The sequence below is a fragment of the Podarcis muralis genome, chromosome 14 (genome assembly GCF_964188315.1).
Source record: "Podarcis muralis chromosome 14, rPodMur119.hap1.1, whole genome shotgun sequence".
NCBI classification, from domain to species: Eukaryota; Metazoa; Chordata; class Lepidosauria; order Squamata; family Lacertidae; genus Podarcis; species Podarcis muralis.
Window position 1 is genome coordinate 41979146 of NC_135668.1, and position 72089 is coordinate 42051234.

Sequence of the window (72089 nt, forward strand, 5' to 3'; positions counted from 1 at the left end):
ATCTTGGGGGTGGCACAGCCAAATTTGATTTCAATTTCCACCAAAGGAGAGTGCTCTCTTTCTTTGGTAGCCATGTCTGAGGAATCATTCAGTGTTTGTCCAGACAAGTGGGACATGCAAGTAGGGATGTGTGGAGGCCTTTTTGTGTGTGCAGGGAGATCTATACTATTGATCTTATATCATTTGGCCTGCTTTGATTTAACAAACTGTTTTTTAACTCCAGCTGCTTCTGCCTCACATTTTTCTCCCTCCGGCTGCCTGCTCTGAAACACAGAGCAGCAAAATCGTCAAAACTCCTCGCTGGGGGAGGGGACAGAGTGGGCACTGTAGAAAAGAAGCTTATTTCATATGCCACAGTGGCATATGAGACAAGCTGCTGTTACTGTGCTGCCTACTGCTCCAAATGGTGAAAAGTTCTGTTGATTTCTTTTGGGTTTATCTTTATGATTGTTTTTTTTTTAAAAGGAGCTTGGAGATGGTGTAATAAATACATGACTCATTCTATCCACACGTACCCTTCCCAGCTGACAGAGAGCCCGTATGTTTTATGGGTTTGTTTCTTCAGTTATTAAAACACTTATATGCCACCTCTCAATCAAAGACTCTCTCTCTCTCCACCTATAGTGTAACATTATATATATGTATAAAAAAATCCCTGTGGTAAAAATTCAGACAAATAAAACAAAAGTGATCAAATGTCCTGTCAGTAACATCGTTTCACACTGAATCACATTAAACACTAGTGAGAATAAAACCATCATTATTTGTCTCCTAACAGCTGCTGGCGAGGGCTCCTCATGAATGAATAAGGGGAAGATGCTCCATGCTCCACAAAGGATGGTCACATATCCTGCTTCACAGAGAGCAGTTCTCTATTTGAAGGCAACCTCTTGTTGAACCAAGGGGGTATGAAGACAGGAATGGAGTAAGAGAGAAAGATTAGTTCTTCTAATGAGTCGGACAGCTGGTCTATCTAGCACCCTATCAACTATAGATTTTGGAAAGCAGTTTGCTTGTCTGTCTGTCTGTCTGTCTGTCCATCCGTCTGTTTGTTCTCTATAGGTTCAGCTGTTTATTGAGATATCATCACCAAACTCAGCTCCAGGTTTTTCAACATGGTGGCAGTCTTCGTCACTGTTTGGACACCAGACACCATTTTGAAACAAGATGGTGGACTGAAAAGTGACAAATGGCATAACTTTGTCTGGTTTTTTTGTCATAGGCTTGACCGCCACTCTAGATGGGGTTGGGGTTCTTCAGTGATGTTTGTATGCCATGCGCCATTTTGAATGACAATATCATGGGGGTGGAACACTCCTTCATCAACCTGCTTGGTCTGTCCCCTGGAGCCAGCTCTCCACTCCCTAGACTACTAACTCCTTCCCTGGCTTGAGACCCTTCTTGGAGGCCCAATCTCACCTCCCCCATCCTGCTAGGTCCCTCACTAGGGTTGTCCAGCTCCCTGAGCATCTCCCATTCCCTCTTGGGTTCTCACCATTCCCTCCATGACATCTCCACAGGACTCAGGATACTGCTAGACCTGCTAGGTGGACCTGTGGTTTGGCTCAGTAGAAAACAGCTTCTTAAAGTCCTAAGATCTTATTCACATGAAAGTTATTTTTTTACTTGGGTGCTTGGGTATGTGTACACAAACTCAGGTATGTGCAGACCCATGGGAGTATTTTGTACTCGGGTAACCATAAATATATGGCAATATTTGGTAGTCAGGTATCCATACTCATGTTTATACACTAATGCTCATCTACAAGTTCAAAAAACAAAGTGAGGCTCAGCCCTTAATGCGGCTTAAAATATCACGTTGTTTCTTAAACACAGACACAACGTCACTGCTCTGTCCATCTCTTTCTTCTCCACTTTTCAAGGGGGAAACCTGGAAGATTAAAGTCTCTGAACACCATTTGATCTCTCTTTCTCGCTCTCTGCCTCTCTCCACCCGCGGATTGTAAACAAGTACCAAAGGGAAAACACACGTGGTCTTTAATTACAACCAAATGAATGACTCAGTTATGCCTTACTTATTTATTTAGGAGCTCCGGTCCCATCTTTTGTAAAGCGTTTGGTTCGGAGACATGATTACAGCATTAATGACACTAATTATTCTCAGCTAGGACAGGAGCTGTAGCTAATGAGTGGAATTTTTTTCTTTCCCGAACCCATTGAATAAGAAGATGGGGATGACAACACAGCAAAAAAATTCCCCATTACGTATAGATGACACCTCCCCCTAGATGGCACCTTTGTTGCCCATAGTAATAGAATCATAAAATTGTACCGTTGGAAGGGACCCCTAGGGTCATCTAGTCCAACCCCCTGCTGCAATGCAGGAATATCAACTAAAGTATCCACGACAGATGCATGCAAAGCGCATGCTCTACCGCTGAATTTATTCACCATCCCTATTTATGTGTGCCAGGTCACACCCCCCGCTAAGGCAAAGCTGGGGCTGACTTCAGCCTGAACAGAAGGGAGTCTCTGGTCACCTCATCGTTCTGTGCCACAGTTGAAAGTTCCTCCCCCCCTCCCCCAGTGGGTTTTCCAGTTAGCAGCTGATTTGGCACTCCTGAATCTGCTCTCCCCTTTATCACAGTGGCGTGCGGCAAGATAAACCATGCAGCCCCTGTTTGATTTGTTTCAAGGGAGGAAGAAATTAAAAGGGCTCCTGTGTATAGCAGTAATTAAATTCCTAATCAGTGACAGCACATTTAGGAGAGATTTATGGGGTTTTAATGACTGAGACGAATGCACAACAGACACTGCCACAGTGAGAGCCATGCAGTCAGAGTCACGTAGGTCGTGAAGCGGGAAGGGGACTCCGTGCTAGGTCTATCCTCGAGGAAATGCCATTCTCCTCCTCCTTTTTTAAAACTAGGGCTTAACTTCATTGCCTTCCTTGATTACCGTCAGCGGAAGGCTTGCTAAGGACAAATCAATGTGATCTGATCGGTCATCATTAACATTTTGGGAAACAATTTAATTCATGCACCCTGTTAAAAAAATAAATGAAATCGCCCCTGCAACAAATAGAAAAATGCAGACTTAAGTTAAGTGGATACCAGGGACTGCTTGGGCACACAAGAATGGCGGGAAGAACCAGCTGGGGAACCCCCAAAGGAAGAAGGCTCAGAGCCAAGGGATTTGGGGTGGGATGACAACGAGCGGTCAGAGGGAGAAGAGGGACGGAGCTGGAAGGAGATGTTGGAAGCTGAAGAGATAACAGGGTTTAGTGAGCGGGGAGAGTCTGTTGCAGAGAGAAGCCCAGAAGCAGAAAAGGAGGGAGGCTAAGAGGCAGAGAAGAGTCAGGCTTGTGAAGAGGAACGGGTGTCTCCACCTCCTGCTGCAACAAGCTCCACCCCCCCATCTCCCAGAACCAGGAGAGGCATGAAGAAGGAGGAACAATGGCGGACACGCAGGCACAGTCTCAAATTGCTTTGAAAGAGCTCCACTGAAGAGGTGGAGACATAGGTGACTGTGGGGAGGCTGGGACCTTAAGTTCTGGCCACTGCTTCATGGGCCAAGACCTGTCAGAGATGAATGGCTGTGTTCACTATGCTTGACACTCCTGTGTTTTCCTAACGAAGAGTTAATTGCAACTTACTTGGTGTGATCTACTGCTGTCCGTTCTTGCCAACAGACAGTTGCCAATGGTTTTTAATTCTCAGATCTTTTGTATTTTATTGTGATATTCATTGGTGCAGCGGAAAGTGGCATGCAGGGCAGAGCAGCTCTAGGGTTTCGCTCCAGGATAACGGATGGGACTCTCCTTGCTCTGGCAAGTGAGTGAGGCGATAAGGAGACTTTCATATTTGCTTGGTCAGGGAATGCCATCAAAGGAAAGGAAAGCTGTGTTTGCAGATTGTTTCAGAAAGTTTTAAAAGATGACTTTATTGTCTTATCGCTCATTGTTCGCTACCTGGGAGGAAAGGCAGGATATAAATTAAATTAAATTAAATTAGACAGACAGACAGATTTGTATACTGTCCTATACCTGCAGGTCTTAGGGCAGTTTACAACAAATCTACAGTAAATAAAAGCGAACATTTGGTAGGTTTACTTATAAATGTGAACTGAATCAAATTTCTCCCTCAGCCCTACCTGGAAGCACAGAGATAGACAGAGAGAGAGGCAGACAGAAAGGTGTGGCAGAAAGACTGAACCATATTTGATCAAAGGCACCTTCCTGTTTCAGGAGATCTGACCTTTTTTAAAAAAATGGAATTTCCCTCTTGCTTCCTTTGGGTGGCCTCTGAGTCCCCCCCCCCCCCCCCGGTTCCTTTCCTCATTTCAATCCAGAGTATAATGCAACACGCTGTGTATGTGCTTTGTTTGCGCGACTGCACACCAGGCAGCCAAAAGACCAGCCGGAGCAAATGACAAACTTAATCTCAGGCCTGCCTGGTTAAACTCCAGTGCTTCTATATTCATTACAATTGTGCTGATTGATTATTCGATTCAGCCCTTCATTGCTATAGCTACCGCATGGAGGTAGCTTAGGTGATTGCTTCGCAAAGCCTGTTGTCTTTTTATTTTATTTTCTTCCTGGGAGAGGGGGACCTGCTGAGGGGCGTTGGGGGTGGGTGTTGATTCCCTGCAGCGACAAGCCAGATTGAGCCATGTGCAGAGATTTCAAGCCATACAGGCCCAGGAGCCGCATTGATTTCCCTTGTGGAACCATGGTGATTCTTGTTCCCCATCTATTGAGCCTTTAAAGGTAATGGGGAAACTGCATGTGGAGTCAGGCTGGCTTACGGCGGGGACGCAGATCACAGAAAGATGGTCCATTTCTTCCATCTATTTTATTTCACATTTTAATATACATTTTAAAAGGTTGTGTGCCCAGTATACAACAATGCAAAAATGCCACAAGAGAGATAGGTAGGTATTTATGTGCATCAGCTGGGGGTTAGATAATATTTGGTTCATGTGCTTCTTGCCTGTAATTTCTGTAAAGATGGCCAAATCAGATTTTCCTCCCAAAAATTCCAGGTAAAACTTCTGAATGGTATCTGGCCTAAATTTCCGCAGATTATTAACAGGGACTGGCTAGATTTTTCCTCCTGGCTGCACAAATCATGACCAGTTGCTGTTACAATTTTTAATTTGGTTACGTTCTTTATGTTATTTTTTTTAATAAAAAAAAATCTTCTATATTTTAAGTCATCATGTTGCATAGCTTATTTTAGACGTGTTGTAGATATTCCTAACACCTTATATCATACATAAACTCAAGCCTTATGACAAACAGTTGAGGGAGTTGGGTATGTTTAGACTGAGAGGTGCTAAGATAGCCATCTTCAAATATCTGAAGGGCTGTCACATGAAAGATGGGGCAAGATTGTTTTCTGCTGCTCCAGAAGGTAGGACCTGAACCAATGTATTCAGGTTACAGGGAAGGAGATTCTGACTAAATGTAATTTTTGATGGTAAGAGCTGTTGGACCGTGGAACAGGCTACCTGGCAAGTTGGTGAACTTTCTTTCATTGGTTTAGAAACACAGCTTGTGCCATAGACTGGTCTGATGCAGAGTAATGGTGGGAAGAACCAGCTGGGGAACCCCCAAGGGAAGAAGAAGGCTCAGAGCGCAGGGACGGTGGTGGGACAATGATGAGTGGTCAGAGGGAGAAGACTGGGAAGAGGAAGTGTTGGATGCTGAAGGAAGCTTAGTGAGCTGGGAGAGTCGGTGGCAGAGAGAAGCCCAGATTTGGAGGCAGAAGCTGAAGCAGGAGGGTGGGAGGAGGACGCCAAGAGGCAGAGATGAGTCCGGCTGGGTGCCTCCTCCTCCTGCTGTGACCAGCTCCCCTCCCCCTTGTCTCCCAGAACCAGAAGTGGCATGAAAAGGGCGGGGGAGAGGTTGGTTTCATGTGCACACAGTCTCCAATTGCTGTGGGAAGCTGGGGACTTCCAGTCTTGGCAACTGATCCATGGACCTAATAAAGAGTTAACTCCAACTTGCATGGTGTGATTTACTGCCGGCTCGCTCCTGACAGGTTGGACAGCCGCCTGTCAGGGATTGTTCAGATGTGGTTCCTGCATCGCCAAGGGGTTTGGTAAGATGACCTTTGAATGTAAACTGGATTGAGTTTCTCTACCACCCCTAAGAAACGTCCATATAGTTAAAGCCATGGTTTTCCCAGTAGTGATGTATGGAAGTGAGAGCTGCACCATAAAGAAGGCTGATCACCAAAGAATTTATGCTTTTGAATTATGGTGCTGGAGGAGACTTTTGAGAGTCCCATGGACTGCAAGAAGATCAAACCTATCCATTCTGAAGGAAATCAGCCCCGAGTGCTCACTGGAAGGACAGATCCTGAAGCTGAGGCTCCAATACTTTGGCCACCTCATGAGAAGAGAGGACTCCCTGGAAAAGACCCTGATGTTGGGAAAGATGGAGGGCACAAGGAGAAGGGGACGACAGAGGACGAGATGGTTGGACAGTGTTCTCGAAGCTACCAGCATGAGTTTGACCAAACTGTGGGAGGCAGTGGAAGACAGGAGTGCCTGGCATGCTTTGGTCCATGGGGTCACGAAGAGTTGGACATGACTAAACAACTAAACAGCAACAACAACCACCCCTAAAAAAAGACTGTTGTGCTGGGATAGAGGGAAAACCAATCCAGAGGGAAGAAGGTCTCTCAAGCACAACTGTCCTTTATTGCTATAGAATGAGAACAGAAGAATGAAGACATCCACCAGAGCTCTGCAGTATGCAAACTACAGGAAGTCAAGAGGTCCAAAAGGCTTTACACTGCAACACAGTGCCACCCGCATACAGAACAAAGGCAACCAGAACGCACCACCTTCCCAAATGTACTTTCAAAGCATTTTAAGGTCATAAATATGTACTTCCCTCCTTGATGGACTCGGCTGATCTCATTGTAAATTCACGTCCACTGTCTTTGCATTGCATGCGGGGGGGGGGGGGGCAGCGGCGGCTGAAAACTCTCAGCTTCTTTGTTGTGTCTGGAGAGCCTTGCATACGCTCAGATTAATTGCAGGCTGCTGCCGAGGCTGAGCCATCAAATCCAGCCTGGGAGAAGTAATAGCTTGATTATTATTTAACAATCTAGGCCTGCCAAGCCACCTCTTATTTGCTGCGCTTGCTGTGCTTTGGAGTGTTTTTAAAAAGAAAAGGGGAGGAGGGAGAAGCTAAAGAGAAAAGTCAGCAGGAGTTCACCAATAAATGCTTCGGGCCTGGCTACCTCTTCATCTTTGCCATACTAAAAAGCTGCTTCCGAATGCACCATAGCTGTGAAGGACGTTAAACGCTTTGATGAGGGAACAGCCAGAGGATTCGCAAACTCTTACGTGATCTACACCAGGCATTGAAAGCGGTATTCTTCCCTCAAAGACAGCGCAAGAGGTGCTATTCTCCTGGCGCAGCTAAGATCCACAGCATCCCCTGGAGAGAGGAAAGCTTTGTGAAACCACTCTTAGAGTTACAGTGGACGCTCGGGTTGCAAACATGTTCCGTGCGGGAGGCACGTTCGCAACCCGCAGCATTCGCAACCTGAGACCTGCGCGTTTGCGCACGCCCGGGCCATGATTCGGCGCTTCTGCGCATGCGCAAAGCACAATTTAGTGCTTCTGCGCATGTGCCGAAACCCGGAAGTAATCGTTCCGGTACTTCTGGGTTCAGTGTGGTGCGCAACCCGAAATCGCGCAACCCAAAGTGTCTGTAATCCGAGGTATGACTGTATAGCTCTGTGAGGGGAATAGAGGCCACCTAACAATTCTTAGCACCCTGAACAAACTACAACTCCCAGGATTCTTTGGGGGGGGGAGCCGTGACTGTTAAAATGGCATAGTAGTTGTCATGGTCCGGTTGGACGCAGAGGAATAGTGGGAGGAACCAGCTGGGAAGCCCCCAAGGGAAGAAGGCTGAGAGCCTGGGGATTGGTGGTGGGACAATGATGATTGGCTAACATTCTACCCAGCTCTGATTGGTTGTTGGGTCACCAGGAGGCTGACCCGGGGTCTGTCTGTCACAGATGGCTTTTCTAATGCATTTTGCTGTTTTGAATTTGTTTTGTATTTTTATATTGTATGAAAGCTGCCTTGGGCAGGCATACATGATTACAAATAAACAAAGGCACCATGGGATTTGTAGTTCAGCATTGGCAGAAATGCTGTGTTAGAGATCCCTCCCCTCCAGGAATTGCTATTTTTCATTCATCCTGAGGCCATAAAGTTCTCATAGCCACACGGGACCTCAAGATAGGCAGGAGACATTTGATACATTTATCATATCAGTGGGCCACAGTCTTGGAAATTTTTGACACCTGGAAGCCAATTTTCTTGCAGCGCCATCATGAAATATTTATTGATCTGAAGATTGAGCTTCATTCCTGCCAACCCAGTCCAAAATGTTTTGCTGCCTGAGGCAAAAGCGCAATATGTTGCAGTGCCACAAGCAGAATCCATGGGCAGTTGCACATTATTTCAACATTAGTGATAGGATAGGGCCAGTAGTTATTTGTCATTTGCAAGATGACAAATGAGCCGCAGAGAATGGATTGGAAGGAACAAACTTTACTTAGCAGTGTGCTCTGCCAAACTATATACAAAACAGAAACTTAGCTTCTTTTCCCTGCTAGTGTCACCCAGAACTGCTTCTTCCCCATACAATCATTTCTAAAACACTTTCTTTCTCACATTATAGAGTCTTCTACTAAATCCTAGGGGAGCAGCCTTGCTTAGGGGAGGGGAGCGGTCAGTATTCTGAGGGCCGTATACCAGTGATGGACAGGGCCAGATACAAAAGTGGGTGGAGCAACACTCCCATCAGCTTGGCCAATGGGAAAGGCAGAAGGGATTCAGGATGCATGTCGTTTTGTGCCATGCTCAAATAGGATCCAGCTGACTCGCTCGAGAACGCAGCACCACTGTGATGATGGCAGCTCTGGAGGAAGAAAACGGGACATTTCGGGATCATGTCAGAAGTCAGGATGGCTCCTGTAATTCAGGGATGTCCTGGAGAAATCGGGACACTCGAAGGGCATATATCTGCCCAGTGGAGTCTTGCAAATGGGGCACTGCCCCACCAATCTCAGCCAGCTCTCAGCTGTCTCCCCACCTGCCTCCAGTCCAGGGATCGGCTCTGCTTGTGACAGCTTCCCACTCCTCCACACTCCCAGTGCCACCCTTGTAGAACTCGGCAGGGAGGAGGATGGAACAAAAGCAAAATTAATTGGCACTGCCTGTCATTGGCTCTGGCGCCACCTAGTGTTGGCCTCCTTGCCTTCTGCCCTATCAGTTCCAGTGGGCACCAGCCACCACTGCAGCTGCTCTGGATATTTTCTGGGATGTAAACACTGACACACCACTCAAAGGAAATAAATAAACAGCACACAATAGGCAGGCAGCCCCCTGGAGCTGAGGATTTTATTAGAATACAAACAGGTATTGCCAAACACAATATAACCTCTACTTATGAAAATATCAACAATTACAGTTGAAATAGGCAGTAGTAGTAAGTCACCTTAGAAGAACAGTTTGCACCTATTATTTCTGTGTTTTTTTTCTTTTTAAATAAAAACTTTGTTCATAACGTTTTGGCTTTTTTATTTTAAAAAATTAAGCACATAGAAGGGTAACTTGTTGTCTGGCCTGATATAACCAGCAATCTTTCTTTTCCCTTCCTGTTACAACTGGAGGCCCTAAAATCAATTAAAAATACAGGAAGCTTCCCTCTCTTTGTCTTCCACCAGGGTCTCGATTATATTTTCTTTTGGCCTTGGTTAAATACTCACTGTGTGGATGTTGGAGGCTACAAATAATCCAGCAAGACACTTCTGAGTTATCAACAGTCATTGCATTCCATATCAATAAACCAGGGAAATAGAATAAGGTAATCAAAGGTGAGCCAAGGTGTCATCCGAACAGAGGCTCAAGCAATTGCTTGAGGAGGCTGGAGGTGCCCTCTGGTCCTTCCCAACAAGATTTTGTGCGTAGCTTGGTTGGACCAGGATGCAAAATATGACCCTTCTCCCATACACAAGTAAGCAGTGAGCCTGCCACTTGTGCCAATGTGTCCTTCAATAAAAACACCACCAGAAGTAACGCGGCAGAGCTTCTTCTTCACCCAGGCATAGTCCAGTGGCAGAGGGTCCCTTTTGCAAACTGAAGATGCAAGATTCAGTCCCCAGCAGCTCTTGTTATGACAGGTGTGGGGACCTTTGACCTCCCGGCTGTTGCTGAACTACAACTCCTGTTAGCGTCAGCAAGCATGGCCAATGGCCAGGGGTGATGGGAGTTGTAGTTCAGCAACATCTGGAGGGGTGGAAATTCCTCACATCTGTGCTAGAAGATTGTGAGAAGGAACATAAGAAGGCTATTTATTGATGGACAATTGCTGGATTGGGGCGATGGCACTCACTTGATTTCTGGTCCCCTGCACCCCTGCTGTGAGGGGGTGAGGTGGCGCAGTGCAAATGCATCTGTGCAGCCAATTCAGCACCCCTGCTGGTGCATGTGCCCTGCACTGACCTTGCCGCCACCTTTCCCCTCTCACCCTCTGTTCTGGCACGCAGCAGCAGTGCAGCTAGTCAGAGGTCGGGTGAGAGCCGCTGCTTCACTCTGTCATCCGCTGCTGTACATCGAGCCCAGTATGGATTTCCTCTGGCTGCCAGTGGCTCTTGATGGTCTCGGGGAGAACTTTCCTCATTGCCTGCTTCCTGGCCTGATAAAACTCCTCTTCAAAAGCAGAGAAAAAGGAGGCAGATTTGCACAAAGTGTTCATGTTCTAATTTGTATGCAAATTGAGAAATTATGGCTAAATTTGAAACTGAAATGCACAACACTATAGCAGGGAAGACTGTGACCAGGTGATCTGTGCTGTTGCCCAGTCTGTGGTCCAGGTGCTGACCGTTGATGAGGGGCGACTTCAAAGCCCCTCTTGCTATCCTTCTGTTTTTTAAGAGATTTATACATTGTGCCTGGAAGGATAAACACCCACCATCTATTATGTGACAGTGGCTTTTTGGTGGGTTCTCCTCCCTCCCTCCATTCCTGGTTTTCTTTTTCTTTTTCTCTTCCGCCATCTTTGTTAAACTTGCCATTAACTTCCTTTTTAAAGATCCCTCCTGCTCCCCCTTCTTAGGGTTGTTTGTCCTTAAACAAGCAAATAAGGATCTTTTTTTTTAATTTTAAGACTATGACTTGGGGCTGCCCAATGAAGCTGAATGCTGGAACGCTGGAAGTTCTTTGTGGAATTTTGCTCCCAGAAGATGTAGTGATGGTCAACAACTTGGATGGAGGATAAAGCTATTGGTTGCTATGTTCTAACTACACTGCCAGCTGCTGTGAGCTGCAGGTGGGCTGTTGTGCTTCTTCCCTACTTTCAGGCTTTCCACATTCATCTGGCTGGCCACTGTGAGAACAGGATGCTGGACTAGATGGGCCACTGGCCTGATCCGTCAGGGATCTTCTTATGTTCTTCCTGGAGACACCAAAGATTGAACCTAGGACCTTCTGTGTACAAAGGAGGGTCTCTTCCACTGAACTGTCATAGCAGGCCCCAGAAAGGCCCCAAGAGAGAGAGAGATACAGGCCATTAAAGCAGACAAATACTGTGGTAGCTCAGTGCTCAGTTATGGGTGGTGATGCTAAAGGAGACTTAATGGCTTCCACAAGCCCCTCCTCTTCCGCCCCTTGTTTGGACAAATCCAAGCCTCCTAAAAAGGGGAGACATTGCGAAAGCTGAGAGGGCTGGTAGGGCATGCAATGGAAGCACCAAGGGCAGACCTTTATTCTCGTCTTTTAAAAATAGTAAAAGTATATGGCAATTGATTTCCACCTAGAAGGTTTAAAAAGTTTTTTTTTAATAATAGGAAAAGAAATCTAAACATTCAGTTGCTTTTTTTTTGCTAACGTAGCAGAGTTAAATGCAGACTATAAATAGTTTAAATAGTTTAAACCTCCCACTCCCCAGTTATCAGATGCATTATTTTTTTAAAAAAGGATATATTGCACTTTGATGTATACAATCACGTTAACTCCTTCATCCACCTTCCATTAAGCAAAGTCCAAATGAATGATAAAACAGAGGTGTTACACTCCTCCAACCTTAAGAACTGCTCGAAGGTAAACTTTGGTTCATTTCCACTTGCAAAGTGAAAAATGTAGAGGACTGGGAAGTTAAGGATAGGAAGTAGTAGGGGGAGAAAACCAATACCTCATATAAAATTCAAGCTGATATTCTTGTGCGCTCTTTTCACTGATCATTATTTTGACAATTAACATTACTTTCTGAGTTTTATTGCAACCAATGTTTTAATATATGCATTGCACAGTATCCAAATTGTGATAAGGGGAACCCCCAGTGACAACAATCTCTTCCTTCTCTTACCCACAACTTAGATACCTGCAATTTGTGGCGCAAACTCACATTTACACAAAAGATCTTTGATAGTTAAGGAAGGTAAGTTTGGTTGTCAGCACTGAACTGAGGCTAAAACCTGGCTTACAGGTGCCCTAGAACGGGGATAGTCAATGTGGCGCCCACCAAATATTGCTGTACTACCACTTCCATCGTTCCTTATCATTGCCATGCTGGCTGCAGCTGATGGGAGTTCTGGTTCAACAACATCTGAAGGGCACCCCCTTGCCATGGGGAACGGTGGCGAGTCAGGTGACAACCCTGTGGCTAAGAAGCCATAGTAGCATTAAAATAGGATGGCCCAACTTGCCCAGGGGGTCCCAAAATCATGGGCTAGACCTGATCATAGCTGTGACTTCCATATAGGGTCAAGGCCCTTAGGGATATAGAATCTCAGTATCCACATAAAACACAGGGGAGTCACTCTCCTTTGGTCTCCTATGAAGATATCAGGCAATTGCCCCGATTCTACACTTTGACCGCGTGTGCAAATTTTCATGGTTCTCTCCTAGAAATGGGCCCTTCACTTAGTTACAAGCCACAGTTTACCTGCATTTGTTTTCACCGCCACAAATCTATACACCCTGCTTGTGTAATGCTCTCCCCAGAGAGGTTTGCCTGGCGCCTTCGTTAAATATCTTTAGGCACCAGGCAAAAACATTCCTCTCTGACCAGGCCTTTGGCTAATTAAACAATCAATGACCTTTTAAACTGTGTGTGTGTGTTTGTTATTGTTTATATTTGTTATTATGTGAATGCATTGTTGTGTTTTTAGATTGAAAACCGCCCTGAGATCTTCAGATGAAGGGCGGTATTGAATAATAATTATAATAATAATTTATTATTTATATCCCGCCCATCTGGCTGGGCTTCCCCAGCCACTCTGGGCGGCTTCCAACAAAACATTAAAATACAATAATTCATCATATATTAAAAGCTTCCCTAAATTCAGTTTAATAATAATAATAATAATAATAATAATAATAATAATACACCTTTGCAAAAAGGTTGCAAATACATCCTTTCTTTATAGCTGCCGATTGGCAGTGTGGACTCTGCATATCACACAGCCCCCAGCAATGCGCTTCCACAACTCTTTGTCATGGGGTTCATATTCCTGTTCCTGAAAGCAACAGACGGAAGAACTGGGCTAGCAATGAACAAGGTGATTGAGACATGTGAGGAAACAATGCAGTCCAGTGTGCGGAGGTCCGCTGAAATCCTGCACCTACCATGGTGCTTAGCACACCAGGAGTTACATTCCCCGTACTTTACGGCCAGAGTTAACTGACCAACGCAGTTATTCAGCAGCAAGCCGTGAAGTACACTTTCCCCTCAACTGTTTCCCAAACGTCTCAGAAACTCTGGTGTCATTTGTCATATGCTTTTGAAGCTGGGCTTCTGAAGGACTTGCTTATTTAAAAATGTTCTAACCATACTGCTGAAAGAATGTGATTCTTTCTTGGTCACTGTTAAGCTATGAGGTCTCTTGGATGTTACTTCTGAACCCCTTTTAGTGGGAGGGAGAGGTAACTCTGAAAGATGAATGATTTAATTCTGGAGCTCATAGAAAAACAAAAAGCACCCCATTCTCCATACATTCAAGGTGTTGGTTTTTTCAAATGTGTACAAATAACCATTAGGAGCCCACTCAAGAAAGTCTTGCTGTCTCCTCGGGCTTCTGTGAGATTTATTGTCTCCATATAGACCACAAAATAATTCAGCATCACCCAGGGATCAAAGCACCTAGTGAGCTTCAATATGGAATTTTCAAAAAAGGTTCTTTTAAAAAAGAGATGCTCAAATATGTTATTTTTGTTCTCTGCTCAAGAAATCCCTTCCTTGCTCTTGGCACAATGTGCTCAACCATTCCATGAAACACAGCACTCGTAGTGAAAAGGATAAGTTACAGCTCTCATGTTGCCTTGTGGGCCACAGGATGGCTTCTTCCCGTTCTGTGTCATTCCTCCAGAGAACCTAAAAAGACACACTGAGCCACCATACAAATCAATACTTTGCAGATGGATCGCTTCTTGTCTTCAACATTGGAATAATCCATGTGGCAGGACTCCATGACATTTTGTAAACAAAAAAAACAACCAAGCGAGGGCAGATAATGTAAATAACCCCATCAAATATATATTTATATATGTATATATATATAGAGAAAATGTTCAGTACAGGTGTATGCTTGGTTAGAACATAAGTTCATTCAGGTACACTTCTCAGTGGCTTATTATCACCAACAATGTTCCATGGCATCAGTGCTCAGGCATCTAACTGCCACTTCTGAAAGCCTCTTTTTTCAAGGCCCTGTAGGAGATGTAGCCTGATTCGCTGCCTCTTTCTGTCTCCCCGATATCAAAGGCTCCTGTTAACAGTTCTAGCCAACTCTCCTGACTCTGGGAGAGAAATTAAATCCAACAGCCACTCTTAGCAGTGACCATTGCTCCTCCGGCAGTCGCAGCCCATTGACGTAACCTCTTGAAAAGAACTTTCCTCCGCTGGGAAACCTTTTGGGTGACGATCATGGCGATATCTTTATAGGCTTTCCATTCTTATCGTATTGGTAAACCAGCATTTTGATACAGTGGGAGTTGGCTGGAGATATCCAGGGACTGCTAGTTATGGAAAAGTTATGGTTTGTGTAGAATTGGACAGGTTGCTTTTGGCACTTGAAGAAAGCCTTGAGCGTTGTGGCTGCCATTGTGCGGAAGCGCTTGCTGATGAAACAGTACAGGAAAAAATTGATGGCCGTGTTCAGGAGCGCCAGCATGTTGGCAACATCTGAGACAATGTGGACTGACCAGCTGTTGTGTATTGGCGAGACGTAAAGGTGATAGAGGATCATGATAATCCTTGGAGCCCAAAGGATGGCGAAGATGGAGGTGATGGTAAACAAGATGGCGGTGGTTTTCCCAGTGGAATAGCCTCTCAGGCGGAAATTGCACTTCTGGCGAAGCTTGCACACGATGATGGAATTTAAGATGAAGAAGATGGAGCAGGGCACCAAGTAGACCGTGAAGCAATGGATCCAGATGAGGATGTGATGGACCAGTGTGCTTGTGTAGTCTTCTTTCCAAATATTGGGCCACCAGTAGTAAGGGATGCTGGTCAGAAAGCAAATGATATAAACGCTGACAATGACTTTCCGAGTGCGGGCTGGGTAAGAAACCGTGTGATATTTGAGAGGGTGGCAGACAGCAATGTAGCGGTCAATGGTCAGCGGCACAGTAATCCAAATGGACGTGTGGATGGACGAAAATTCCAAGACCTCGATGATTTTGTCCAGGACCTCTGGCATTTGCTTCTTCAAGATGAAGTCTTCCAATAAAAAGTCAACAAAGACAATGAAGAAGAGCACCAGCAAGTCAGCGGCTGCCAGAGCCAAAAGGTAATTGTAGGAGGACTTCTGTCTGCGTGCCACCAGCTGGGACAAAATGATGACGGTCAAAATGTTAGCTGAAGGGAGGGAGAGAGATAGGAGAGTTTTGTTAGCTTTACAGGAGAAATGGAGGCTGCTCCAATGGAACTGATGGGGCTCTGCACCCCCCCAGTCTGCCCTCAGCCCCCACCTGCCTGCCCATGAGTCCTTTTCCAATCAGAGGTTGGCATCCCTAATTTCAGGGATGGGGTCTGATATAAAGAGATTTGGAATAAAACATGGACGCACTTGTCTACGAATCAAAATATGAGGTGAGGAAACAGGTGCCCTCCAGATGTTGCTGAACTACAATCTCCATCATCTTTGATCACTGCCCATGCTGGCAGAGGCTGATGGGAGTTGTAGTCCAACAACAACAGGAGGGCCACAGGTTTCCTGATCTCACTGTTGGAAGATGATGTGTTTCATGGATCCAGGACACGGTCCTTCAGAACACGCTCTTTAATTGAGCCCTGATTTAATTCCATCCTCCCCGCAAAACGTGCTGGCTCAGCCTCATGCAAATCTCTACCCACCCACACTTGCCGAAGCCCATTTAATTAGTGCATGAACAAAAGCGCAGAGGTTTGGTTTACCAACAGCGCACGCTGCCAAGTATTGACATTTTTATATGTGTACAGCAATTAGTACTTCTGCGGAGCTAACTGCGCCACATTTAATGTTAAACTCCAGATCGTGCTGATTGGCCTTGAAAAGGCAATCAAGAATAATTAGGAGGATTCCTCTGAATAAGAAGCAAGGGAAATGATGGAAGCAACAGAAATGATGTCCTTATATGCACCTTCTAGTGAAAGCTTGAATGCATATTATTTGCCACTTATGGCCTGACATTTACCGCTCTTCCTCTTAGATTTCTAAATGCCGCTTTAAGCTTCATTTCCCAGAAATATATTCCATAATATATTTTGGATAGTTGTTTCTCCATCAGTCTGTATGCCTCTATGCATTTGGACGCCTCTTGAGATGTTCCCAAGATGGAGCTTGCTTTCTGCTGCTCCAGAGGGTAGAAGCTGAACCAATGGAGTCAATTTACAAGAAAGGAGATTCCAATTAAACATTAGTAAGAACTTTCTGATGGCAAGAGATGTTCAATGGTGGAACAGACTCCCTCAGAAGGTGGCGGACCTTCCTTCATTGGAGGTTTTTGAACAGAGGTTGGGTGAACCTCTGTCCAGGATGCTTTAGCTGTGATTCCTGCACTGTAAGGGGTTGGACTACATGACCCTTGGTGTATCTTACAACTCTCCAATTCTACGATTCTATTGTTAAGCTTCTTGCTCACTGTGATTTTCTGTTACATCAGAAGCAGTTCCTACTCAGCTTTGAAAATGGGTTTTTCGTGCTTAAATGGATTGCGAGATACAGTGGTACCTCGGGTTACAAACACTTCAGGTTATGTGTTTTTGGGTTGCACACTGCGCCGAACCCGGAAGTACCAGAACAGTTTACGGTACTTCCTGGTTTTGGCGTTCGCGCATGCGCAAAAGCACTAAATCGCACTTTGCACATGTGCAGAAGTGCCAAATTGCGACCCGCGCGTGTGCAGATGCAGTGTTGCAGCTTGAGAACACTGAAGGTTGCAAATGTGCCTCCCACACGGATCACGTTCACAACCCAAGCGTCCACTGTCATTTGCCAATAAAAAGCTGCATGTCTTGGTAGTTGAGCACCATCGCTTTGCTAAAGGAAATCCTTTCGATTGCTGCCCATAATCCGTCTCTCAACACTCAATCTAACACATTTTGCTGTTAGATCTGCTTGGTCTAATAGCTACCACAGGGAAGAAATGCAGCTGCCCATTTCTTAACAGAGATGGGGAGATGAGATTCTATGCACCTTTGGGTACAAACTGAACCAAATTTCTCCCCCATCCCAACGTCCAAGGGGGCTCAGGCAGGCCTCATCCCTGGACTGATGTTTTGTAGACTGATTTTAAGTGGAATGGATTTATTTGTTGCATTAATAGCTCATTTAATCTCCCACAACAGCCCAGTGAGGTAGGATAGGCTGAGAGGCAGTGACTGGATCAAGGTCACCCAGTGAACATCATGGCCAAGTTGGGATTTGAACCCTGGTCTCCCAGGTCCCAGCCTGCCACTCTAAACACTACACCACACTGCCTCCACACTGCTGAAATTGTGTTTTTTTCATGACTGTGCTTGGTGAATTGTGGTGTTATGTGTGTGTGTGTTTGTGTTGGTTATTGTTAAGGTTGGTGTTAAGTTTTAAACTGTGCTTTTATGTTTCATTAAAGTGTGCTACATTTGCCACTTGGTGAGAAAAGTCTGCTGAAAAACTAGATAAACATCTATAAAACAAATAGATAAAACAAATAAGCCCAGAGACTTGTCATTAAGATAGGGGAGAGATAAGGTTCACTGGAATCCAGGGCATAAGCTTCTTGCACTAACTCTTCTGCATTAGGTCTGGAGATCCATTTTAGCTCAATCTAGGTCTACAGACACTATGAAAGAAAACACTTTTTTTATTAAAAAAATACAGTCACAGTATATTCATTTTTAGATGTGTCTTATTGGTGATTCTGATATAGCTGGCTTTGTAGTTTGCCACGGGTTTCTTTGACTATTGAAGAAGCCAACAAAAAGCAAGCAAGGAAATCAGTATATAGAACCACAAAGATAATATACCAACTCTGTGCTCTGCATACTTCCGGATCTCCTGCCTCAGCCAAACCTGACCGTGGACTTGCCTCTCACCTGACACTTGTTGCAAACTCCACTAACTTGGACCCCGACACTGACCTGCAGGAAACAATTTCAGGATAGATGGGCAAATAGTCTAACCTGGGCCTCTTACGTTCCATCAAAGAAAGTTGTCTAATTGTCTAACCTGGAACAAGGCAACCTCTTATATTTCTGTCTATGAATTTAGTGAGATCCCTAGGCAAAGATGGCTGTTTATCCCGTTGTCCCAAGAAGTCAGTGGTCTTTTGCTATCCTTTCTGATGCATCAGTCCTCACCAAGCAAAGAAAGTCCATATTTTCAGAATGGGTGCCACCTGCCACAGGCAAATGTCAGTGTGACTCTCTTGAAATACCACGAATTTCACATATGAGCTATTGCTTAGTCTTGTTCTCCTCAATCTGCAATCGAGTTTGTGATGCATGCCCTATAAGGATGAACACAGGCAGACTGCTGGGAGATAGCCAACAGTTTCCTCCACTCATCAAAAGGAACAGAGAGCACTCCTTAGTTGCATTTTTGTTCTGCAAATGGAAATGATGCACCTTTCTCCCCCCCAATCATGTGCAGATAGTAAGTGGCAAGTCTGAGATGCACAAGAGCTGTCTGTTTCCTATTGTCTGAGTGAAGAAGAAGAGCGCTAGAGACCGTCGGTATTTTGCAAGAGGAATTCAAGTGCATACTGGAAAGTTAGGTCTGTGCAATTAAAGTGGGTCAAACCAGTCTTGTCACCCTAGCACAACAAATCCCCTTTGAGAAGCAAGCCAGCGGACCTTTTTGCAGATAGGGAAATGCATTGAGAAGTGAGGGGTGAAAGATGCATATATGCCCCACAAACAAATCAGAATGTATTTTCAATAAAGGATATAGTCTACAGAGGGCATCACAGTTTAAGGAGGATGTTGACAAGCTGGAATATGTGCAGAGGAGGGTGAACGAGATGATCAAAGGTCTGGAAACCAAGCCTTATGAGCAATGGTTGAAGGAGCTGGGTATGCTTAGCCTGGAAAAGAGGAGAACTGGAAGGAGATATGATAGCTATCTTCAAATATCTAAAAGGTTGTCACATGGAAGATAGAGCAAGTATGTTTTCTGCTGCTCTGGAGGGTAGGACCTGAACCAATGGCTCCGAAGGACAAGAAAAGAGATTCCGACTAAATGTTAGGAAGAGCTTTCTGGTGGGAAGAGCTGTTCAACAGTACTTGGATGCAGCAATGTGTCAGTTTTGGTTTCTCTCATTTTCTCATTTTCCCAATGAATCCATGTATTTAGACAGACCATCAGGGCAGCTAACTATTTGAAGTTAATTGCTAGGGCTTCATGTAGAATTGCTTTCACAGAACAAAGCCCTAGTGTTATGCCCTCTGACTTTCTTGATGGCTGCTATAAGAAATTACTCTGCGTTCTGCAAAACAGCAATAGAGGAGTATATTACTCGGTGTTCTTTTTCTAAAGCTCGCCATGAAGACGAAAAATCTGTCTGAGTATAGCCACAATAAGAATTGTGTTACACCAAATGAGTTCATGTGGGTTTTTTTTTTTTGTTTGCTGTAAAACCATGTTACTTTGTGTGTTTCTCTGTTTATGTTGGCAGTCAGGAAATTAAGAGCCAGATTTGTGGTTCAATTCTGTACGGTTGTTATTGTTGTTATGCCTTATAGCTAAACAATTAAAATTACTACAACAACATTTTCCCAATATTAAATCCAGCTCTTCCACATCAGTTTGCATTTTTTTTCTTTAAAAAAGCAAGCCCCCGTGAAAATTCATCAGCATTTAAAGCAAATATTTCTCCTCATATACACAATTTTTGTATGTCATTTTGCCTAATTGACACATACTTTTGCAAAGCAATCGCCCCTAATATATTGCATTTTTAGAGTGAATATAAGCATATATATGCATACTTAACCCAAGCACATGCAAATTTTGACACCTCAGTGAGAGATTTGCATTGCAAAAGCCCAAGAAGTGTGAATTCTGGAGGACTGGGGTGTTTCGAGTTTACATATTGCCAGAGCAAGTTAGGAAGGTTCACCTTTAAAGGTGAACTGAACTGAATTTCTCCTCTGCCCTCACCTCCCTGGAAGCTTTGTGCAATCAAATCAGGATCAGTGCTCAATAAGCAGGCCATCTAGAGCTGTGATACTCAAGGTGCTGGCCTGCAGACCAGTGCTGGTCCACAGGCCATTGGGTGCTAGTCTGCAGCGACTCCACCACAGCCCAGTTTGGGTGGGACAATTCAGGGACCAAATGTGGCACCAGTCCCTGGCACACCGGTAATAATTTTTTTGCCCTCAGATAGTTTGAGAAGCAATGATCTAGCAGAGTCCTGGCTTCCTTCTCTGTTGCAGCTTGAGCATCTCGTACAAAGGGGGGGGGGGGAAATTGCCCAGCGCTTTTGTTGTTAATTGATGTGCTTGCCATGTGGATAAGTAACAGTGCCCGAGGCAAGGGAAGGAAAAAGTTGGCTGCCAAACAACTGACTCATCCAACCTGTCCTCCATCCCCGATCCGAGTCCCGAGGTCATCTTTCCTTTCCCAAGTTGGACCACAATCCATCACTGTTTGCAGCAAAACCTTGCACCAAACAATGCCTTTTAGAACATTGTGTGTGTGTGTGTGCGTGCGTGCGCAATGTATGTAGGTTCTGTTAATCAAATAGACCTGCAACAGGGGGGGAAAATAAAATTCAGCTATGCTGCTAACCATTCCTTCTGTTTCCAATGCCCAGGCATGGAAGCTAAAGTCACAAAAGCACAAGAGGCAGGGATGAACTGATTTGGGGGGAACCTCAGTTTTTGCAGACATGCAATTTTATTTCAAGGAGGGAAATGCTCAAAGTAGGAAAATTCTAAAACAACCCAGTGAAGACCATTGAAATTCGCAGAGGCAGCAAGCCCTGCATCTCCATAGGTGCTACTGCACTCAGATCCTACTTGTGAGCTTTCCATAGACACTATGAGAACACAATGCTGGACTCTATGGACCTTTGGCCTGGTCCATTAGGCTCTTTTAATGTTCTTACCTAGTCCAGGGATGGGGAATCTGTGGCCCTCCAGCAACCAACAAAGCCAGTGGTCAGATTATGTAAACTGTAGACAAAGGATGTCTGGCAGGCCAAAGGATCAAGATCAACTTCCCCTCTCAATGCAGGGATGTTGGAACAACAGCATCCCAGAAGCTGCCCCATCTCCATACCACTGATGAACAGCTTTTACAATTAGGAACCTCCTCCTAACGTTTAGTCAAAATCTTCTCCCTGCAGCCCCCACCTAATCCTGCACTCTGAGCAACACAGAGGTGCACAGAGAAGAAGTCTGCTTCCTCCATGTGACAGCCTTTCAGATATTTGAAGGCACCAGGTGTGTCTCCCCTTAAGCCTTCTCTTCTCCAGGTTCAACAAACCCATCTCATTTGAACGATCCTCATGGGGATTACTTCCCACGAGCACATTCTGTCTAACCATGTGCTGATACCATGCAGCGCGAGGAATCCAGGCATGCCTGTTGGACATAAGACTTCTTCGAGGTTGTTATTACTCTGCAAAATGGCTGTACTTCCAACATCATGTGCTGCGCTCATTTCAGCAGCTGGCGATCACTGCTCTGACCTTGGCTTAGCAAAGCAATCAGCGGGCGCTTCCTTGCAGAAACTCAAAGCTCGAGACCACAGGCTACTTCCAAGTTGTGCCCAATGTGCTGCTGTTTCCCTGCTGCCTGAAATTAAACAGCATCTGCCACCACAGCTCTTCCACCCCCTGGAAATTGTATTTTAAAACAGTGGCAGCTTCGCAGACACTCTTGCCAGACTCATGGTATTGACCAGGGCTAAGTGTCTTTAATGCATACTCCTTCCTGCCACCTGCTACTTTTTTAACCTCCCTCCGAGCCATTTTTATGGATCTTTTACCCTTGCAACAAAAATAGACACTATCTCACTTTAACCACATAAGCCGTCATTTGTCCCTCTTTCTGAGCCTCAGAGCATTATCATTTGGCACAATTTTCACAAGCCCTGCTTGATGTGAAGGAATAATAAATTGCTTTTCAATATCTGTCAGTCCTGCAACCCAAGGCTTCTGCTCTTCTCTGACAGGCAGAAATTCATCGGGCAAAGCTTTCCCCATCACTGATCTCCATTCTGGCTGCCACATAGAGAAAGCAGACAAAGAGAAACATCATCATTCTCTCTCTTTCATCTCCTATATACTGGCGGTGAACCCATTATCCAAGTGGCTATATACCACCACATTCACACCATACATTTAAAGCACGATGACACCACTTTGAACAGTCATGGATTCCTCCAAGGAATTCTGGGAGCTGTAGTTTCTTTAAAACATAAGACGAGCCCTGGTGGATCTGGCTAATGGCCCATTCAGTCCAGCATCCTGTTCTCACAAGAGCCAACCACAAGCAAGACCTGATCACAAGAACTCTCTCCTTTCTTGCAGTTTTTAGCAACTGGCATTAAGAAGCATTACTGCCTCCGATGAACATAGTCATCATGGTTAGTAGCCATTGTCCTCCATATATTTGTCTAATCTCTCTATACTGTGGTACCTCAGGTTACATACACTTCAGGTTACATATGCTTGAGGTTACATGCGCTTTAGGTTACAGACTCTGCTAACCCAGAAATAGTGCTTCAGGCTAAGAACTTTGCTTCAGGATGAGAACAGAAATCGTGCTCTGGCAGTGCGGCGGCAGCAGGAGGCCCCATTAGCTAAAGTGGTGCTTCAGGTTAAGAACAGTTTCAGGTTAAGTACGGACCTCCGGAACGAATTAAGTACTTAACCTGAGGTACCACTGTATTTGTCTTACTTGGAGATGCTAGGGATTGAGTTTGGGGCTTTTGGCATGCATGGGAGATGTTCTACCACTGAGCTATAGCCCCTTTCATACAGTGAGACAACCTCCAAATGCACATTGAAATCTACGTCCGAGATTTCCAGCTGCCTGATTTAAGGGTGGTGGAGAGAGGCTTTGGTTGTTGTTGTTGTGTGTGACTGCAAGCCAGAAACCTTTCCCTGATGCAGATCACCCAGCAATTTACTAGCCAGACCAGATCTACCATCTGCCCACCCCTGCCTTAGATAAATGTCCTGTTCCCCAGCACATCTGCACAAACCCTCCCTGCCAATAACTCAGCGGCTCAAGCCGTCCTTGTCTTATCGCAAGTCTGAAATGAAATCCTCACATTTCTACCATGCTCAGCATACTGTACATGTACAGCCGTGGAGGCTAGCAATGGAAACCCTGTCCTCAGATGACATTCCCGAATCGAGGCTGTGGAAGTGCATGCGGTGAAGGTGTTGTTGTGTGTGGGATCCTTGTGGTCTCTTTTGATCACTTCGTTAGCTGTGCCCTCGCTCCTAATGGAATGAATTCAGCCTGTACAGAAATACAGGCTGCCAGTGTTGTCCAAGGAGAGGGAGCATGTGTGTTTGTGTGTACATGTGTATCACACAGAGAGATACTTGCACACCCCTTCTGACTCTAGCCTATGAGAGCTTAAAGGGAAAGCTAAAGGGACCCCTGACCATTAGGTCCAGTCGTAGCCGACTCTGGGGTTGCGGCGCTCATCTCGCTTTATTGGCTGAGGGAGCTGGCATACAGCTTCCAGATCATGTGGCCAGCATGACTAAGCCGCTTCTGGCGAACCAGAGCAGCGCACGGAAACGCCATTTACCTTCCTGCTGGAGCGGTACCTATTTATCTACTTGCACTTTGACGTGCTTTCAAACTGTTAGGTTGGCAGGAGCAGGGACTGAGCAACGGGAGCTCACCCCGTCGCGGGGATTCGAACTGCAGACCTTCTGATCAGCAAGTCCTAGGCTCTGTGGTTTAACCCACAGCACCACCCAAGTCTTAAGCCACAATAAAGCTGCTGTTCCTTCAGAAGAACTACCTATCCAATATTTGCAGTGGTAAGAAATCAAGGGGAAATTCTTCAGCCATTTCCCCCAAGCCTTACTAGAGTGGGAGGCCTGTAGCTCAGTGCCAGGGCGTCTGTCTTGTATTCTGAAGGTCGCAGGTTTAATTCCTGGCATCTCCAGCTAGGGCTGGGAATGTCTTTTGCCTGGACCCTGCTGATCAGTGTAGAGCTGCAGTGCAGACTGGTCCATTGGGGAAAACAGGGAACTGCCCCACAAACCCCAGCCAGCTCTTACTTGTCTGCCTTCTCACCTGCAACCATTCCAGTGGGTGGTTGTGGCTGTCAGATTCCTCCTCCTTAGTCCTTAGTTTTGCTGCTGCAGAATTCAGCAGAGAGGAGGATGCGGATAACACTAGAATTTGCTGGCTCAGTCTGTCATTGGCTGTGGCTCCCCCCTCCTGTTTGGGCTCCCTGCCTTTCGCCCTGCCAGCCCCAGTGGGCACCAGCCACCACTGCCATGCTAGATGGACACAATGGCCAGCCTCACTATAAGGCAGTTTCCTATGTTCCTTGTCGCCCAGCTCTTTTCAGGAAGATACAGATGGTGTGTCTGATTTCTATTAACTTCCTGCGCTCAGCTTCTTAAGGTGGACTCGATCAATTCTGTCAACAGCTACCCTGGCTCCTGTGTGAGAGGAGACCCAAGAGGCAGACCTAACCCTCCCCTTTTGTAGGAGGTTCCCCTTCCCTGCCCCCATCCTCAGATACTGAGGAAAAAAGATGCTCGATTATAGCCAGAGCGAATCTGCTAGGTGGACATATCCATTCTGCTTTCCTCTCCCCCTCTAGGAACATTTCATCTGAATTCTTGGCATACAATTCCAGATGGGAAAGGAGAGAGGTGGAGAGAGAGAGAGGGAGGCAGGGAAGGAGCGAGAGAGAGGGAGGGAGAGGGAGCATACTTAATATTTCAGTGTATATACGCAGAGTAACAACGGCATGATTAACTACTCAGCAATGCAGAATTTGCAATGCCGGCTTCCAAAATGAGCAATTGCAGCTTAAGAGCCAATAAAGTATTGTTTGCAACAGCAGCGCTTCCACATTGAGCGAAGGATTTGTAAGTCAGTAAGCAGAGCCGTCACCCTTGCATTTCAATGATATGCTATTAGGCAAGGGCGAGCATCTCCTATATATCTCTATCTATTAATCATTGACAAATAAAGATGATGCAAACGACACGGTGCTTCCAAAGCCTTGCTTGCCCAGCCAGATCAATATGCAGCAGATTTTCTTTCTATAATGAATGGTGTTTTAAAAACACACCATTTAGCTACTCTGGAAGGTTTGGCTGCGCTTGACATAATGAAATCCTCTCCAGATCCACAAAACAGGCAGAGAACAAGAGGTCATCTTGATGATCTTGAAAACCCACCAGCAGTGCAGCTAGCTAATTGTAAACTCTGGATTTAATGGTCCTGTAAGTGTGTCTGTGGAGGGGGGGAGGCACTTTAGAGAGTGTATATCATTTCTGAGAGGGAGTTGTTAATCAAGCCTCCTCAAAATCTTCAGGACTTGGTCTAGCTGCTAAGGTTGGCTGTCTAGTCTGCTTCAGTTGCAGCGGAAGCAGCTGTTAGAGTGCCTGCGCTCTGGTGTTTGTCTACTGGCTGATGTGGTCCATTGCTGGGAAAGCCCCCCCCCAAAAAACCCCCTCAGTTAACAATGCCCCTCCTGTTGGTTCCTTTGCAAAGGTCCCTCAAGGTCACCTCCCTTCCACTGGGTATCTCTAGACCAGTTTAACCTTTGGGGACCAATTTCTTAATCTCTTACCATATATTTGCATGGTGGTCATGCTCCTGTTGTGACTCACCTTGGATCAGGTCCTGACCCAACCTTACTAGTGGAAACTGCAACAAAATGTTGCAGCTTGGAGTGCTCCTGGCCATTGCTTGAGCCAGGCAGCCATGCTCCCTCCCACAATACTCCCTTTCCTGCTCATTTTTTTTTTTTACCTGCACCCCAAATAGTCATCATTCTGTGGTCACCAGGGAAGGGTGTAGCTCAGTGGTGGAGCATCTGCTTGGCATGAAGAAGGTCTTAGGTTCAATCCCCAGCTCCTCCATGGAGGGCTGGGAGTCTCTGCTGCTGAAACCCTGCCAGTTAGTGTAGCCTGTAGTTAGCTAGATGAAACTGTCTTCTGACTCAATATAAGGCAGCTGTATTCTTATGAAAACATGCCTGTCAGTTGGGAATGGGTGAATCTGTCTGTTCTGGTTTCTCTCAGTACCTCATTTCCCCAATCTTATCATCATCATCATCCGATCGCAACCCTTCACTCTAAGGTCCCAGGGTGGGTTACAACATCGAAACACAACATTGAAAATAGTTTAAAACAACTTAAAGGTAAAGGTAAAGGGCCCCCTGACCATTAGGTCCAGTCACGGACAACTCTGGGGTTTTGGCGCTCATCTCGCTTTATTGGCCGAGGGAGCCGGCGTACAGGCATGTGGCCAGCATGACTAAGCCACTTCTGGTGAGCGGAAACGCCGTTTACCTTTCCGCCAGAGTGGTACCTATTTACTTGCACTTTGACGTGCTTTCAAACTGCTAGGTTGGCAGGAGCAGGGACCAAACAACGGGAGCTCACCCCATCGCGGGGATTTGAACCGCTGACCTTCTGATCAGCAAGCTCTAGGCTCTGTGGTTTAGACATCACAAATATTAGCTAAGTTCCACATCATTCTCTGAATTCCCTCGGGGGTGGGAGAAAGTCCTTGTGAAAATTATCAGCATTTCAGTATGGATTTTTGCCTAATACATGCATTTGTACATGTTATTTTCATGACGATGTTGAAAGTTGGATACTTTATCTCAGTGGATGCATTTTGGTACACATTACTTGGCAGGAGAACTGCGCTGCAAAATATGGAGAAGAATAGGTTTCTAAGGATGGCTGCATTTAGGTTCTTTCACTGTTTCAGAAAGTGTGAGTTTGGGAGGTTAGCCTTTAAATAAGCTCTTTCCTATCCTACCTCCCCTGGGGGCTGCAAACCCTGGGGGGAGGCAGAAGAAAGGAACACCGGGCCAGGAAGCACGTACCCCATCATCTCCCTCTTGGCACGAGAGGATTCTGTCAGTCTTTGTATTTGCTCTCATGTTCAAGCTGCAAACCGCTATTGGTGCTTTGGCCAGAAGGCAGTATGTCAATCCAATAACAAACAAACAAACAAACAAACAAACTTCTTCTCCATTCCCCACTTAACAGACCCAACTCAAAAGGATCCAGCGGTTGTCTGGTGTGTGTACTCTAAAGTAGGAACCTCATAATCCTGCTACAATCCCAGAAAGCTTTCAAAAGGTTGGGTCCCAAATATCTGAAAGGCCATTTCCATCCCTTCTGATCTTCTCAGGTGTTAAGAACTCTTTTGGTAGTTCTGCCACCCTCAGTATTGTAGGGAAGCGTGGTCTGGGAGAGGACATTTTTCTGTGGCAGCTCCTATACTGTGGAACTCCCTCCTCATGGAGATGTGTTGAGAAAGCATTGTACAGCTTTCCCAACCCACACCTCCTTAGCTTAGCCTCTGAGAGTCGACGAGTTTTGTTCTGTGGGATCCCGCTTCTTTTGTCAAATTCATACCACCCTGTTCCATTTGGAAAACTTTTGCCACCTCCATCATCATAATGGTTTTATCTGTTTCTATAACTGCGTATTGCTTCATTGTTGTAAGCCGCTCTGGGATTTATGGCGAAGAGTGGTTAAGAAGTCTTACTAAAAAGCAAAAGCAAAATCCAGAACAACCCATTTAGGCTGCAATCCTATATCTGCTTACCTGAGAGTAAGCCTCATTGAACTCAGTTGGGCTGGACATAGAATCATAGAATCATAGTCGGATCATCTGTTCTAACCTCCTGAAATGCAGGACTCTTTCGCCCAATATGGGGCTTGAACCCACAAGCCTTAGATTATGAGTCCCATGCTCAACCGACTGAGCTATCATGTACAGGGCTGTGCTGTTAATGTTACTTAATTGAACTGGAGGACAGGGCTGGGAGGGAAAGTATGATGTGCATAGAAAAAGAAAAGGGCATCCCCCATATGGGAAGCTCTTTCACGGCAGGTATGCAGTGATTTTAAGGAATCACTATTTTTTCCTTTCAAAAGGAAGACATTCTGCATTTTGCAACCCCCATGAAATGTCTGGAAGTTTACTGGTCAAGTTATAACTCTGAAGCTGCTTTATGCAGGTTAACTGTCTGAATTTTAGCTTCTGTGGCTGTTGAATTGCACTTTTTACCAGCATTGTGGTTTTGTTTTGTTTTTTAAAAGCAGACCACCAGATCTTATTAAAATGATCTGGTTATAAAATCCACAGGGGTGGCAAATGGATGATGTGATTTTTCTGAAGCTCTAATCCTATTTTGTCCACAATCTGAGTGGAGAGGCAGACAGAGTAGTGGCTAAAGGGCTGGACTTGCCCTGCAGAGGCTTGCAAGTGGAATTCTGTCCATATCTGACTGAAAAGTGAAGCCCATTGAGTTGAAGAGGACTTACCTCCCAGGAAAGTGTGTAGATAGGATTGCAGCCTTGGACTCTAATCTCCCCTCTGCAACAAAACACATTGAGTGACCTTGGGCCGGCCACTCTTCACTTTTAACCTACCTCACAGGGTTGTTGTGAGAATGAAAAGGGGGAAGGTTATCAATTCCATCCCATGCTCCCTGGGTGAAGTGCAGGATAAAAAAAACGTAGCAAAGGAGCTTGCTGAGTGATGTGGGTGAAATGTTTTGCCAGTTCTCCATAGCGGCTCATTTTTCACACTGAACACCTCTATCCTAACAAGGCTAATTCTCTCTAGAGCATTAATCCACTTGGTTTACTTAAGAAATGAAAACCTCTAAGTGCAATTGGCCAGGGAGGAAGCTGGGTGTGGTTATTCAGCAGAGAGGAAGTTCTTCTGCCCAAACTTAAAAGCACCCTGGATATATATATATATGTATTCCTTCTTGCTGTTTATTATTTATTTTATTTATTAAATTTATATACTGCCCTTAATTCGAGGGTCACAGGGCAGTTTGCAGTATAATAAGCCATTTCACTACAATTTCACACATACAAGACCTTAACCCTGGGATTCTAAGGCTTCAAAGCCCCTGCGGTTGTGGCTGAGAGAAGACTTTGCTCTCTAAAGAATTAGCTTAATGGTTCACAAGTAATGAGGCTCACCTGCAAAGGTTGCCTTGGAGGTCTGCATTTCTAATTTTCACAGGTACTATGAGCAATGTTATTGTTCTCTCCCCCTTACCCCACATTTCCCTTGCATCTGCCAAGCATTTTTTTAAAAAACCCCAACAACTGTCAAGCCACTTCTCTGGCAGACGGAGTTGATGCATTTGAACCGTGAGCCAGAAAAGTGTTCTCTCAAAGCAGTCATTGCTGTGTCAGCACCACGGACAGCTCATTTGTTGGGAGGCAAAAACAGCATGCCAGGAAACCTGTAAGCACGCACAGGCTGTAATTGTGGGCGAGATCTGCCCCCATTGACTTATGCGAATCACTCTGTATAAAAGTGTGCTGCAAGCCACTTTAGTCTTGTCGGGACATGGTTTGGAAGGCATTGGATGGGGAGTTCTTAACAAAAGAAGGACTAGACAAATTCACGGAGGTAACGAGCCTATCAATGGCTATAAAGTCATGACGGTGGCTAAACAAAACCTCCAGATTCAGGGGAAGTCTATCACTGGACACCAGTTGCTGGGGGATTAACAGCAAGAAAGGGCTGCTTCGTTGATGCCCTGCTTCCCAGACGCATCTGGCTGGCCGCTGTTCAAAGCAGGAGGCTGGACCAGATTGGCTTTTGATCGGAGGCAGGATACTTACCAATAAGACTTGCTAAACCCCAACTTTGCAGAGTTAACACACCTCACCTGCCCTTGACTCTCTTCTTTCTCTCCCACTCCATCCTACCTTGTCTGTCTGTTGTTGGCTCCCCAGTGGGGATTTACTGAGGGGTCTCCCCAAGTCTCAGCCCCGGCACCTATACTTGAACCCCAGCAGGGTCCTTCTTCATGGAAACCAGCCACTGTGTCCTCTGCACAGGGACTGTGACCCCCTCCCCCCAAAAAACCTTTTTTCAGACCACCTCCCTGCCCCTGCCCCACACATCCTTAAAGAGTCACAATAGTTGTGGGGTTGGGTAGGGGAAAGCCATTGGTCACGGAGGAACTTAAAGCCAGGCGCCAAGTTTTGATGGGCTGCCATCGAATCGCTCCTTCTCTAGAGTGGTCCAGGGAGCGTCCTGGGGCTTGGACCAGCCTCCCCGTCCCCCCCATCTCTTCTCTTCTCCCCCATCAAGTGATGCCTTACCTGGTAGCCCCAGGCAAAGAAGCAAGCTGTAGTAGAAGACAGGTATGTATCCTAAGCCACAGCCGTGCAGAGAGCCATTGTGCATGTGGATGTAGTCTTGCTCCATTGGACGTGCACCTCCCGGGTCCCCTCGCAGCGCTCAGGAAGGATGGAGGGCAGAATCAGCCTCCCAGACCCCACGCTCTGCATCCCAGCATCAGCCGCGGGAGAGAGCCGGCAGCAGCACCTGTCGCGGGGAAGACGCTCGGCAGTCTCTCCGCCAGTCGCTGGAGGAGGGAGCAGCAGTAGCGGCGACGGCAGCACATGGTCTTCCTAGCCGGTGTAAGGGGAGGGTAGAGGAGGAGGAGGAGAAGGAGAAGGAGGAGGGATCTTCTTTTTTGCTGCAGCTGCCTGTCGCGCAAAGGGTTAAGGCGTTTATCATTAGTTTCCCCAGGCAGCGCAATGCTGGCTGGCGCTGCCCACCTTCGAATTACAGACAGATACACACACACACACACACACACACACACACACACACACACACACACAGTCTTCCCGGTCTGTCCTCGGGGTCCTAAGGACCCACCCATTCCAGGCAGTCTCTTTGGATGGGTGGAAGCCTTGGTGCTTCTCCTCCCCGCCATAGAATCGTGGAATTGGACTTCACCCCCCAAAAGGCCACCTAGTTCAACTCCCCTGCAATGCAGGGAACCACAACTGACAGGTGACCATCCAACTTCTGCTGAAAAAGCTCCGATGAAGACTTCACCGCCTTCTACTACTAAGAGCAACTGCCCCCTGATCTATCTTCCTTCCTTGATAGCCCCCTCAGCTACTGTTTCTAGAAGGAAAGAAGCAGAAGTCAGATCTAGCAAATCAAAAAGGGTCTTCAATCTGCATGTTTTGTTGTTGTTGAAGGGATCCCCACAACGGAGTGAGGCGGCAGGGAGGGCAAGGTGCCAATCGAGCACTACTGGCAATGCCCCTACAGCAGGCTGGCGTCTGGGCTGCCCCTCCCCTCCTTCTCATCTTCCTTGTAAGTGGCAGCAAGGCAGCCACCAGGAAGCTAATGCTGTGGCTCTCCATCCCCAGCTGAGGCACTTCTGTCCTGGAGAGTAGCTGCCAGTCAGTGTAGACAGTATTGAGTATTGAGCTAGACAAGTGTAAGGTGGCTTCTCATGTTCCACACTGTCTCCTTTGTGGTCTTTGCTATCGTTTTACAAAGGAATCGGCTCTAGGCTTATAGCAAGTCAGAATATTTGTTCACCTAACCCAGTCGCCTCTCCACTGACTGGCAGCAGCTGCCCAAGATCTAAGGCACATAATGGGGACACAAGGAGCTGAATCTGCAACCTGGCATTCTACCCTGATCTGTGAACTAGTCCTATCAAATACGTTGGGAGGAGAGGAGTCCATGTATGGCAATAAACTGAACACGTGATCAAAGCAGAGAGGTCATTTTTCAAAAGGGAAAGGAAAACTTTTAACTTACTGTGCTCTCTGTGAGTTATGGGCATCTTCCCTAACTCTTGGGAGGAAATTTCTCGTTCCATCTCAGCTGAGTGGAGTTGCTCATATTTCAGCAGTGAAATATGCTGGAGCAGAAGAACGGGAGAATTAAGGACCTGTTCCCCTTTTCATTTTTTTTTTGGGGGGGGGGGGCGACCCACTGGGATGTTGCCAGATTAATCGCCTCATCCTCAGCCCGCTTTGAATCATAACCTTGAAAGGTCATAAATCCGTAAACAGGCCTTCTGCTTGTGTACTTTTAGAATCATCAGTGTTGTGGACAGCAGTTGCTCATTAAACAAGTTTTTTTTTTGGGGGGGTGGAATTTCTCCCTTTGGTGATGATGATGATGATGATACAACAACAACAGCAGCAGCAGCAACAACAACAACATGCTGCCCATCTGACTGGGTTGCCTCAGCCACTCTGGATGGCTCCCAACAAAATATTGAAAATACAGTAAAACATTAACCATTAAAAACTTCATTGAACAGCAGCAGCGGGAGGGGAAAGTTTGTACATGGTGACATCAGGACCTGCTTGCTACATTGCTGACTTTCACATAGGAACCCTCCTTTAAAAAATAAGTATTGTATCTCCTTGAAATGCCCAAGTTTGGCCTTAAGGTTCTGGAACAGACCTGATGCTGGAAGTGGTGAGGGGGTGTGGTAAGGGAGGGGTGTATGTCCTTAGATCTGACTTTCCCATGTGCTTGCGGTAGAGTTGCGTAATGTCTATGCTTGGGTGATCTGTCACCGTCAGTCTCAAGGGTGGGGAATCCCAGGCATGGAGGCCAAATCTGACTCTGCAGATCTCTCTCTCTCACCCATCCTTGGACCAGTGGCATGTGGTCAGTGGACCAGGGGGGCTAGGTCAGTCCCTTAAACGTTCACAGTAAATTAGAGTAGTAAAGTATTAAAGCCTGGTGCCTCCTTCCCAAAGCCCAGGAAGCTTCTACCCAGCTTAGGGAGGGAGGCATGATGCTCTGACAGCTTTGGGATGCCCACCCAACTTTGGGAAGGAGAAAGGAGGGCTTCAGCGTCCTGTCAGAGGCCTGGGCCTCCTTCCCAAAGCACAGGAAGCTTCTGCTTAGCTTAGGGAGGCGCGATGCCCACGTTTGACATGCACACAATGTCACCCTCCCAATCACCCTCACAAGCTGGCGCCTCTGGACCCAATTGTTCCCCTGTGAAATATTTCACCACAAGGCCTTCCTCAGGCCACACCCTTCCCAGTCCTTCTTCACACTGTCCCTGGGTAGAATGCATCCTTGAAATGTTATAACGTTTCTTCCTTGCCTGGATCGATAGATGATGATGATGATGATGATGATGATGATGATGATGATGATTACCTCGCCCATCTGGCTGAGTCTCCCTAGCCACTCTGGGTGGCTTCCAACAAAGATTAAAATACATTAAAATGTCACACATTTAAAACTTCCCTGAACAGGGCTGCCTTCAGATGTCTTCTGAATGTCAGGTAGTTGTTTATCTCTTTGACATCTGATGGGAGGGTGCCACTTCTGAGAAGGCCCTCTGCCTGGTTCCCTGTAGCTTTGCTTCTTGCAGTGAGGGAACCGCCAGAAGACCCTCGGCGCTGGACCTCAGTGTCTGGGCTGAACGATGGGGGTAGAGACGCTCCTTCAGGTATACTGGGCCGAGGCCATTTAGGGCTTTAAAGGTCAACACCAACACTTTGAATTGTGCTCGGAAACATACTGGGAGCCAATGTAGGTCTTTCAAGACTGGTGTTATGTGTGTGTAGGAAACTCCAATTTATACTGCACAGAGGTAAGAGTTACCTCCATGGCTCTGCCTACTTTTGCGCCTGTCTCCACCCATCCCTGCCACCCCCCCAAGAATGTTTTCCACAAGGTAATGTCAGAGGTGGATTTATTGGGTTGTGCTGGGTATGGAGGGCAGGGGATGCCATAAATATGACTTAGAATGGAGTGTGAGAGGCAAGCGGTGCTGAATTCTGGCATTGCACAGGGGGCAGCTGAAATTTGAAGCCTCAATGCCCACCACTGGCAATGTGGCCCCTGGACTGAGAAAAAGCTTTCCCCCTTCCTGATCTAGCATTCCCTTGGTTTCTGCTAAAAGTGGTTCACAATAAGTCTTGGGTAGACTCTTGCACGCGCCCTGTGAATCACTAAATCCAGAGGGCAACCTGGTCGGAAGGCTGTCTCGTTTTTGTCACACTGGTGTGAGCCATTTAAACATCCCTGCTCTCAAAAGATTGCGAGGTGAAGTCAAGGAACCCACAGAGAGCGGCATGTCTCATTTAGCCACTGAAAAGAGAAGAGGTGGTTCCTGTCCGGATAATAGATCAGAAGGATACAACAAAGCATGACTCACTGTTCTAATACAAACGAGCTTTATCAACAAAAGAATTGCACATTAATTTCTCGGGCCTGGAGAGCCTCTCACCAGAGGCTACAGCAGCCTAAGAAACAACCTGCACATTCAGAAAGACGAGGTGGTACATCCTTCCTTTGCAGTGGTGCAAAGATATGGGCAGTGGTACCCATTGGGGCTGGAGGGGCAGAAGATGGAGAGGTCAACCGGAGGCAGAGGCAGAGCCAATGACAGACAGAGCCAGAGCCAATGGCAGCCACTGTTCATTGATTCCAGTTTTGTCCCCATCCTTCTCTTTGCTGCTGAGTTCTGCAAGTGGTGGGACTGAGGTTGGTGGGTCAGTGCCCCAGTTTCCCTAATGGACCAGCCTCCCTTGCTTCCTGGGTCTATACCAATATGCAGGTGTCAAAAATATAGCCAATTTTGAAAGCTGCAGGAGCAAATTCTGGCATCAACCCCCACTCAAGCAGCTGATGCAAGGATTTTGAACTAGGCATTTGTAGCTTTGAATTGTCTTCTTGCTTTTAAAAAATCCTGATCTTAAATATTATTAGGTGTCTTGGAGATCCTGAATAGAAAAGCAGCATATAAGAGCGGCAGATCAAGCAGCTTTTAAAAGCAAAGGCACAATGCAGGTTGTTTTTGCCCAATCAGTTGGCAACCTGAATCTCAGCACCAAACTCAAATTACCCCTTCTTTGTCTCTTCCCGCAACAGGTAACAACGTCTCTAACAGTGGCTCAGTAGTGGATTTTCCTTTGCATGCAAGGGGTCCAGTTCTCAGCATGTCTAAATGAGGATGGGAAAGATCTGCCAGCCAGTGCAGGTCACAGGGTGGCCAGTGCTCTGCCCTTGAAATGATGCTGCAATACAGCTCCCATCAGTCTTAGCCAGCCTGGACAACAACGGTCAGGGGTGATGGGAGATGACTTCTGGAGGGCACAATGTTCCGGACTGTGTCCAGTCCTTGGCATCTTTGGAATGGAAGAGACTCCCGTCTTGGAATCCCGGGAAGCTGCTGCCAGTCAGTGTAGACAATACTGAGTTTGGTGAACCAATAATCTGACTCAGCATAAGACACCTTCCTGTGGTCCTAACGCCATAACTGAGTGAATGACTGTTAAAACACAAAAATTAACGCTACTTGGATAGCTGCTGCCAGCCAGAGCAGGCAATACTGAGCTGGGTGGACCAATGGTCTGACTCAGTCTAAGGCAGCTTCCTACGTTCTCTGCTTGTGAACAGAGAAAACCCCTTCTCCACAATCTCCCTCCTTTCTCCCCTGTAATTTCCCTCCTTGGGCTGTCACTGTAATTCCTCCTGGTTGGCACACACCCTCTGCAGAAGGGAACAGGAAGGCTCTGTTTGTGGAGGTTTTGTCTGTGCCCATTGACTTTAATAACATTAATTCAATTTACAGCTGCTGGAAAGCCTGCTCCAAACTTTCAACTTTGTGACATGCATTAAAACATGGAAGGACTGCATGTTGGTTCCAGATATTTATTTTATTTTATTTTATAATAAAATACCCCCAGCACATTAGTTAGAATTCATTCCATTTATTCAGTTTATATCCCATGCTCGCTCCCGAAGGAAACATTTTTTTCTGAGAGTGGTTTTTAAGCACTCCCCCCCCCCCTTTTGGGCTTGTTTTCTTTCTTAAAATTAAATAATACAATTATCTACTTATTTATTTAATTTATGAATTGCTTCCTAGGAAGCACCTCGAAGCAATTTCACAATACCATAAAAACACACATAAAAAACCCCCCTGCAATACTCGTATGATAGGGCTTGGAAGGTTGTGCTTCTAGACAAGCTAACACAGGGGTCAGCAAACTTTTTCAGCAGGGGGCTGGTCCACTGTCCCTTAGACCTTGTGGGGGGGGGTAGACTATATTTGCGGGGGAATGAACGAATGCCTATGCCCCACAAATAACCCAGAGATGCATTTTAAATAAAAGGGCACATTCTACTCATGTAAAAACACCAGGCAGGCCCCACTAATAACCCAGAGATGCATTTTAAATAAAAGGGCACATTCTACTCATGTAAAAACACGCTGATTCCAGGACCGTCCGTGGGCCGGTTTTAGAAGGTGATTGGACCGGATCCTGCCCCTGGGCCTTAGTTTGCCTACCCATGAGCTAACACAACATTGCAGAGCAGTCAGAGGTGAAATTACCAGATATAAATGATTACTGCTCTTTCATTAATTATTCTTATTTATTAAATTTGTATACTGCCAGAAGAACATAGACCATCTTCTGTTCAGTTTATTTTTTGGGAGAGGTATTTTATCCTGAACTTTATCTTGATAGCCCCGGATTATCTTTATTTAGATACCATGCCACTGACTCTCTCCAAAGTTTAGAGATGATTTGTGTTCATTTCACAAGTCTGCTGTTGCAATCGATCCTGTGTGACTGGCATTTATACATATATTTTTTTTCCAAAGTGTGTGATGAGGATGAATGGTTCGCTTATGCATTTTATTTTTTGATACGATCTTTGGAATGGTTTATATCGCTTTGTTTGCTTTAAGGTTTCATATGGGGGGGGGAGAACCCTCTCCCTTCTTTGCTGATTCATACACAAGGTGATGTTGCTGGTGGTGGGGGCGGCAATGATGTAATCTGCTCACAGCAAGGCTATGTGCTCCCGCAGCGTGAAGCTTTCCCTTCCGGAGGTGGAGGCAGTTCACAGCAGCCTTAAGAGAACTCATCCTTTAATTATATTTTGGGTATCACTTCTACAGGGTGTCCTGTCAATAAAGGATCAAACTGAATTAAGGGAAAGGATGCAGGAGTCAACTGCAGACTGAGCGAAGATGTGTCCAGGACTTCAGACGCCAGGAGCAAACATAAACAGTGACCTTTCGTCTGTGATTTCCATCAACTCTATGGGAGGGCAATTGGGTACATTTGTGCTATGATGAGGTGGGAAGAAATATCAACAACCTCAGATATACAGATGACACAACCTTGATGGCAGAAAGTGAGGAGGAATTAAAGAACCTTTTAATGAGGGTGAAAGAGGAGAGCACAAAATGTGGTCTGAAGCTCAACATCAAAAAAACGAAGATCATGGCCACTGGTCCCATCACCTCCTGGCAAATAGAAGGGGAAGAAATGGAAGCAGTGAGAGATTTTACTTTCTTGGGCTCCATGATCACTGCAGATGGTGACAGCAGCCACGAAATTAAAAGACGCCTGCTTCTTGGGAGAAGGGCAATGACAGGCCTAGACAGCATCTTGAGAAGTAGAGACGTCACCTTCCCAACAAAGGTCCGTATAATTAAAGCCATGGTCTTCCCAGTAGTGTTGTATGGAAGTGAGAGCTGGACCATAAAGAAGGCTGATCGCCGAAGAATTGATGCTTTTGAATTATGGTGCTGGAGAAGACTCTTGAGAGTCCCATGGACTGCAAGAAGATCAAACGCATCCATTCTTAAGGAAATCAGCCCTGAGTGCTCACTGGAAGGACAGATCATGAAGCTGAGGCTCCAGTACTTTGGCCACCTCATGAGAAGAGAAGACTCCCTGGAGAAGACACTGATGCTGGGAAAGATGGAGGGCACAAGGAGAAGGGGGCGACAGAGGATGAGATGGTTGGATAGTGTTTTCGAGGTTACCAGCATGAGTTTGACCAAACTGCGGGAAGTAGTGGAAGACAGAGGTGCCTGGCGTGCTCTGGTCCATGGGGTCACGAAGAGTCGGACACAACTAAACGACTAAACAGCAACAACAACAACGAGGTGGGAATGGCAATGATGAGCAGAAAGCCAGCAAATGAGCTGCCAGGAAAGGCTGGGGAAAAGGTTCCAACCTGAGGCCCATAGAGGTTCCTCATTGTGGTGTTTGCCTCCTAGGTGGGTCATAAGGAAAGGGTTAAATGAGTGTGATGTTATTGGCCAGTGGGAACCCAAGGGGAGGAGTTAGAGTGGGAGTTGTGTGGAAGTCAGTTGAGAGTTGGGAGTTGGAGAAGGAAGAGGGAGGATAAGTCTGTGGGTTGGTCGAGTTGTGTTGTGAGAGAGTGAGAGGAACTGTTAGGTGGAGTCGGATAGATAGTTGGGATAATCAGTTTGAACTTGTTAGGAACGTATAGGTCAGCAAAGAAACTAAGATTAAGAAACTGCCACGAAAAATTAACTGAAACCATAAGCTTGTTCATGCCTATAAAATAAACTTGATTATTTGTTAATATTAACAACTGTCTGGACTCCGTGTGTACCCAAGAGAAACGGGTTGGTGGCAGCGGGAAAGCAATCAGTGGTGGCACAGGGATCAATAGACCGTCAAACGTCTGGGGACCCTGTGTGATCACCACACTCACAGCCTCCCAAGGGCTACTTGCCAGGAGTTTTCAGATCAGCGGAGGAGAAAGTGGTGAAGGGCAATGGATGCGACTCTGACCCCTGCACATGTGGGCAGATCCGCACCACACATTTATGTGGGATGTAATCCACTGGGAGCAGTCAAATACAACATTCCTTGTTTTCCGAGCGTGGACATGCAAGGGGATGTTTGGTCCAGCCAGTTGAAACTTCCTGTTCCTCCTGGCTGGAGCACCCTTCCTTTGCATGTGATAGAAGGTGGGCATGACCTAACCTGTCCAGGTAACAAAAGGACAAGTCTCTCTTTTTCACTTCCTTCTTTGTTTGACCACCTTCTAGCTAGGACTGCTCCGCTAGCCTCTCAGCTAGCAGAAGCACTGGGATCATACCCCCATATGGGATAGATCCACATGTACATATTTGTAACTAAATCTGCCTTCATGGATCCAGCTGTGAACTGATGTAAGTAAACTTCTTTTATTGACTTTGAATAAGATTGTGGCATCTTTATTCTTTTAAGAGGGATTCAAGGGAACTTACCAGGAATGTACAGTTCAATCTGACACAGACTGAATTGTATAATAGTGAGAGGCTTACACAAGCCTGCAACCAGCTACCTGCTGTGAATGTAGAAACGGGAATGTAAACTCTGCTAAGTAAAGGAACTTGTTAGTGCAAGTTAAAAGGTAAAGGGACCCCTAACCATTAGGTCCAGTCATGACCGACTCTGGGGCTGCAGTGCTCATCTCGCTTTATTGGCCGAGGGAGCCGGCGTACAGCTTCCGAGTCATGTGGCCAGCATGACTAAGCTGCTTCTGGCGAACCAGAGCAGCACACAGAAACGTTCGCGTTTACGTTCCTGCTGGAGCGGTACCTATTTACCTACTTGCACTTTGACGTGCTTTCGAACTGCTAGGTTGGCAGGAGCAGGGACCGAGCAACGGGAGCTCACCCCGTCGCAGGGATTCGAACCGCCAACCTTCTGATCGGCAAGTCCTAGGCTCTGTGGTTTAACCCACAGCACCACCTGTGTCCCTTAGCGCAAGTTAGGAAGGATATTAATAAACAATATATCCTCTCCTGCTACCCTGAACTTTCCCACAATTTAAAGCACAGCCAATGCACATTTAAAGCACTTGACTTCATCCAAAAGAATCCCAAGGGCTGTAGTTTGTCCCTCCTAACCTTCACAATGAATCACAGCACCCAGGTTTCTTTGGGGGAAATCATGAGTGAATGGGACCATGGCAAAAGATTGGGGTCGCACTGAAGGCTTCTCGTCCAAGCCCCCCATCCCCCAAGACAAAGCCAACACTTGGGGGGCACATGCACACTGAAATCAACCTAAAACCATCTCTTGCCCTCACTGCGGATGGGATACCTGAATCTCCTCCTATTGAGGCTAGTCGCACCTTTGAGCAGCCATTTTGACAGATATCAATGTTTCATTTTAAAGAGGTTCTCTCGTCAACTTGTTTTTAATTAGCCGTGGCAGATGTTCAGCTGGAAGAACATCTTAGGAATCCTGATTCTAATAACGTCCTGTTGGCTTTCAAATGTGTCTCTTAATGGGAATTTGTAATTAGGGCAGCCAAACAATTCTAGGGCAAGTGAATTAAGCAAGATGTCCAGGCTGAGAGTAGGGTGGGGTCTTCAGTGCAAGCAATAGAGAGAGTTATGTCAACTTTTTGCCCATCTAAATTGCCCTTTCCTCCCTATAATTTTGTTATCTGGTGTGACGACAACTTTTTTTATTTAATATTTTATTTTTCGTTTTCACACTTGACAATAGAATCACAAATCTGGATTTACAGATCCAATTGAAACACCCAATCGGCGACCCCTCCTTCCCCCTTTCTGTGGTTACTTATTTCCCCCCACTGCATAGACCGTTCATATCTAGTCGTCCTTTATGCTCTGTTTAAGTTATTCTCACAGCACATTTTTATATCAGTCCTGCTAGGGATTTAAGTGGTTTACAATAATTCTTCAGATAATCAAGAAATTTTCCCCATTCTACATTAAAACATCTCTCTTCTTGATTTCTTAATCTTCTGGCAAGTTTCACCATTTCTGCACCAGTTTTTGTTGCCCATCTTCCTTAGTTGGAACTGTTTCTTCTTTCCATTTCTGGGCATACAATGTGCGAGCAGCCATGGAAGCCAACTGGTCTACTTTTGAGTAGGACTTTGTTGGCTACATCCAGTAATAATAATAATTTTATGGATCTATTACATTTATAACAGACTTTTCCTGCAATGAACTCAAGGAGGCGTGAATGGTTCTCTTCCTCCCCATTTTATCCTCATGACCACAACCCTGTGGAGTAGGTTAGACTGAGAGGCTGTGAGCGGTCCAAGGCCACTCTGTTGACTTCCTGACTGAGCAGAGATCTGAACCCTGGCATAAGTCTAATAGTCAGAGTAGACCTACTGAAATTAGTGGAGATGCCTAACTTTGATTTCAGTGGAACTACCCTAACCAGAGGGACGCGGGTGGCGCTGTGGTCTAAACCACAGAGCCTAGGGCTTGCCGATCAGAAGGTAGGTGGTTCGAATCCCCGCGACGGGGTGAGCTCCTGTTGTTCAGTCCCAGCTCCTGCCCACCTAGCAGTTCGAAAGCACGTCAAAGTGCAAGTAGATAAATAGGTACTGCTCCAGTGGGAAGGTAAACGGTGTTTCTGTGCGCTGCTCTGGTTAGCCAGAAGCAGCTTAGTCATGCTGGCCACATGACCCGGAAGCTGTATGCCTGTTCCCTCGGCCAGTAAAGCGAGATGAGCGCCGCAACCCCAGAGTCATCCGCGACTGGACCTAATGGTCAGGGGTCTCTTTACCTTTTACCTTTACCCTAAGAGGTGTTGGAGGGCGGGTCACAGGAGACTGAAGCCCCATTACTATTTCTGCAATAGAGTCCCAAGAGGATCCCTGTCTCCAGTGTCCCAGAGCTGCCCAATCAGCATGAAATGGGAGCATTTTAGCCACTGAGAAGAAACCTTCTCAATCTTTGTGCTGATCAGAGCCAATCAGAGTGAAAGGAGGGGAATCAGCCACTGAGGATTGGCTCTGAGGGCCAATCTGGAAAAGGCACATGGGGAGAACATCCAGGAGTTACTGTTCTGTATGCTCCAAAGATAATCTAAGAATCTTAGAAGAGGCATGGCTGTGACCACCATGAAATCACCCTGCATGTCTGAATTTGCCACTACACTACTGACCCTAACTTAGTTGGATACAATTCTCTGCCTCTGTGGAATTGTGTTTCCTTCAGTACAACTCAGAAGGCCAAGTAACATCTTGGGCCAGGATTCTTCTGGCTGTTTTGCCTTCCCTCTCCTTGTTTTAATGTGTGGTTGCTAAGCAGTGGCACGGCTGCAGAAATCCACCTGCGGTTCATGTTGGTGATCCCTTTAAAAATCCTGCTCCTCTAAGCACACATGAGGGTAGTTGTTCCCCTGCCCTCTCCCCACCTCTCTCTCTCATCCGTGATGTTTGTTTAAATTGCTAGGACTTCTTTCAAGCTGGAAGAGTCTTGTGAAGTTGCAAGTATTTGGACAGGCATAAAAGCAGCCTGAGGTTTATGGTGATATATTTAACAAAGGGTGTGTGTGTGTGTGTGTGTGTGTGTGTGTGTGTGTGTGTATCTTGGGATGTTCTCTTTTGTTGTTTTCTGGCCTTCTCCCTGGTAGAAGAATTCTTCCTTTACAATATAATCCCCCTTATTGGGCGCATTCAATTAGCTTTTGGCTGCAAGTCACACAATACTCCGCATTATTAAAATTGAAAGAGAAGGAACAAAATATAATGCAGCCCTCCCAAATGTTCAATGCGAGCTTTTCCAATTAAAAAAATTAATAAGAAAAAAGCATTATAACACCCAATCCCCACGTGGTACAGGATTCCTCCACTCTTTCAGATTTTAGATCAGGGTGGGGACCCCAACCAGCGTGGCCAGGGACAATTAGGTGTTGAAGGACAACAATATCTATTCCTTACCTTACACTATACATTTGCCGCATATTTAAAGCACATGATCCCTCCCTCCAAGAATCCTGGGAACTATAGTTTTTTGGCAAAGGTGTTTAAGGAGATAACAGAAATCGCTGGGTGAAAGCTGACCAAAAGTCTAGAAGTAGCATTATTATCAATTTACGATGAGGTGAAAGGTTCACAGGCTATGAAGGACTTGCTCGCAAATTTATTGACAGCTGCACAAATTATTATAGCTAGGAAGTGGAAGGAGCAAGCAGAATATAAAATGGAAGAATGGTATAAAGAGGTGTGAGATATAGCTTGTTGTTGTTGTTTAGTCGTTTAGTCGTGTCCGACTCTTCGTGACCCCATGGACCAGAGCACGCCAGGCACTCCTGTCTTCCACCGCCTCCCGCAGGTTGGTCAGGCTCATGTTTGTAGCTTCGAGAACACTATCCAACCATCTCATCCTCTGCCGTCCCCTTCTCTTTGTGCCCTCCATCTTTCCCAACATCAGGGTCTTTTCCAGGGAGTCTTCTCTTCTCATGAGGTGGCCAAAGTATTGGAGCCTCAACTTCACGATCTGTCCTTCCAGTGAGCACTCAGGTCTGATTTCCTTAAGAATGGATGCGTTTGATCTTCTTGCAGTCCATGGGACTCTCAAGAGTCTCCTCCAGCACCATAATTCAAAAGCATCAATTCTTCGGCGATCAGCCTTCTTTATGGTCCAGCTCTCACTTCCATACATCACTACTGGGAAAACCATGGCTTTAACTATACGGACCTTTGTTGGTAAGGTGATGTCTCTACTTTTTAAGATGTTGTCTAGATTTGCCATTGCCTTTCTCCCAAGGAGCAGGCGTCTTTTAATTTCGTGACTGCTGTCACCATCTGCAGTGATCATGGAGCCCAAGAAAATAAAATCTCTCACTGCTTCCATTTCTTCCCCTTCTATTTGCCAGGAGGTGATGGGACCAGTGGCCATGATCTTTGTTTTTTTGATGTTGAGCTTCAGACCATATTTTGCGCTCTCCTCTTTCACCCTCATTAAAAGGTTCTTTAATTCCTCCTCACTTTCTGCCATCAAGGTTGTGTCATCTGCATATCTGAGGTTGTTGATATTTCTTCCGGCAATCTTAATTCCGGCTTGGGATTCATCCAGCCCAGCCTTTCGCATGATGAATTCTGCATATAAGTTAAATAAGCAGGGGGACAATATACAGCCTTGTCGTACTCCTTTTCCAATTTTGAACCAATCAGTTGTTCCATATCCAGTTCTAACTGTAGCTTCTTGTCCCACATAGAGATTTCTCAGGAGACAGATGAGGTGATCAGGCACTCCCATTTCTTTAAGAACTTGCCATAGTTTGCTGTGGTCGACACAGTCAAAGGCTTTTGCATAGTCAATGAAGCAGAAGTAGATGTCTTTCTGGAACTCTCTAGCTTTCTCCATAATCCAGCGCATGTTTGCAATTTGGTCTCTGGTTCCTCTGCCTCTTCTAAATCCAGCTTGCACTTCTGGGAGTTCTCGGTCCACATACTGCTTAAGCCTGCCTTGTAGAATTTTAAGCATAACCTTGCTAGTGTGTGAAATGAGTGCAATTGTGCGGTAGTTGGAGCATTCTTTGGCACTTCCCTTCTTTGGGATTGGGATGTAGACTGATCTAGCTATCAATATATAGCTATCAATGATAAATTAACATGTGCCGTTAAGGTAAGATGGGGAATATGCGGGATAAATGATTTTGAGGAGATATGGAGGGTGTTTGCAGAATTTGTACTGTTCTCTTCATCTATATGTTAAGTCCGCAAGTTGAGCATATTCCATCAACTTAAGTTGCCATTCCTCTCTGGTTGGGACCTTGCTCGTTTTTCATTTTTGGGTTCACAAAACATTGGCCGCAGTAGTAGCATACATAAATTGACACCTGGGAATTTCAGTCTGAATTATCCCCAACAGAAAGGACTCTGGTTTTGGGGGGAAAGTACTTTTAAACATTTTCCCCAATTCATTATGGATCATCTCTCAATACTCTTTCACCCTTTTACAAGTCTAGGAAGTAAACTTTCTACCAAGTCAGATTATTTCTCCACCCACCCAGTGTTGTCTGCTTTGAATAGCAGCGGCTCGCCAGCCAGGGTGGGGAACCTGATGTTAGTTTCTGTTTTGCCACTGTGCAGCTGCTTGGAGTCACAGGACTCTGTTTACATTCCAGAGACCTTCCAGGCTGTTGGAAGTCTCACGGAGGCAGGAGACGGATGTGATGTTTAGTGGTTTCCTGTTCCTTTGTTTCAGTTGCTCTCTGCTCTCAAAGAGAGAGGATTTATATTTCTTTGCTGTCTGCGTAGCTTAGAAATAAAGCATAGCGATGTAGCCATAAATCTCATCACTTCTGCTGCTTTGATTCTCTGCTGAATGGAATGTGCCTGAGGCCTCATCAAAGGCTCAGGTCGTTAATTATTCATCAGGAGGGCGATGCTGGAGGGAAATGAGCGACACCTTTGGCCCTCCGGATGATGTACAAGAGCCCTCTGCCCTCTGGTGGTTTCCAGTCTCTGCCTGTGGAGACAGAGCACACCCATCATGGCTAGGATCCTTGGATAGCTTTATCCTCAATGAGTCTGCCCAAACATTGCCGCCTGTGGGAGTGAGTTCCATAGTTCGGGCTCTGTAAAGAAGTACTTTCTTTTACCTGCCCTGAATCTTCCAACATTCAGCTTCATTGTCTGTGAGTTCTAGTGTTTTTAGAGTGAATTCCCACCCGCCTCTATTCCCTGTTTCCATGACATGCCTAATTTTATAAATTTCTATCATGTTACCTCTTGCACACCTTTTCTCTCAACAAATAAGCCCCAAATGTTGCAACTTTTGCTCATAGGGGAGTCATTTCATCTTCATGATCCGACTTCCCTTTTCAACAAGCTTTGAAAATAGAGAAATCCCAATCTTGGTTGGATCTGAAATAATTTATACATCTATAAAGGTAAAGGTAAAGGGACGAGAGCCAGTGTGGTGTAGTGGTTAAGAGCGGTAGATTTGTAATCTGGGGAACCGGGTTCGCGTCTCTTCTCCTCCACATGCAGCTGCTGGGTGACCTTGGGCTAGTCACACTTCTCTGAAGTCTCTCAGCCCCACTCACCTCACAGAGTGTTTGTTGTGGGGGAGGAAGTGAAAGGAGAATGTTAGCCGCTTTGAGACTCCTTAAAGGGAGTGAAAGGCGGGATATCAAATCCAAACTCTGCTTCTTCTTCTTCTACCCCTGACCATTAGGTCCAGTCGTGGCCGACTCTGGGGTTGCGACGCTCATCTCGCTTTATTGGCCGAGGGAGCCAGCGTACAGCTTCCGGGTCATGTGGCCAGCATGACTAAGCTGCATCTGGTGAACCAGAGCAGCGCACGGAAACGTCGTTTACCTTCCCACTGGAGTGATACCTATTTATCTACTTGCACTTTGACGTGCTTTCGAACTGCTAGGTTGGCAGGAGCAGGGACCGAGCAACGGGAGCTCACCCCGTCGCGGGGATTCGAACCACTGACCTTCTGATCGGCAAGCCCTAGGCTCTGTGGTTTAGACCACAGCGCCACCCGTGTCCCATTTATACATCTATAATTGTACTTAAATAGGGAGCCGTTTTTAGTTTGCTTGTATATGTGGAATGATTTTTATGTGTGGAATTGTTTTTAATTGCTTTGACATACAGAATTGCTCTTAATTGTTTTTATTGCTGATTTTTTAAAAAAAACAACCACTGTGGAATTGCTTTGAGTTATTTTATGGGAAGTGATTCATAAATGGAATCAGATCAATAAATAAACGAAGAAAGGAGGAGGAGGAGGAGAAGAAGAAGAAGAAGAAGAAGAAGAAGAAGAAGAAGAAGAAGAAGAAGAAGAAGAAGAAGGCGGCTTCAAGCCTGGTCCTCCACTCTCTCAACCGAGTTCATTTGAGGACAATATTCTCTTTCTCCCCATCAGCCAGCCTTTTCTGTAATGAAGCTGTTTTTCTCTGAGAAACTTCGGTGCTTTAGTGCACCTCATAAATTGAGCTTCCCTTGAAAACTGTGCCATAAGAGGATCAGTTTCATTTCCTAAATAGCTGGCCCAGGTCTGGCTAATGCCAAATAACCAAGGGATTAAGCAGAGTGGTATGGCAAGAGGCAAGGCAGAAAACTGTGACACCTCTTCACAGCTCAGACCTCAGACTCCAATAAGGAGTCTAAGAACGACTGGGGGGTGGAGCTAGCATGCCTTGTGCCGATCAAATTGGCCACGTTGCCTGGGGACTTGCCTTTGCTCAGAGCTTCCCAGCGGAGAGGTGACAATGGTTTTCCTTGCTGCATCCCCTTTGCTGGCTTGCTGCACTGTGGGAACCACCGTTTGAGGCTTCGTTTGGTCGCTGGCTGGGCTTTCTGCCTTTGGCTCGGAGGCGCTCAGAAGTTGCACACATCTGTGCTCGAAAAATCCCTTATTTTGGCTGCTGATCCCTTATTTTCGAGGCTGCTGGTCCCTTATTTTCAAATCTGTAAGTTGACAGCTACGGTTAGTCATAGGCTTTGGCCTATCAAGTGTTGAAATGGTTCCTCTAGGGATAGCTGATACTGTGGCCATTCTCTTCCTTTGGCTGCTGAGGCTTCGGCCTAGCTGGCTTTAATATGGCTTGGAAGCGGACCAGAGGGATGAAGTCTTCCCTCAGGTCCACCTCCAGCCCCACCCCTGAACATAGCTGTGATTGGCCAAAGGCTCGCGCTGGTGCGTCCCCGGAAATTAGCACAACAAGAAGAGTTGGAAATGCTTCCTCCTGCTGTAACAATGCCATGTGGAGGGAGGGAACAGCCTTGTCATGGCCGTGCCAGAGCCGCAATGGCTGCTTCTGGTGAGATGTGCTGGAAAAGAGGAGCAAAAGGAGACGCCGATTTGCATACAATTTGCACGCACTGATTTATAGGCATCGTTTTATTTCTGCCATTTCTAGCCCACTCTGCCTTCCAAAGGGGTACCAGGTCAGCACATGACAAGGAAGCATAATAACAATAAGAAGAATAAAACAATTTTATAAAAGCATTTAAAATATTTACAACAGGGATTCCGAAACAGGGATCCGTGAGCTTCATTCAACATGAAATATTCACATATGTTTTATTGCTGCTTTCATTTTTTATATTGTATTTTATTGTGTTACAGTCCGAATTCTGTGGAAGTCGTATTATTAATGCAATATAAGAAATAAAAGAAGTTCTACAAAATACCAATAAAAATCATACAGCACCTAACACAGCACATTGCAGTTGCTACAAAAGGCAGCAAGATAATTAAGTGGTCTCAGCAATTTTCAAGTTTCCCGTGGGGGAGCGGAGAGTTTAGGGACCACTGATTTAGAACTTCTGCAGTGCTTGTGGCCCAGTAATTGCCCACCTATGCTCTAAATCAGGTGTGGGGGACCTATGGCCCCCACAGATATTGTTTAGCTACAATTCCCATCTTCCCTGACTATTGCACATGCTTGCTGGGGCTGATGGGAGTTGTAGTTCAGCAACATCTGGAAGGCCAAAAGTTCCCCACCCCTTCTGTAGATACCTGGAGCAGCAGTTACCTGCAAAAATAAAAAGGAATATGAAATTTATTAAAAGGCTGCTGTTGGAATGCCTCATAAAATTCATTCGAGTGCAGAATCCCAAAGAGAAGTGCATTGCAAACTACCCATTAGTCCAAAAGGTGCAGATCAGCTGGATTTGTTTTGGAATTTGGACCAGACAAATTCCTCAGGCAGCGCACACCCTCCTGCAGTTGCTGCATTGAATCTGTATTTAATGGTGACATTTACTCACAATCCCTATTTGTTTAGTGGCAGAATGCTGTCTGCCTGTCCCGGAGACTGGAATTTACAGCTGTGCTAGCATCTGCTTAATTCTGACATTTCATAAATGTTTTGTACTTTGAGGAGGGCAATGTTGTATGGCAGAAAAAAAACCAACAAAAAAAGAAGTCAGATAATGACATCTGCGCTAGGGAAAGGGGTTTCCTGGTTGCAGGGAATTTTTAAAAAATGTTTAAAAGAAAAAAAATAAAAACAAATAGGATTATCGTTAATCTAATAAACACCCCAGTAATAGATAGGGCCCAGCCAACAACAGTGTCATAACAGATGAAACAAAAAAAATTCCTTCCAGTAGCACCTTAAAGACCAACTAAGTTAGTTCTTGGTATGAGCTTTCGTGTGCATGCACACTTCTTCAGATACCTCTTGGTGAGGTTGATGGACTTCCATTTCATGCGGCTCAATGTGGTGCCTTCCATAGTTCCAGTTGCAGATGGGTAGCCGTGTTGGTCTGCCATAGTCAAAACAAAAAAAATTCCTTCCAGTAGCACCTTAAAGACCAACTAAGTTAGTTCTTGGTATGAGCTTTCGTGTGTATCTGAAGAAGTGTGCATGCACACGAAAGCTCATACCAAGAACTAACTTAGTTGGTCTTTAAGGTGCTACTGGAAGGAATTTTTTTTGTTTTGACTATGGCAGACCAACACGGCTACCCATCTATAACAGATGAACTAACACAAGATCCTTCCAGATGCCTTTTTGCTTGTGCATGATGATGTGAGCTTATGATTGTGTCAGGGCAATTGTACTTGATCCTCATTTCTATACAGTGGTACCTCGGGTTACAGACGCTTCAGGTTACAGACTCCACTAACCCAGAAATAGTACCTCAGGTTAAGAACTTTACCTCAGGATAAGAACAGAAATCACACGGCAGTGGGAGGCCCCATTAGCTAAAGCGGTACCTCAGATTAAGAACAGTTTCAGGTTAAGAATGGGCCTCCAGAACAAATTAAGTTCTTAACCCGAGGTACCACTGTACTCTTTGCATCTGGCAAAAGCAACTGCAGTAAATTTGGGGTGGGCATACAGCTTTGTTTCCAATTGGTGCATGCCCTGTACTTTCTTGCTGAACTTCTGTTTTTATAATAATAATAATAATAATAAATTTTATTTATATCCCACCCTCCCCAGCCGAAGCCGGGCTCAGGGTGGCTAACAACAATAATACCACAAATGCTACAAGTTAGTGCAAGCAGTGCCCCTCCAGACAGCAATAATCAGGTCTTTCTTTCAGCTAGAACTCATCGGAACTCAGTTCCAGCACCTCTCAGGTGGGCGCCATTGCCAGTCTAAGAGAACGAGGGAGGCCTTCATGGTGAGAAAAATAGCATTGGCAATAATGAAACATCATAGAACAACTATTGAAGTGGAATTATGAGTGGGCCGCCCAGTACAAATTCACATTTACTACACTATTATTGTGTCAATGACATGTTGCAAAGTATAAAACAAAGCGCCTGGAGTGCCCACAATATTATTTTCTTGTTTTGGGTCTGCTACTATGGAAGAATGTGGTAATCATTAACACGTTCATCAAACAGAAAGGCCTTGAGGCATCATCATCAACTTTAATTGATTAGTATTCCCCAGACACTTGGATCATAAATTATTTTTCCAAATCATTGCACAGCGGACTGGGAATGTCCTTGTACTGTTAGCGTTATTAGTATGGAAACAGAAAGTAAAGCTTCTTGCTGCTGGGAGCTTTGATTGCATAGAGCAAGTTCCCTGAGGAGCAAAGGGGTTTGATGACACCTCAGGAAAATTGTATGGGGTGGGGTGGGGATAGTTGCCCACATGTAAATGTGATTGAGGTGGATCAAATTAGGTAAGTCTGCTTCGGAGTCCATACTTCTCTCCAACTCCTGTTGTTGTTGTTTAGTCGTTTAGTCGTGTCCGACTCTTCGTGACCCCATGGACCAGAGCACGCCAGGCACTCCTGTCTTCCACTGCCTCCCACAGTTTGGTCAAACGCATGCTGGTAACCTCGAAAACACTATCCAACCATCTCCTCCTCTGTCGCCCCCTTCTCCTTGTGCCCTCCATCTTTCCCAGCATCAGTGTCTTCTCCAGGGAGTCTTCTCTTCTCATGAGGTGGCCAAAGTCTTGGAGCCTCAGCTTCAGGATCTGTCCTTCCAGTGAGCACCTAGGGCTGATTTCCTTCAGAATGGATAGGTTTGTTCTTCTTGCAGTCCATGGGAGTCTCCTCCAGCACCATAATTCAAAAGCATCAATTCATAATTCAAGAGTCTCCTCCAGCACCATAATTCAAAAGCATCAATTATTTGGCGATCAGCCTTCTTTATGGTCCAGCTCTCACTTCCATACATCACTACTGGGAAAACCATGGCTTTAACTATACGGACCTTTGTTGGCAAGGTGACGTCTCTACTTCTCAAGATGCTGTCTAGGCCTGTCATTGCCCTTCTCCCAAGAAGCAGGCGTCTTTTAATTTCGTGGCTGCTGTCACCATCTGCAGTGATCATGGAGCCCAAGAAAGTAAAATCTCTCACTGCCTCCATTTCTTCCCCTTCTATTTGCCAGGAGGTGATGGGACCAGTGGCCATGATCTTTGTTTTTTTGATGTTGAGCTTCAGACCATATTTTGCGCTCTCCTCTTTCACCCTCATTAAAAGGTTCTTTAATTCCTCCTCACTTTCTGCCATCAAGGTTGTGTCATCTGCATATCTGAGGTTGTTGATATTTCTTCCGGCAATCTTAATTAAATTTCTATACTCATGGAACACAATCAATTTTCTCCCCTATTTTGAAAGCTCAGAGGCGAGTGCTATTGTTTATGTCATCAGAATGGCAGCATGCATACATACGCAAGGAGTGAGTTTATCAGCAGGTCTGGGAAAATCCCAAGTTTTGCAAAGGTTAGGGATGCATTGTAGCTTTCTCATTATTCCAATCTTAAATTCAGTTTTCCACATTGCTGCGGCAATTTGCTTTTTTCTAATAATAATAATAATAATAATAATAATAATAATAATAATCTCATTGTATTATAAAGAATGGCAATGTTGTTGTAAATTGATTGTTCTGTTTATTGAAAATGTCAATAAAACATATATTTGAAAACTCATGGGAATCCTTCAGCATTTTAGTGCAAATTTCTCATAACAAACACATTTTGTATGCTATTTTGACACGTTTTTGCAAGCAAATTTCTCGTAATGTATTATGTTGTTTTCACTAATATGGTCATTTTTATGCACACTCCTGCCTAATAGATGCATTTTTGTAAACATTGGTTGGAGGACTCCATTGCAAAATTTGGATAAATGTGAATTTCGTAGGCTAGCTATGTTTTGATTCACATATTGTTTCAGAAAGTGCACATTTAATAGATGCAGCTTCGAATGAAAATCGAATTCAATTTCTTCCTCGTCTCTAAGAGGTACAAACAAATCTTAAAAACAAAAATTATTGGCGCTCAGAGCGCGAATGATTGATTAAAAACTGCTATTGTTTAAATCTTTTAAATTTTCTTTTTACAGAATACTGTTATCAGAGAGGACTCTTTCAAAGCTTCCCCCCTCAATCAGGGGCAGAGAAAGGGGTATGTGGTAGGGGTGTTATGCCCCGGGTGGCACCACTGAGGGGGGTGACAAAATGGCGGGCGGCACTCACCATGGGGCCTGCAGCGTGCCTGAGCCACGCATCTCTCCTGGGAGTGACGCAGTGGCTTGGGTGCCCGCAGGCTCCGCGATGCCCCAAGTGATCCGCCTGCGCCTCCCCCCCCCAGCTGTAGGGCGCCTGAGTGAGAGGAGGCAGGCAGACTCCTTGGAGGCCCCATGGATCATAGTGCCCTGGCTGGCCCCGCCCCTGGGGGCAGGGCATGCGCACCACCCCAGGCGCCTGATCGGCTTGCTCTGCCGCTGCTCCTAACACAGCTTTCGGTTGTTGTGGGTAGCTCCTGGTCTGGATCACTTGAGGTAAAGCACCTGTTAACTCAGTGGCTGCTGGTACAAGTGGGTGGCTAAATGTCACTTTTGCTTGATTACTCACAAGTGACACATTATGGATAAGCAACACAACATGCGCCACGATTATATCCTGGAACAGAAAACTTTGGTCTGATCAGCTGCACCCAGCGAAGGAGAAAACAAAATATCAAGTTACCACATAATTAAGAAATCGAGAAATGGCTGTTGGCTAGTTTCCTTCTTCATTTTTGAAAGGGCAAGGCGCACAGAGGATTTGCACAGACCTGTAATATGCCAGGTATATCCAGGCACCTATGGAAAAAGGTCGTTCCTGGCTATAACCATAGATATAAACTTCACACCCAAAAGCAACAGCCTCTTCATGTTAAATGTCACCTGAGGAGAGGGATGTTGGCGAATTCAGGCAAAAATAGAAGCAGAAATTGCTGGTGCTCGGTTATTTGTCCCATGTCCAGGACACAAATCAATCTGGTGAATATGATTAATATTCACGGCTGTTGCTGCTTTCAGTCTGGAAGTGATATGCAACTAATTGTGTCCCTTGTCTCCGTTTGCATGCCATTTCCTTTGCATCAAAATGAACTGAGTGGAAACTGTAGTGTCCACATAAGCGATGCAACTCCCCAACATCTCCAGGTAGGGTCGAGAGAGACCTTTTTCTGAATCCCTGGGGAGCTGCTGCCAGTCCGTGTAGACAGCACTGAGCTAGATGGACCAATGGGTCTGACTCAGTAATATGGCAGCTTCCAGTGGTCACTAACATTACTATGTACGCTGCTGATCTGATCCATATTTTGGGCGCATTACGTGTGTTATGGCTAATCCTCTCTGCTGCTTGGTTTTTGCTGAAGAGCTGGCAGTAAATTGTGTACTTGTGTGTTTGTGGGCAGCTGGAGGGCAGCCACTTAGAGAATATAAATATCCGGCAAATTGGTTTCATTGTTTAAGCAGCAAGCTGTGATTTTGACCTAAGGTGGTAGCTGAAATAAAGACGTTTCAGCCTGCGTATACATGTCAGAGACGCATCATTTCTCTCATTCAAACTGCTCTTAGGAGATAGACCCTATTCAGAAACACTAAAATCTTTACCACCTAAGTCCACCACCCACCTCTGCACTGGCTCCCCCACCCTAGAAGATCCAATGGTTGTAGATTTACTAGATTTCACAACTACGGCATCATGGATCCCCAAGGTTGAATTTCAGCCAATCTTTAAGAGGCATTAGCTCAATAAACCTGTTTTGAATTCCAAAACCAATCAAGTAGCCACGTGACGGGAGTAGCAAACAGAGTTTTCAAGCATGTCTGCTTGGAGCAGGAATGAGGACCCAGTGGCCATCCAGGTAATGTAATCATCATCATCATCATCATCATCATCATCATCATCATCATTTATTTATTTATACCCCGCTCATCTGGCTGGGTTTTCCCAGCCACTCTGGGCAGCTCCCAACAGAACATTAAAAACATGATAAAAGATCAAACATTAAAAACTTCCCTAAACAGGGCTGCCTTCAGATGTCTGCTAAAAGTCAGATTGTTTATTTCCTTGACATCTGATGGGAGGGCATTCCACAGGGCAGGCGCCACTACCAAGAAGGCCCTCTGCCTGGTTCCCTATAACCTCACTTCTCGCAGTGAGGGAACCGCCAGAAGGCCCTCGGAGCTGGACCTCAGTGTCCGGGCAGAACGATGGGGGTGGAGACGCTCCTTCAGGTATACTGGGCCAAGGCTGTTTAGGGCTTTAAAGGTCAGCACCAACACCTTGAATTGTGCTCGGAAACATACTGGGAGCCAATGTAGATCTTTCAGGAACAGTGTTATATGATTAGGTGCCCACTCCCAGTCACACAACTCCCATCACCTATCCTTGTTTTAAATACATAGACCATAGAATCATAGAATTGCAGAGAGGGATAGAGAATTTGCTTTCCATGCAGAAGGTCCAGGTTCAATCCTTGGCATCCCCAGGTAGGGCTGCGAGAGACTCGCTGTCTGAAATCCTGGAGAGCTGCTGCCAGCCAGGGTAAAGAATACTGAGCTAGGTGGGCCACCGGCAGCTTCTTATGTTCAGTCTGAAATGTGGACAGGATAGGGAAATATTTGTCTATGGGATGGGTCTACCAGCTGAATGGCACAGCGCTTCAAGGCGAAAGGAAGCTATTGATTGTTCTCACTGAAGAACTTAACCGGTTTAGATAGCCAATGGACATGTGCAGCTTTACCGCTCTTGCAAAATTGCTTACAGGAAGGCAGGCAAAGGCAACAGAAGGGTCAACTCCTTGATGGAGCCGCAGTGTTTCCCCCCCATACCCAACTGATGGAAATTTTTAATGCACCAACTATAAACCTGGGATGGGGAACTGGTGGCCATAAAGTTCAATTACAACTTTATAGCTTGGTCCAAATGGGTTGAGAAGGATGCACTAGGTTCACGGCAGGCCAGCTAAAAACCATCGTCTCAAGGAGGCAACCAAGGTCATAATCCACCCCATACATTTCAAGCATATTTCTTGCACATAGCTTTCCCCCACCCCTGGGGATCCTGGGAACATTAGCTGACCCCTCACGGAACTGCAATTTCCAGAACCATTAAGAAACTGCCGTCCCTTCTATGAGGGAAGCTATGTGCTTGAAATGTGCTTGAAATGCACAGTGCGAATGCTATGTGAGAAGTGGCTCCAGATTCAAACCTCCTGGCTTTAACTAGTTTGCCACCTGAGTCGTCAGGCTGAGGAATCATCTTCTGACTTTGACATGTTTCTCTGTGTTCACAGCTACACCCTGTCACGGGAGGGGAATTGGAAATGTGTGTTTCCTTGATGAATCACGCGCTTTTCCATTGTATTCAGATGGTCCCCGTTTTAATCTGGCCCGCCAAGCTTACTAACTAATGCATTTTCACATTTCTCATCCTCAGATGCTGTTTGAGGCTTATTCTTACTGACAGGCTATTTTATCATTATTCTTAAAAGCAGAGACCTGCCACAAATAATTTATAGAGTGCCGAACCAAAGATAACTAATGACCTGCTGGCAGAGCCAGTCTTTGGCTATTTGATGGCGTTTTGTACTTGAGTATTCTAGTGGGCGAAGAGATATGTAATCTAATGGCAGCAATTATGAGGCCCTTCACACAACTTTAGGGCGCTGTGTTTCTTAACCCACAGAGGAGCAGCTCTGCCTTCCTGGCATTGATCCCTGTGACTTGCTCTACTCCTGTGTAAGATATGGGGGAACCATAGGAACCAACTCCTAGGGATCTGGGGGGGGGTTTCAGCCTGCACAATAAAATATTTGAGGGGGCTGCCCCCTCCAAGTTGATGGGCATTCCTGTTCAAATGGTGTGTGTGCCCTGTGTCATGTGACTGGTTATGTGGGGTGGGGCTTACCTGGGCCCCCACAGTATTTTATTCAGGTTGGCACCCCTGGGGGGAACAGAGTGTTTCCTAAGAGGGCGAGACAGCCAGAACCCCCTGTGGCGATCACACAGGGTCCCCGGATGTTTCACCGTCTATTGATCCCTGTGCCATCACTTGATTTCTCACTGCCACCACCCAGGCCCTACCTGGTACAATACTCAGTCAGGGTTAAATTGGAACATAAACTTCTGTTTATTTATTGCAGTTTAACAAGTGTGTGGTTTCATAAACAGTATTGGTCAATTACAATCATGGGGTGACTATCCAGACCTATAACTTCCGCTACCTGCTCTCACTCACTAAACCACCTCTCAGATATTTACTTCCTAGCTCCTAACTGTTCCTGACTCAACTTATTTTGCTACACTAACTCAACCTACCCACAGACTCTATCCCAATTCACTCCCACTCCAACCAACCACCCAACTCCCAACGAACTCCCCTTTCGCCCCTCCCAGAGCTGGTTTTATAGTCCCTCTGACTCCACCCCCCTGGGTTCTGATTGGGTAACTTGTTTAACTAATTCACCTTCAGCACACTCATATGTTAACGTCACACCTCCATTGGCATTGGCAAGAGCTAGCCCACGAGGCAAAGTGAGGCAGTGGCTTCAGGGCAGCAGGCCGTGGGAGGGTGTCAAGGGGACTCCCCAGCCAAAGGCAAAGATAACACAGTCACTTCTACAGCTCTAGATTTCTATGCACACCAATCTATCATCCAGGCAGCTATTCCCAGTCCATGGAACAGTTGTAGCAATGGGGGACCACTCCCTCTCCACCAGTTTATGCACCTCCTCCCTGATGGGCTGCACGCATGCAGCCAGAAACTGTGCCCGCCTGGCAACTTCCTCTGCTCATCCCTTTTCAGTCCCCTCCTGGTTCTGGGAGACAGTGGTGCAGGAGAGGGTGGGGAAGTACCTTCACTTGCCAGCCCTGCCTCTTCCCTCTCCTAATTCCAACGCATTCTATGCTCCACCCTCCAGCTCTGAAGTTCCCCCTGCCTCTGACTCTTCCCTTCTGGCCGGAAGTTTCCCATAAATCACTGGCTCCCTCACACGACTCCAGCCCTGCTTCCCCTGGTGCACACTTGCCAGTGCCCTGACAGCCCCTGACAGAGGGGTGGCAGATCTGGCCTCCAAAGAGTGTGACACTTGTTGACCTCCAGTGATTGTCAACTGCATCCTCCACCTCCTCTGTTATGTGCCTGCCCACCACGGATGCATGGCAGGTGTGCAGCAAAGAAGGTTGGGGGCATTGCCTGTTTTGCCTCTAGCTGGGAAGGGGGTGCAGTGTGAGCACAGTCCTGAGGGTCAGAGGAAGAGACCTAGAGGACTCCAGTTGGCCTCTAAGCCCAAGGTTCCCTCTCCCCTGGTGTGGAGGTTCCTTCCTTCTTGCTGCCTGAGACAGCCAATTGGAGGATCCTGAGAAAAGCTAAGCATCAACACACACACACCAACTTTTTGAAGAAACTTCTCCACCTTTCCCCAATTTACATGGGGGGGAAAGACTGTTGGGAAACCAGGAAGAGGGCCTTAATTTTCATCCTAGTGATTACATTTTTTAAAAATGGAAAGGAGGAGGAAGGTGAAGAAACGTTCAGACAGAAAAGAAATATTATACTGCAGATGTGGCATGCAATCACCTCCCTGTTCAGTCTGCTGCCAGATTTTTTCTCAGCATTGAAATGCATTTTTATTTTTATTTTTATAACAACAACAGCAACAACATGAAAAGGTTTTACCAACATCTGGATGCTATTTGGCTGGCAACCAAACAACAGCAAACAATTCCACTCAGAGCTATAACGTAGCCGCCTTCTTTTTTAAATCGCACACTGGAATAACTTTCTATAATGTTACCTGATCGCTTAGAATGATATACAGGATCCTGTGTCAGATTTACAGTAAGGAGATGAAGTCAAGGCTGAGATGAGGAAGGATATTCAAAGCATGTTAACATGACCTCATTGTTCTTTTTAAAAAGTGATGTTCGCAGGACTGGTTCCAGAGTGTTTAGATTTTATTTTGGAGGAAGCAGGAACAGTGGCCTGTGTGTGTGCGCGTGAGTGTGTGTGTGTGTGTGTCTGTACTTTTAGCAGGTGAAGTGTTAGTGATCGGATTCTCTCCCTCACACTCTTCTTGCTTCCCACAGGCAGTTGGTGTTCATGGAAGCAAGTCCATTATGGGAAATGATGCAGTGCCACATCGATCTCAGTCTGCCCACAGCCAACCCCCCATCTTCCTTGCCTCCTTACTTACAACCAGCCTTGCCGGTCTGCTTCCTCCTCCCTAGTCTCAGGGTTGCCACTGGAGAACTCAGCAGAGAGGAAGATGGAAGCAAAACTGGGATTAGTAGGCTCTGCCTGCCATTGACTTCAGTGCCACCTGCTGTTGGGCTCCCTGCCTGCCACCCTGCCAGTCCCAAAGGACGCCAGTCACCACTGGGGTGAGAGGGAGGTGACTGAGGCAGGCCACAACTTTGTCTTTGCCTGCTTCTCTTGCTTTCTTCTTCCTTGGTGCAGGACAAACTTGGGGTTTGTTCCTTTGGTTCTTCACTCCATTCTGCGATTCTGATCAGCCCTTTCGTTTTGTCGCTTTTGGGGTTGTTTCAGGGTAGCTGACAGTTTTAAGGAAGCAAGTCAGAATGCAGCGAGCAACAAACTGGGAAAGGCGCCGTAAATCATCCCCTGTTATTTACACACGTGGAAAGCAATCAAAACCACCAGAACAATAGGAAGCGTGGAGATGCGCCATAAAGTTATATTCCACTGACGACATTCATTTTGTTAACTTCCTGTTGTCAGAAATCAATTTGCTTGGATTCGTTCCACAAATAATTGGAAGCCTCGCCAGTTCTAATCTTAAAAATGCTATAAAGCTGTCGGAGTCAATGAGTTTCAGTTCATGTAGGAATTATATATTCTGAGCATTTCCTTTACTGGAAACAGATGTAGGAAGAGAGAAAAGACATTGTCGGGACTGGTGGTGAGAGATAGAAATAAATGTATGTAAACTGGAAAAAGGGGCAGAATGCAGGTTTTCGATTTGATCGCTGCAAGAGAGAGAAAGAGATGCCTTTTGTGCAGGACAGGGATGGAGAACCTTTTCCAGGCCAAGGGCCGCATTTCCTCCTGCACAACCTTTCAGGGGCCATGTTCCAGTGGTGTGTAGAGCAACAAGTGCACATTTTTGCCCTTGTAAACGAGTTGGCTCTTGTCTGTCATTGGTGCTGCCTCCACCTCCTTGCCTTCCACCCTATAATAGGCAGAAGCCACCAATGCTAGCCATCTTTGCCATTTCCCACAATGCCCCTGAACACAAGAAGGAAGAAGAGGACAGGCCCCTGAGATACCGCAGGTGAGAGCGCCCAGCTGTCCGAACACTCACCCCCAACACCATTTTCTGGACACGGTCCAGGAGGAAGGAGTGGAACCACATTGCACGACAGTGCCTCCAACTTCCAGGCCTCCTATAGAAGGATACCCACTGCACCTGCTTGGTCCATTAGACCAAGTCCTGTCTTCTGGGGCAGATCAGATGGCCCTAGAGGGACATGAAAAGTCAATGGCATGTCCATCAGGCAGGTAAACCAGCCTGGACACAGGAAGAGTTGGGGCACAGAAGGAGTCACCCAGTACAGGCAATGCATAGATAAACCATGGAACATGGAGCCACCAAATTGGGCAGCTTTAAAAGAGGATTAGGCAAATTCGTAGAGGACAAGGCTACCCATAGTGATTAGCCATGATGACTATGTACTACCTGCACTGTCAGAGGCAGCATGCCTCATGACACCAGTTGCTGGGAATCTCAGGTGGGCAGAGTGGAGTTGCACTCAGGTCCCTCTTGTACACTTCCTGCTAGTATCTGGTTGGCCCCTGCGGAGGCTGGTCTGATCCAGCAGCCTTATCTAACGTTATAGTCTTGTTTTTGTAACAGAAGATAATAATGGCCTGGTAATGCACTTGCTTTCTTCAGGGCTAATACCTGGTGCCTTTCAAAATTCAGAACCATGCATAATGGATGCCTTAACTCCACATATAAAATTATCATAAAAAGGCAATTCAGACTATTTTTGTCATTTGCTGTGCTGGATTATTCTCTCTTTTAAAAAGCTCTTAATGTCCATAGTCCTTCTTGGTTCCACAGAGCAAAAAGGAGTTCTCGTTGATCTATTGATTTTTTTAAAAAAACTTTGCCTTATTTTCTGCCTTACGCTTAAGCACTTTTGAAGATCGATATTTTTTACATTTTGACCAACCCACCACATAAAATATGGATTTATCCATTTGAGGACATTCAAATCGTGCACCTGAAACGTTTGTACCCAAGCAGAGCTTTCAGAAGAAGACATCTATATGCCTTATTTAATGCTACCCATAAATTAACATCATTGAAAGAGCAAGGTTTTAGGGTAGAGGTTGCCAACCTTTTGGGGCTTGTGGGCTCAGTTGCAAATGGTTATTCATCTTGGGGACACCAAGCACTCCCTGCAAGATGTTCTATTGGATATAATGGAATGCCTCTTGCAAGCCAAATTTTGAGAGGGATGGTGAACCCCCAGGGCCACAAGAAAGGCCCCTGCAGGCCCATGGGCACTTGTGGGCACCACATTGGCAACCCCTGTCTTAGAAGCTATATAGTTTGATTAGTGATGGGTAAGCCTCCTAGTTTGAAATTGTAGAAGGCTAGGTTGCCTTTTTATGGCTGATGTTGTCCCTACCACTAGGTCAAATTAAGCTCACACTGGAAACTGCCTTATGCTGAGTCTAATCACTGGGCACAGACTGGCAATAGCTCTACAGGTTCCAGACGGTGTTATGTGGTCTTTGTTTGCCTGAGCTTGAGTCTGGACTAAGGATTCTGAGCCCCTGTCTTCTGATTCGATACATGATATCCAATCACAGAACATTTTGGGATTTGGGCCTCTGTCATTGGCTCTTATTTTTTTTTATAAGATATTTATTAGAATTTTCAAAAAAATTATAACATAAAAACCACAAAAAACAAAAAAGACAAAAAATACATGCAAAAAACATACAATCACAAGTATAACTTCATTCCCTTATATTCATAAAACTTACTTTCCCGACCTCCTCATACCTCCCCTTTCTGCATTCCAATCTCTGATCAATTCTCTTCAGCAAATCCTTCCCCTAATTTCTATTTAAATTTTGACCTTTCTTTTCTTATTTGCATATTCATTACAGCTAACAACCACTTAATTTCTGAATCAACATCGTTTTAACATTCAGCAATTTTACAATATTTCTTAAGATAGTCCTTAAATTTCTTCCAATCTTCTTCCGCCGTCTCTTTTCCCTGGTCACGGATTCTGCCGGTCATCTCTGCCACTCCCATATAATCTATAACTTTCATCTGCCATTCTTCCACGGTGGGTAGCTTTTCTGTTTTCCAGTACTTTGCAATGAGTATTCTTGCTGCTGTTGTAGCATACATAAAAAGTGTTCTATCCTTCTTTGGCACCAATTGGCCGACCATACCCAGGAGAAAGGCCTCTGGTTTCTTCAGAAAGGTATATTTAAATACCTTTTTCATTTCATTATAAATCATTTCCCAGAAAGCCTTAATCCTTGGGCAAGTCCACCAAAGGTGAAAGAATGTACCTTCAGTCTCTTTACATTTCCAACACTTATTATCAGGCAAGTGGTAAATTTTTGCAAGCTTGACTGGGGTCATGTACCACCTATAAATCATTTTCATAATATTTTCTTTTAAGGCATTACATGCCGTAAATTTAATACCGGTGGTCCACAACCGTTCCCAGTCCTCAAACATGATGGTAGGACCAATATCTTGTGCTCACTTGATCATAGCTGATTTAACTATTTCATCCTGTGTGTTCCATTCCAGCAGCAAGTTATACATTTTTTACAGATTTTTAGTATCGGATTCTAACAGTTCTGTCTCTAATTTTGATTTTTCCACCTGGAAGCCAATTTTCCTGTCCATCTTAAAAATCTCCATTATTTGATAATAGTGAAGCCAGTCTCGCACTTTGTCTTTCAATTTCTCATAACTCTGCAATTTCAATTTATCCCCTTCTTGTTCCAAAATTTCCCAATATTTCGGCCATTTAGACTCCATGTTAAGTTTTTTCACCGCCTTTGCCTCCATTGGGGACAACCACCTTGGAGTTTTGTTTTCCAGCAAATCTTTATACCTGATCCAGACATTGTACAATGCTTTCCTGACAATATGGTTTTTAAAAGCTTTATGAGCTTTAACCTTGTCATACCACAAATATGCACGCCACCCAAAGGTGTTATTAAACCCTTCTAAGTCCAAAATGTCTGTATTCTCCAGAAGTAGCCAGTCTTTCAACCAGCAGAAAGCTGCTGTGGGCCTCTGTCATTGGCTCTTAAACTCTTAGTTATGATTCGCAGCTTGGAAGTTTAGACAGCCAATCCTGTTGGGAGTGGGAGTGGCCCCACTCAGAAATGGATATAAGCAGTTGCTTTGCCCCTGTCATCCAGTTCTGTTAGTTCAATAAAGGTTCTTGCTGTTATCATTGTGTCTTGTCTCGTGGGAACCCACCTACACTTCACAGGGGTCTCTTCCAGCCCTGTAAACCAGGACTGATGGTGGGATTTTCTGCACGCTCAGCAGATGTTGTACCTATGAGCGATGACCCTTCCTCACTGACCTATTACAGTAAATTTATTGAGTCGGCCAAGTTTAGATCTTCCTTTTCTCTCTCTGCCTTAGGCCTGTCAGGGACTGAAGCTACACTGCAACACATTGTTGCAGGACTTGACTTCTACACTAGGAGTTGTAGCCAAAGTTAGGTCTATTCAGACACATTGAAATCAATTGAGATGACTAACTTGGTCCCCTCATTTCAGGAGGTGTGCAGAACTTGATTGGCGAAGTGTTAGTACAAGGGATTGATTGATGGCTCATGGGAAAACATGATCCATTTAATGGTTCCATTGATAAATTAATGAATAGGTGATAACAATGGAATAGGGCTAGTGGCACAGTGGGTTGGTGCACCTGGTTGTTAACCAGAAGGTTGGTGGTTTGAGCCCACCCAGGGATGTTTGGGGTAGGATTCCTACATTGTAGGGGGTTGAACTAAATGACCCATGGGGTCCCTTCCAACTCGACAATTCTCTGATTCTACTTCTGCCCTGAACAAAGTTCCTACATTCAAACCTGATGGAAACAAGACCTGCATTTCGCCCTGTGTGTGAAAATGCTTTCCATGTCACAGTTGGCCACGGGTACAAATTTCAGAATTAACCTCTGTTCCCAAATGGCTTAATCCATATATCCTACTGAAGACGATCAAGAGGTAATTTCCTCTCCGGTGATGTTTTAGATGCAAGTCCGAAACTTGACTATATTTTTCATGGACAGGTGAAATATCTTTTCACTCTGGCTTTTCTGCAACCAGTAGCCACCATTTGCATATTGCGGTGGGCAGGAATGTTTATATGGCTACATCTTTAAGCCCTAAGAATCTGCTTTGCATCACGCTTTCGAAAAGGGTTTGCTCAATCTCCCTCTGAAGTAGCAATTCATTTTGATCATACACCCCCCCCCAAATAAAAAGCGACCTTGCTTTATAGCTGCTGACCCATGCAAATGGAGAAGTGTTCTCTTCAGCTTGCAGAAATATCATTGGTAACTACTGTTCCGCATGCAGATAAGGAGCAGTGATAGAGCAGTGATGGCGCCTGTAGCAAACTAAAATAAGCTGGGCTTTTCTGGCTTTTAGTTTTCAGAGCTGGCTGGTCACTCCAAAGGCGCAAAGCCCAGTGTACAGGTTGATTCATCATGAGAGCCTTTGATGGGGCACTTTTGGCTGTTCTCCACACCCATGAGATTTGTTTGTCCTTCACTAGGAGCCAAACTTTTAGTGCTGCAGGCCCTGCCCTGTGGAACTCTCTGCCACTGGAGGTTTGGAAGCGAGACCTCACGTGAGAGCACAGCACCTACAAATGCACGAGATTGTAAACTCACATGAGAGCACAGCACCCAAAAATGTGCTTTGGGGCTCTGTGCTGTCCTGCGAGCCACAAGGCTTACATGGAAGTGTGTCCTGGAAGACATGTGTCCCGGTTTTCAGCCGGTTCTCCCGTGTTCTCCCAGGAGAGCATAGTGGCCATTTTGGATGCTGAGATGATGATAATGATAATGCTAATAATAATGCTAATAATAATGCTAATAATAATGCTAATAATAATGCTAATAATAATAATAATAATAATAATAATAATAATAATATATTTATGCTCCACACATCTGGCTGGGTTTCCCCAGCCACTCTGGGTGGCTCCCAACAGAATATTAAAAACACCATAGAACATCAAACATTAAAAACTTCCCTAAATAGGGCTGCCTTCAGATGTCTTCTAAAAGTCAGATAGTTTATTTCCTTACATCTGATGGCAGGGCATTCCACAGGATGGGTGCCACTACCAAGAAGGCCCTCTGTCTGGTTCCCTGTAACCTCACTTTTCGCAGGGAGGGAACCGCCAGAAGGCCCTCAGAGCTGGACCTCAGTGTCTGGGCTGAACAGGCTTTTTGCCCCATAAAGTGTTTTTCTGAGCTCCATGACTTGCACAGGAGCAGGAATGAGAAGACACTTGTCCCGGCTTTGAGGCTCAACATGTTGGAGGGTATGGAAGAAGGCAAAGACAATAACAGGGCCTCCTCCAAGCAGACTGTCCCCTCCCACTCCAGCAAATTTAAACTTTAAATGTCACATCATTTCCTTTAGTTCTTTAAAATTGTAAACTGCCTTGGGTGCCTTGGCAGATAGGTGGTATATAACGGCAATGAATAAATTAAATCAAACGTGTTCTTCATTTTCAATTTAATTGCCCTTTCAACAACTTTTTTGCATCGAAAATATAACAACCTTGCTATAACCTCAACATGCATGGTACCTTACATGGTTATCTTACATGGTTCAGTTTAGAAATGTATGTCTGTCTTATATTTTAATATGTAATTTTAATTTATAATGTACATTTTTTTTAAAACCTGATGATTTTATTTTGGAAAATGTTTAAGTGTCTCGCTGGTTTTTAACATGGGATCTTGTTAATTTTAATGCCTATTTTGTATTTTCCCTATAAACCACTTAGGGGCTTTGATGAGTAAGCGGTAGATGCAATCCCATCGAATAAAAATAAAATAAACAATGTAGGCAAATGCTGTTGAATATATACTCAAAAGCTCAATGACAGTTGCCCACAGCTACCATCATCCTTACAGGGTGTGGGGATTTTGCAATAGCCATGCATGCCACTGAGTTACTGTGAGATTTTGTGGGGGCTGCTTCGACTGAGCAGGTGTCTGATATCTACCTGAGAGGAGGTGATGGTCTGGAAAAGCCCAAACCTGTCATCAGCATGGCTGATAAACAGAGAGACTTTGTGCTTTATTTCCTGGACTTCCTCCACTGAAATCTCACTCTGACAGTGAAAAATTGCATCTGGCGAAAGAGCATCCTGCATTATCTAAAACACGGGGGGAAGCTCCCTGGTGGAGACCGCCCAAGGAGCAGCCATTACCACAAATTCTATGTTCCACCTCCGCTGTCAGAGGGAGTGTGTCAGTTGCCAGGAATATGGAGAGGGAGTCCGTTTAGTGCCGGATTTACGTATAATAATAAATTTATTTATACCCCGCTCTCCCTGGCCAGAGCCAGGTTCAGGGCGGCAAACAACAGTACAGTGGTGCCTCGCAAGACGAAATTAATCCGTTCCGCGAGTCTCTTCGTTCCGCGAGTCTCTTTTTCGTCTTGCGAAGCACGGCTATTAGCGGCTTAGCGGCTATTAGCGGCTTAGCGGCTATTAACGGCTTAGCGGCTATTAACGGCTTAGCGGCTTAGCGGCTTTAAGAAAAAGGAAACAAACTCGCAAGAACTCGCAAGACGTTTCGTCTTGCGAAGCAAGCCCATAGAGAAATTCGTCTTGCGGAACGACTCAAAAAACGGAAAACCCTTTTGTCTAGCGAGTTTTTCGTCTTGCGAGGCATTCGTCTTGCGGGGCACCACTGTAAAAATTACAGTAAAAACATAATGGGGGGGGGAACCAATTTAAAATACAGGTTAAAATGCCATTTAAAATGCAGCTTCATTTTTAAAAGTAGCCCATAAATCAAAACCATAAGGGGAGGGGAAACATAAGGGTCAGATTGAGTCCAAACCAAAGGCCATGGGGTGCGGTGCTCATCTTGCTTTCAGGCTGAGGGAGCCGGCGTTTGTCCACAGATAGTTTTCCAGGTCATGTGGCCAGCATGACTAAACCGCTTCTGGCGCAACGGAACACTGTGATGGAAACCAGAGCACACGGAAACACCGTTTACCTTCCTGCCGCAGCGGTACCTATTTATCTACTTGCACTAGTGTGCTTTTGAACTGCTAGGTCAGCAGGAGCAGGGACTGAGCAACAGGAGCTCACCCCGTCACGGGGATTTGAACCGCCGACCTTCTGATCGGCAAGCCCAAGAGGCTCATTGATTTAGACCACAGCGCCACCCGCATCCAGAGGGTGCCCTCAATCCAAGGAGGACACAGACTTTTCCTAAAACACTTACCCAAGACAGCAGGGTTCAAGGTGTAGTGTAGTCTCAACAAGCCAAGATTAAGCACAGAGAATCAGTTGAGGTTCAAAATGTAATCCAGAAAGAAGTTCAGGAAGTTCAGGAAGGAGCCAGAGGCCTAGGTTGTTTCTAGAAATTGGAATGCTCAAGAGGGAGGCTTTGAATACTGTGGGCTCCAAAAGCACATTCCAGATATGAAAGGAGGATGCAACAGAACCTACTAAAGAGGTCCAAGGGGTGCATTTTGCTCCTGGACCTGAGGTTCTCCATTCCTGGATGAGATGATCTCCAAGTAATCTTCCACCTTCAAAATAGATGGCTGATACCAAAGAAGGATAGAACTTTCTTTATGTATGCTACAACAGCAGCAAGAATACTTATTGCAAAGTATTGGAAGACACAAGATCTACCCACCCTGGAAGAATGGCAGATGAAGGTGATGGACTACATGGAATTGGCAGAAATGACCGGCAGAATCCGAGACCAGGGAGAAGAGTCGGTGGAAGAAGATTGGAAGAAATTTAAAGACTATCTACAGAAATATTGTAAAATTAATGAATGTTAGAATGATGTTGGATGAAAAGTTATGTGGTTTTTAGCTATAATGTTATAAGGAGTATGAAGAAAAAAAAGAAATGGACTATTAACAGACAAAAATTTAATGTTACATTATTTTAAGATTAAAGATTAGGATAAACAAAGAGGGGAAGGATTTGCTGAACTAACAAATTGAACTGGAATACAAAAAGGGAGGTGTGAGGAGGTCCGGGAAATAAGCAAATGAAAGAAAGTGATGGAAAGATGGAATTGTTTTTTACCTATTTTTATTTTGTACTTTTCTTTTTTCTTTTGTCATTTTGTGAAATTCTAATAAATATCTTTTTAAAAAACAAATACAAAATAGATGGCTGATAAATCTGTGTTTGAGACATGTGTTTTGTATAATGTTTTGGTAACACATTTTTTTTTTTTGTGAAACCTCAGATACACCTGCATTTTCAAAAAATAAAACTGAAAAGTTTTAAATTAATTAAAAGCAGGACTCTCTGGGCCCATCAGCTAGCTAGCTGGGATGAAAGCTGGGTCTCAGATCTGGAAAGGCTGTTGATGGTCTGGTCTACATCTTGTTGTATAAGTGCTGTATTCCTGCTGTGTATTAAAGGGGGAACTTTGGTAAAAACAAGCTCTGGGGAACCATTTATTTTGCCTTTTCAGATCTTGCATCTGAATTCCCGCTCTGTCTAGAAACATCAGAACAGTGTCCTTCCCAAATTGGAGCTCACACATAAAAAACAAAACTGCCCATTTTGCAAGGGCAGAATGAAACCTGACAGTTTCTCTTGCAGCAAGATGGATCATTCAGCCTTGGCAACTGGCACTCCCGCAAGCTTTTTATCTTTCTCTAGGGGGCCCTTAACCCGGAGGCTTGTACTTGCTGCTCTATCAAGCCAAATCACAGAAACTGGGTTGCTGCAGAGGAGGAATCAGTTCAGAAGTTAATTCAATGCCTCTTCAACCTTAGGTCTCCTTAGGTCTCCAGCTGTTATAAGACTACAACTCCCATCATATCTGACCCTCGGCTATGTTAAGTATAAATGTTTAATTTTATGTTGGAATGGAAAATAATTCTGTATACAGTCTGTATGTGCATTGCTAAGGGGGCATGGGAAATTCAATTGAAGGTAAGACGAACTCTCTGAGTATCTGACAGGTATAATAATAATAATAATAATAATAATAATTTATTTATACCCCACCCATCTGGCTGGGTTTCCCCAGTCACTCTGTGCAGCTTCCAATTGAATATTAAAAACAATACAGCATCAAACATTAAAAACTTCCCTAAACAGGGCAGCCTTCAGTTGTCTTTAAAAAGTAAAATAGTTGTTCATTGCCTTGATATCTGCTGGTAGGCGCCACTACCGAGAAGGCCCTCTGCCTGGTTCTCTGTAATCTCACTTCAGTGAGGGAACTGCCAGAAGGCCCTCGGTGCAGGACCTCAGTGTCCAGGCTGGAAAATGGGGGTGGAGTTGCTCCTTCAGGTATACAGAGCCGAGGCTGTTTAACTGTTGATATTCACTGCTAGTGTTTAACTTTAGATCATGTGAGAGGTATTCTCTTGCAAATTGACATCTTGGAGAGTTAGTCTTTGTTCTTTTTGCTCTCAAGCCACCGAAGACAAAAATTGTGCTTCTGAGTCTCTCCAGGAGAAAAAACAGCCTTGGGTTAGAATGCAGGCAAATGGAGTCTATGGGAGAGAAAGAGCTTTGCTTGTCAGCTCTGATTATAAATTGTACTTTATATTTTTAAGAAACTGAACCTGTGCTTGGGCAAGCATGCAATTTTATGCAACTATTTGGATGTATCATTGTTCTTTTATGTTCTGCTTTGAAGAAAGTTCTGTTAGTAAGGCTTTGAAAACATATTTTGGTCTGGATCATTTTAATTCCAAGAGAAGTCAGTTTGTATTCATCCGATTGCTTCAAGTTGCACAATATTAATAACTGCAATAGGCTACTCTACCTGCGGATGATGGGTATTTTAGTCCAGCAACATCTAGAGAGCCCACCTTCTGAGCTCTTGAAACTGGTACACTCATTGATTTTCCTTTTAAGCCTCTTTTTCCTTTTCTACCTTTTAAACCCCACACTGATTTCTTTGAAAGCAGAAAGACTGCACTTTAAAAAAGGCAATTTCTCCATCTTCCCGTGTGTCTAGGAAAGCTCAGCTGAAGACATAATAGTTTTTGGTTTTTTTAAGGAAGCACAGGAACCTGGGAAAGCTGCAGAATGCAGAACACCAGATAAATTAGTTGTTAAATAAAATAAAAGGCATCCCCAAACATCTTCAGGCCACTTTGAAAGTAAGACAAACGCCACTAAAATCCCAACATGAGAATTTCACAGGATTTCTCTCTCCCTTTTTCCTATGTTTGGAATACAGTTTCTTTTTTCAACTAGGCCATATTACCTCCTCTGCAACCACTCTGAGGGCCACATGCCAGAGGTGGGCAGGGCCAGAGGCAAAAGTGGGCAGAGAAATGGAGGTACAACTTTATTTTTGCACAGCAGGCCCATTTCGACACATACTCCAACTCCCTCTCGTTCCCCCTTCCAGGCTAGTGAGAGGGATGCATTCTAGCCAGGTAAGGCAGTCCAGGTGAGTGCAAGCCTGGGATGCTGAGTGTTAAGTTGTGGGTAAACATATCAGACGACACAGCGATTCTTCAAACAGCTCTTGTTTATTCACAGGCCAGGACAGAACTGAACTGAAGGGCTCAGTCAGCCTGCTTATATAGAGCTCCAGTACCACGTTACTGTAACAACTTTCTAAAACTATCCAATCACTGAACATCACTTTCGATCCTTCATTTGCATAACTATCTACAGTATCCCCCTGCTGGCCCAGGGTGAGAACTTCAGTACATAACACTGAATGTAATCTGGAGTGAGTGGGCGTGGCTTGGGGAGAACCCTGAAGGCCAGAAACAAAGACTTGGAGGGCTGCAGGCTGATGTGAACTGAACTTAAGATGGGGGGAAATGAGAACCTGAGAGAAACTGACGGATACAGCCTACAGGGTTTGAGGTTGCTTTTCTCTGCTCTCCTGGTTCCTTGAGTCGACTCAGGCAAATAAGGTAAGCTACAAACTAGAGGCAAAGCAAAACGACAACAGCCTTTAATTAAGTCCAGGTATGAGACAGCGTGGATTTATTGAAACAAAATGCCGGACTGCAACATTTCTTATCGTCACTACACCTGCTAGACCCCTTTCTAGCACTGTTAATCCTCTTGAGTAATACAAGGCACAAGCGCATTCCCTACGGCCCAATTTGTGTCCTGCCGTCTTCAGCACAGTGTCTGAAGGAGCAACGAGTGTAGGAGGATGGCGGCTTTATTTATAATGCTGCCAGATTTGTTGCTGCAGCCTCTCCAGCTCCGGATCCTGAAGCGGCTAGGCATGGCATCACTTCTTCTGAGGAAGGCCTGCAGAAGTGTGTAAGAAGGGGCACAAGAACTTTAGTGTCATTTCTGTGTTGCGTCTACATGAGAAGTTAAAGGTAAAGGAGCCCTGGACGGTTAAGTCCAATCAAAGGCGACAATGGGGTTGTGGTGCTCATCTCGCTTTCAGGCCGAGGGAGCCGGCATTTGTCCACAGACAGCTTTCCGGGTCATGTGGCCAGCAGGACTAAACCTCTTCTGGCACAACGGAACACCGTGACGGAAGCCAGAGTGCATGGAAACTCCCTTTACCTTCCCGCCGCAGCGGTACCTATTTATCTACTTGCACTGGCGTGCTTTCAAACTGCTAGGTTGGCAGGAGCTGGGACAGAGCAACAGGAGCTCACCCCGTTGTGCAGATTCGAACCGCCAACCTTCTGATTGGCAAGCCCAAGAGGCTCAGTGGTTTAGACCACAGCGCCACCTGCATGAGAAGGTCCCCGATAAATGGGCATAGCAGCACTGATCTTGTTTTAAAGGTGCCCTGTTCTTAATCAGTGTGGGAATGTGATGGGGAAAAGCAAATGAAAAGAACCCCATATTTGTAAGTGTCACAGTCCCTTTGTCCCCCAGGAATACATATCCCTTGTATTCCTTCTTCCTTTCTGCCCTAATGCCAAGCTTAGACACTGAAGAGGAATCAGACATGCCACAAGTTGAAGACCCCAAACTGCAGCTGGGGTCTCCTGGAACCAGCAACTGAGAATCCCCTTCAACACTTTGCCAGCAGCTGGGATCTGGGTATGTGCAATCTTTTGATTGTTTTCCATTGGTGTGTTTTAAATAATAATAATTAAACAAGCAATACAGTCATACCTCGGGTTGAAGTTGCTTCAGGTTGAGCGCTTTCGGGCTGCACTCCGAGGCGACCTGGAAGTAATGGAATGCGTTACTTCCGGGTTTCACCGCTCACGCATGCACAGAAGCTCAAAATTACATCACGCGCATGTGCGGAAGCGTCGAATCGTAACCCGCGCACATGCAGATGCGCAGACGCTGGGTTGCATTTGCTTCAGGATGTGAACGGGGCTCCGGAACGGATCCCGATCATATCCAAAGGTACCACTGTATATGCATTCTGTGAAATAAAATACAATAAATATTGGGGGAAAGCTTCCCGGCAGTAAGAGCGGTTTGACAATGAGAACTGTGGCACAGAGGCTCTGCAACCATTTGTTAGGAATGCTCCATCTCTGGATTTCCTACACTGATCCAGGGGGTCAGACTAGATGACCCCCAGGTTCCCTATATCTCCATCATTTAACAGAAGTAATGAAGGCTGATTTTTGCACCTTCATTCACTGGAACCAAATGTTGCATCG

The 72089-nt window shown here is 45.4% G+C and overlaps 1 protein-coding gene across 1 annotated transcript; it reads right to left on the bottom strand.

Annotated features, from left to right (window-relative positions):
* Nucleotides 1-13354: 13354 nt before the first annotated feature.
* On the bottom strand, nt 13355-31230 carry GPR139 (G protein-coupled receptor 139). Its single transcript, XM_028707185.2, has 2 exons — nt 30787-31230; nt 13355-15856 (listed from the first exon to the last, which is right to left on the bottom strand). Exons 1-2 carry the CDS (start codon nt 30890-30892, stop codon nt 14922-14924), a joined length of 1041 nt encoding a protein of 346 aa, XP_028563018.2. The 5' UTR covers nt 30893-31230; the 3' UTR covers nt 13355-14921.
* Nucleotides 31231-72089: the final 40859 nt, after the last annotated feature.

What these genes read in the sequence shown, in the direction of transcription:
- GPR139 (XM_028707185.2), bottom strand. Translation starts at nt 30,892, where the DNA reads ATGGAGCAAGACTACATCCACATGCACAATGGCTCTCTGCACGGCTGT. An exon ending in TCTTTGCCTGGGGCTACCAG is followed by an intron (nt 15,857 to 30,786) that starts GTAAGGCATCAC and finishes CCCTCCCTTCAG; the next exon opens with CTAACATTTTGACCGTCATC.